The 72089-nt window shown below is 47.0% G+C and overlaps 1 protein-coding gene across 1 annotated transcript; it reads left to right on the top strand.

Annotated features, from left to right (window-relative positions):
• Nucleotides 1–20483: 20483 nt before the first annotated feature.
• On the top strand, nucleotides 20484–38931 carry LOC134945609 (N-acetylglucosamine-6-phosphate deacetylase-like). The gene is made up of 11 exons (XM_063935008.1): nucleotides 20484–20749; nucleotides 21338–21474; nucleotides 21715–21854; nucleotides 24260–24314; nucleotides 24498–24710; nucleotides 24950–25038; nucleotides 25177–25321; nucleotides 25922–26029; nucleotides 36589–36657; nucleotides 37510–37611; nucleotides 38155–38931. Exons 1-11 carry the CDS (start codon nucleotides 20667–20669, stop codon nucleotides 38238–38240), a joined length of 1227 nt encoding a protein of 408 aa, XP_063791078.1. The 5' UTR covers nucleotides 20484–20666; the 3' UTR covers nucleotides 38241–38931.
• Nucleotides 38932–72089: the final 33158 nt, after the last annotated feature.

Below are 72089 nucleotides of genomic sequence, written 5' to 3'. Positions count from 1 at the left end.
TATAAACATTCTGGAACTAAGGGCCATTTACAATGCCCTAAGTCAAGCAAAACCTCTGCTTCAGGGTCAGGCGGTGTTGATCCAATCGGACAACATCACGTCAGTCGCCCACGTAAACAGACAGGGCGGCACGAGAAGCAGGAGGGCAATGGCAGAAGCTGCAAGGATTCTTCGCTGGGCGGAAAATCATGTGATAGCACTGTCAGCAGTGTTCATTCCGGGAGTGGACAACTGGGAAGCAGACTTCCTCAGCAGACACGACCTTCACCCGGGAGAGTGGGGACTTCACCCAGAAGTCTTCCACCTGATTGTAAACCGTTGGGAAAAACCAAAAGGTGGACATGATGGCGTCACGTCTAAACAAAAAACTGGACAGATATTGCGCCAGGTCAAGGGACCCTCAGGCAATAGCAGTGGACGCTCTGGTAACGCCGTGGGTGTACCAGTCAGTGTATGTGTTCCCTCCTCTGCCTCTCATACCAAAAGTACTGAGAATCATAAGAAGGAGAGGAGTAAGAACTATACTCGTGGTTCCGGATTGGCCAAGAAGGACTTGGTACCCGGAACTTCAAGAGATGCTCACGGACGAACCGTGGCCTCTACCTCTAAGAAAGGACCTGCTACTGCAGGGGCCTTGTCTGTTCCAAGACTTACCGCGGCTGCGTTTGACGGCATGGCGGTTGAACGCCGGATCCTGAGGGAAAAAGGCATTCCAGAAGAAGTCATCCCTACTCTGGTCAAAGCCAGGAAGGACGTAACCGCAAAACATTATCACCGCATTTGGCGTAAATATGTTGCGTGGTGTGAGGCCAAGAAGGCCCCTACAGAGGAATTTCAACTGGGTCGTTTCCTTCATTTCCTGCAAACAGGACTGTCTATGGGCCTAAAATTAGGGTCCATTAAGGTTCAAATTTCGGCCCTGTCGATTTTCTTCCAGAAAGAACTGGCTTCAGTACCTGAAGTTCAGACATTTGTAAAAGGGGTGCTGCACATACAGCCTCCTTTTGTGCCTCCAGTGGCACCTTGGGATCTCAATGTGGTGTTGAGTTTTCTAAAGTCACATTGGTTTGAACCACTTTCCACTGTGGACTTAAAATATCTCACATGGAAGGTGTCGATGCTGTTAGCCTTGGCTTCAGCCAGGCGTGTGTCAGAATTGGCGGCTTTATCATATAAAAGCCCTTACTTAATTTTTCATTCTGACAGGGCGGAATTGAGGACTCGTCCTCAATTTCTACCTAAGGTGGTTTCTGCATTTCACATGAACCAACCTATTGTGGTACCTGCGGCTACCAGGGACTTAGAGGACTCTAAGTTGCTTGACGTTGTCAGGGCCTTGAAAATATATGTTTCCAGGACGGCTGGAGTCAGAAAATCTGACTCGCTGTTTATCCTGTATGCACCCAACAAGCTGGGTGCTCCTGCTTCTAAGCAGACGATTGCTCGTTGGATTTGTAGTACAATTCAGCTTGCACATTCTGTGGCAGGATTGCCACAGCCAAAATCAGTAAAAGCCCATTCCACAAGGAAAGTGGGCTCATCTTGGGCGGCTGCCCGAGGGGTCTCGGCTTTACAACTTTGCCGAGCAGCTACTTGGTCAGGGGCAAACACGTTTGCTAAATTCTACAAATTTGATACCCTGGCTGAGGAGGACCTGGAGTTCTCTCATTCGGTGCTGCAGAGTCATCCGCACTCTCCCGCCCGTTTGGGAGCTTTGGTATAATCCCCATGGTCCTTACGGAGTCCCAGCATCCACTAGGACGTCAGAGAAAATAAGATTTTACTTACCGATAAATCTATTTCTCGTAGTCCGTAGTGGATGCTGGGCGCCCATCCCTAGTGCGGATTGTCTGCAATACTTGTATATAGTTATTGTTACAAAAATTCGGGTTATTATTGTTGTGAGCCATCTTTTCAGAGGCTCCTTTGCGTTTATCATACTGTTAACTGGGTTCAGATCACAAGTTGTACGGTGTGATTGGTGTGGCTGGTATGAGTCTTACCCGGGATTCAATATCCTTCCTTATTATGTACGCTCGTCCGGGCACAGTATCCTGGCTGGGGCTTGGGGGAGGGTCGTGGGGGGAGGAGCCGGTGCACACCACCTGATCCTTAAGCTTTTATTTTGTGCCCTGTCTCCTGCGGAGCCGCTGTTCCCCATGGTCCTTACGGAGTCCCAGCATCCACTACGGACTACGAGAAATAGATTTATCGGTAAGTAAAATCTTATTTTTCCGTATTTTGGAATAATTGCATACCATAATGAGATATCATGGTGATGGGACCTAAATCTAAGCACAGAATTCATTTATGTTTCATATACACCTTATATACACAGCCTGAAGGTCATTGTAGCCAATATTTTTTATAACGTTGTGCATTAAACAAAGTGTGTGTACATTCACACAATTCATTTATGTTTCATATACACCTTATACACAGTCTGAAGGTCATTTAATACAATATTTTTAATAACTTTGTGTAGTAAACAAAGTTTGTGTACATTGAGCCACAGAAAACAAAGGTTTCACTATCTCACTCTCACTCAAAAAAGTCCGTATTTCGGAATATTTGGATATGGGATACTCAACCTGTAATGTATATGGGCCCTCATTCCGAGTTGTTCGCTCGCAAGCGGATTGTAGCAGATTTGCTCATGCTAAGCCGCCGCCTACTGGGAGTGAATCTTAGCATCTTAAAATTGCGAACGATGTATTCGCAATATTGCGATTACACACCTCGTAGCAGTTTCTGAGTAGCTTCAGACTTACTCGGCATCTGCGATCAGTTCAGTGCTTGTCGTTCCTGGTTTGACGTCACAAACACACCCAGCGTTCGCCCAGACACTCCCCCGTTTCTCCGGCTACTCCTGCGTTTTTTCCGGAAACGGTAGCGTTTTTTCCCACACGCCCATAAAACGGCCTGTTTCCGCCCAGTAACACCCATTTCCTGTCAATCACATTACGATCTCCAGAACGATGAAAAAGCCGTGAGTAAAATTCCTAACTGCATAGCAAATTTACTTGGCGCAGTCGCAGTGCGAACATTGCGCATGCGCATTAAGCGGAAATTCGCTGCGATGCGAAGAATTTTACCGAGCGAACAACTCGGAATGAGGGCCATGTTAAAGTGGTACTACTGAGTGATGTAATATAAGAAGGGACACTATTGCATGATATAATGTGAATAAAGTTGCACTACTGTGTGGCGTAATTTGAATTGGGGGTACTATTGTGTGGCCATGCCACTTCCCAAACTAAACACCCCTTTTTGGGCTACGCGGCGAATGTGCGCACTGTTCCTATTTAAAATATAGGGGGTAGGAGCACCACAATGAGGATTGCTATGGGTGAGGGGTGATGGTGATGTGAAAGGGATGCAGGGTTAGAGGTGGATTAATACTGATTAGGGCCGGCTCTGGATATGTTGGAGAAAGAGAAATCCCAGCAACTAATATAGGGCCTTATTCTGACCTGATCACAGCAGCAAAATCGTTCTCTAATGGGCAAAACCATGTGCAGTGAATCCAACGCTCTCTGCTCTTCCCCACCTGCAATTATGTCCATTAGAGAAAGATTTTGCTGCTGCGATCAGGTCTGAATCAGGCCCATAAGCCGCCGGCGCTGCGGTATATAACAGCATATACAAGGCGTAACTGCACCTTTATTGCAGGAAAATTGCACTGCTTCGTAACTGCAGCATAAAACCTTTCCCAGGTCTGTGCATTCCGAGGTGGCCAGCATCTGCCCCCTGGTGGCCACATAATGCATTACATGCAACTAGAACGAGATTTATGGTAAGAACTTACCGTTGTTAAATCTCTTTCTGCGAGGTACACTGGGCTCCACAGGGAATGACATTGGGGTGTAGAGTAGGATCTTGATCCGAGGCACCAACAAGCTCAAAGCTTTGACTGTTCCCAGAATGCCTAGTGCCGCCGCCTCTATAACCCCGCCTCCCTGCACAGGAGCTCAGTTTTTGTTAACCAGTCCAATGCAGTAGCAGGTAAAAGAGACGACAACTGTGAGTGGCCACAGACACCACACACTCACGACAGGAGAGGGTGTCAGCGGCTAATGCCATACCAACCCAAAGAAGCTAAGTGCGTCAGGGTGGGAGCCCTGTGGAGCCCAGTGTACCTCGCAGAGCGAGATTTAACAACGGTAAGTTCTTACCATAAATCTCGTTTTCTGCTGCGGGGTACACTGGCTCCACAGGGAATGACATTGGGGATGTCCTAAAGCAGTTCCTTATGGGAGGGGACGCACTGTAGTGGGCACAAGAACCCGGCGTTCAAAGGAAGCATCCTGGGAGGCGGAAGTATCAAAGGCATAGAACCTTATGAACGTGTTCACTGAGGACCACGTAGCCGCCTTGCACAATTGTTCAAGGGTCGCACCACAGCGGGCCGCCCAAGAAGGTCCAACCGACCGAGTAGAATGGGCCTTTATGGTAGCAGGAGCTGGAAGGCCAGCCTGTACATAAGCATGTGCAATCACCATTCTAATCCATCTGGCTAGGGTCTGCTTGTGAGCAGGCCAGCCACGTTTGTGAAAACCAAACAGAACAAAGAGAGAATCAGACTTCCTGATGGTGGCAGTTCTCTTCACGTAGATACGGAGAGCCCGTACCACATCCAAAGACCGTTCTTTGGCAGACAAATCAGGAGAGGCAAAGGCCAGAACCACGATCTCCTGATTAAGGTGGAAAGAAGACAGCACCTTTGGTAAATATCCTGGGCGTGTTCTAAGAACCACCCGATCACGGTGAAAAATCAGATATGGTGACCTACAAGACAAGGCACCCAAATCCGACACCCGTCTAGCAGAGGCAATAGCCAGCAGAAACAACACCTTAAGAGAAAGCCACTTAAGGTCTGCAGACTCAAGAGGCTCAAACGGAGATCCTTGCAACGCCTCCAAAACCACCGACAAATCCCAAGGAGCCACCGGCGGGACATAAGAAGGTTGAATCCGCAACACACCCTGAGTGAACCTTGATAGAGGCCAGACGAAGGCCCAAGTCCAGGCCTTGTTGTAGAAAGGCCAAAAGTTTGGCCGTACTAAACTTGTAAGCGTCATGATTGTTAGATGCGCACCAAGCAAAGTAAGAATTCCAGACCCTATGGTAAATCCGAGCAGAAGCCGGTTTCCGGGCCTTCAACATGGTTTGAATGACAGCCTCAGAAAATCCTTTGGCCCTTAAGACGGAAGCTTCAAGAGCCACGCCGTCAAAGCCAATCGGGCTGAATCCTGATATACACAGGGGCCCCGAACAAGGAGATCTGGGCGCTGCGGAAGTAGAAGGGGACGCCCTATCGAGAGACCCTGAAGGTCTGGGAACCAATGCCGTCTGGGCCACGCTGGAGCGATCAGAAGTAGGATTCCTCCTTCTTGCTTGAACTTCCTTATTACTCTGTGCAGGAGTGACACCGGAGGGAACACGTATGGCAGCCGAAAGTTCCATGGAATTGCCAGTGCGTCCACGAACGCTGCTTGAGGATCCCTTGTCCTTGCTCCGAAGACCGGAACCTTGTGATTGTGTCGAGACGCCATCAGGTCCACATCTGGAAGACCCCACTTGTCCACGAGGAGTTGAAACACTTCTGGATGGAGGCTCCACTCTCCGGCGTGTACGTCCTGACGACTGACATAGTCCGCTTCCCAGTTTAGGACCCCTGGAATGAACACTGCCGATATGGCTGGCAGATGGCGTTCTGCCCACTGAAGAATTTGTGATACTTTCCTCATTGCCATGCGGCTTCGAGCACCGCCTTGATGATTTATGTATGCCACCGTGGTGGCGTTGTCCAACTGTACTTGAACAGGTCTGTTCTGTATCAAACGCTTGTCCAAGTTCAATGAGTTGAACACCGCCCGCAATTCCAGAATGTTTATCGGGAGGAGAGACTCCTCCTTGGTCCACCGACCCTGAAGGGAGTGTTGCTCCAACACCGCGCCCCAGCCCCTCAGACTGGCGTCCGTCGTCAGAAGGACCCAGTTGGAGATCCAGAAGGGACAACCCCTGCTCAATCGATGGTCCTGATGCCACCAACTTAGTGACAGACGGACCTCCGGAGACAATGAGATCATATGAGACCTGATCTGATGAGGCAGGCCGTCCCACTTGGCAAGAATCAGCCTCCGGAGAGGGCGGGAATGGAATTGAGCGTACTCCACCATGTCGAAAGCCGACACCATGAGACCTAGCACTTGCATTGCCAAATGTATCGACACTTGCGGACGAGATAGGAAGCATTGAATCCTGTCCTGAAGCTTCAGGACTTTCTCCTGAGACAAGACCAACCGTTGGTTGAGTGTCCAACAACGCTCCCAGGTGCACCATGCTCTGAGCAGGGACCAGGGAGGATTTCTTCCAGTTGATGAGCCACCCGTGGGCTTGCAGGAACCGGATAGTCAAATCTAGATGACACAGGAGAATTTCTGGGGAATTTGCCAGGATCAACAAGTCGTCTAAGTACGGTAGGATTGACGGCGGAGTACAGCAGTCATTACCGCCATAGCCTTGGTGAAGACTTGCGGAGCCGTGGTCAAAGCAAAAGGTAACACCTGAAACTGGTAAAGGAGGTTGACAACTGCAAAGCTCAGGTACTGCTGATGCGACACTGCAATGGGAATATGCAGGTAAGCATCCTGTATGTCCAGTGAGACCATATAGTCCCCAGGCTCCAAGGCCAGAACAATAGAGTGAAGAGTTTCCATACGAAACTTGGAGACCTTCACAAACTTGTTCAAGGACTTGAGATTGAGAAAGAGCTGGGAAGATCCATTTGGTTTTGGGACTAGGAACAGCGGTGAATAGAACCCCTTGCCTCTCTGAGCCAGAGGCGCCTGTACTACCACTCCTGTGTCCAGGAGGGACTGTACCACCGAATGAAGAGTCTTTAGCCTTCACCTGATCTGAAGGGACGTCTGTCAGGCAAAATCAATGAGGGGGACGATTCTTGAATGATACGGCGTAACCTCGAGTGACGACTTCCTGTACCCAGGCATCGGAAGTGGTCTTCAACCATTCCTGGGTAAACCCTAGAAGTCGGCCCCCCACCCTGGGATCCCCCAGAGGGAGGCCCGCCCCGTCATGCAGCAGGTTTGTCAGTTTTGGAAGCAGGCTGACGGGCAGCCCAGGCCCGTTTGGGTTTGGAAGTGCGAACCTGTTTTGGGTACGCCTGATCTTTTGCTTTCAGTAAAGGACGAAAGGAGCAAAAGGAAGTACTCTTAGACTTCAGCACCGAAGGAGCAGTACTAGAAAGACGTGCTGTTTTAGCAGACGCTAAGTCAGCCACTATCTTGTCAAGGTTTAATCCGAAAAGAATATCTCCTTTGAAGGGGAGTACCTCCAGGGTTTTCTTAGAGTCCATGTCCACAGACCAGGACCGTCACCAGAGAATTCGGCAAGCCAAAATGGACGTAGTAGAAGCCTTGGCCACCAGAATACCGGCATCAGAAGCCGCCTCTTTAATGTAATGAGACGCTGTAACAATATATGACAGGCATTGTCTAGCATGATCAGAAGCATTGGAAGAAAACTCCGCCTCCAGCTCCTGAGCCCACGCTTCCACAGCTTCTGCAGCCCATGATGCTGCAATAGTGGGCCTATGCAGCACACCGTTTAGGATGTAGATTGCCTTCAGACAACCCTCCACACGCTTGTCCGTCGGCTCTCTCAAGGACGTGACAGTAGTTACAGGCAGAGCAGAGGATACTACCAGCCGCGCCACTTGCAAATCCACTGTCCGGGGTTGTTTCCAAATTTTTACTAAGCTCCGCAGCGAGGGGGTAGCAAGCCAGCATCTTCTTGTGAGGCATGAATTTCTTTCCTGGATTTTCCCAGGATTCCTGACGTATGTCAACTAAATGGTCAGAGTGAGATAAAACTTGTTTAACCACCTTCTGACGTTTAAACCTGTCCAGTTTCTTAGGGGCACTGTCAGGCTCCTGTTCATCATCAACCTGAAGAATAAGCCTGATAGCCTCTAACAAGTCAGGAACATCCACCTGCGAAACAACTTCCCCATCAGAAGCATCAGGATCAGAATCTGTGGGGTCCGTATAAGCGCCATCCTCATCAGACGAGGTGTCTGGGATGTGGGTGGATTGTGAGGAAGTAATTGCCCGCTTAGAGGACCCCTTGGTCTTAGGCGGGCGAGGGTTAGACTTTTCAGCAGTCAGTGATTGGTTCAATTGCTGTAACTGATTGGACTGTTGATCTGCCCATGGCGGATTAACCGCGGGGACCATAAGCGGTTGTACCGGCACAGGAGGTCCCATAGGGGGCGTTAGTCTAGTTACCAGCGTATTCAATAGCGTGGAGAAGGTAGCCCAAGGTGGGTCATTTTGCACCCCCATTGCTACAGTCCCACTGGAGGGCAAGGAACCCCCAGAACCTGAACCCTCAGCTGCTATGTTATCCTCAAATGTGTCTGTAGCATCAACACCACGCAATGTGGGATCAGCCCCAGCTCCGTTGCCCTTTGAAGTTGACACAATCAAAAGCTCAATGCAAGGCAACACAGTACAATATCAGCAGCACAATACCTGACAAGAACCCCCTGTGTAGTGTATCAGCACAAACAGGGAATTCAAGAGGTATATGGTGACTAAAAATCCCAGAGAAAAATACACATTGGGGGAAATTTACTAAGCTCCCGATTTTGACCGAGATGCCGTTTTTTCATCAAAGTGTCATCTCGGTAACTTACTAAACTCAAATCACGGCAGTGATGAGGGCATTCGTAATATTTTGAAGTCCTAGGAAAAAAATCACGAATGAATACACCATCGGTCAAAACGCGGCTGTTTAAGTATGAATCTCGGTCATTTACTAAGAAGTGCAAAGCAAAAAAAAAACAAACACTGCCGTGAAAAATTACAACTCGTAAAAAAGTGCTAAAAAAAAAAACAGACCTTTTTTTTTTATTCGTGATTGGATAGGCATGCACGGATCCATGAGATCCGTGCATGTATATCAGTGGGAAGGGGTGGGAAAGTGCTTATTTTTAAAAAAAAAATTGCGTGGGGTCCCCCCTCCTAAGCATAACCAGCCTCGGGCTCTTTGAGCCGATCCTGGTTGCAGAAATATGGGGAAAAAAATGACAGGGGTTCCCCCATATTTAAGCAACCAGCATCGGGCTCTGCGCCTGGTCCTGGTCCCAAAAATACGGGGGACAAAAAGAGTAGGGGTCCCCCGTATTTTTAAAACCAGCACCGGGCTCCACTAGCTGGACAGATAATGCCACAGCCGGGGGTCACTTTTATATAGTGCCCTGCGGCCGTGGCATCAAAAATCCAACTAGTCACTCCTGGCCGGGGTACCCTGGGGGAGTGGGGACCCCTTCAATCAAGGGGTCCCCCCCCCCCAGCCACCCAAGGGCCAGGGGTGAAGCCCGAGGCTGCCCCCCCCCATCCAATGGGCTGCGGATGGGGAGGCTGATAGCCTTTGTTGTAAAAGAAAAGATATTGTTTTTAGTAGCAGTACTACAAGGCCCAGCAAGCCTCCCCCGCATGCTGGTACTTGGAGAACCACAAGTACCAGCATGCGACGGAAAAACGGGCCCGCTGGTACCTGTAGTACTACTACTAAAAAAATACCCAAAAAAAGACAAGACACACACACCGTGAAAGTATAATTTTATTACATACATACACACATACATACATACTTACCTTAAGTTCCCACGCAGGTCGGTCCTCTTCTCCAGTAGAATCCAAGGGGTACCTGTTGAAGAAATTATACTCACGAGATCCAGGGGTCCAGGCTCCTCGGGAAATCCAGGGGTAATCCACGTACTTGAAAAAAATAACAAAACGGTGTCCCGACCACGAACTGAAAGGGGACCCATGTTTGCACATGGGTCACCTTTCCACGAATGCCAGAAACCCACTTTGACTTCTGTCTAAGTGGGTTTCTTCAGCCAATCAGGGAGCGCCACGTTGTAGCACTCTCCTGATCAGCTGTGTGCTCCTGTCCTCACTGACAGGCAGCACACGGCAGTGTTACAATGTAGCGCCTATGCGCTACATTGTAACCAATGCTGGGAACTTTCTGCTCAGCGGTGACGTCACTTTAGGTCAACCGCAGGGCAGAAAGTTCCCATCATTGGTTACAATGTAGCGCATAGGCGCTACATTGTAACACTGCCGTGTGCTGCCTGTCAGTGAGGACAGGAGCACACAGCTGATCAGGAGAGTGCTACAACGTGGCGCTCCCTGATTGGCTGAAGAAACCCACTTAGACAGAAGTCAAAGTGGGTTTCTGGCATTCGTGGAAAGGTGACCCATGTGCAAACATGGGTCCCCTTTCAGTTCGTGGTCGGGACACCGTTTTGTTATTTTTTTCAAGTACGTGGATTACTCCTGGATTTCCCGAGGAGCCTGGACCCCTGGATCTCGTGAGTATAATTTCTTCAACAGGTACCCCTTGGATTCTACTGGAGAAGAGGACCGACCTGCGTGGGAACTTAAGGTAAGTATGTATGTATGTGTGTATGTATGTAATAAAATTATACTTTCACGGTGTGTGTGTCTTGTCTTTTTTTGGGTATTTTTTTAGTAGTAGTACTACAGGTACCAGCGGGCCCGTTTTTCCGTCGCATGCTGGTACTTGTGGTTCTCCAAGTACCAGCATGCGGGGGAGGCTTGCTGGGCCTTGTAGTACTGCTACTAAAAACAATATCTTTTCTTTTACAACAAAGGCTATCAGCCTCCCCATCCGCAGCCCATTGGATGGGGGGGGGACAGCCTCGGGCTTCACCCCTGGCCCTTGGGTGGCTGGGGGGGGGGGACCCCTTGATTGAAGGGGTCCCCACTCCCCCAGGGTACCCCGGCCAGGAGTGACTAGTTGGATTTTTGATGCCACGGCCGCAGGGCACTATATAAAAGTGACCCCCGGCTGTGGCATTATCTGTCCAGCTAGTGGAGCCCGGTGCTGGTTTTAAAAATACGGGGGACCCCTACTCTTTTTGTCCCCCGTATTTTTGGAACCAGGACCAGGCGCAGAGCCCGATGCTGGTTGCTTAAATATGGGGGAACCCCTGTCATTTTTTTCCCCATATTTCGGCAACCAGGATCGGCTCAAAGAGCCCGAGGCTGGTTATGCTTAGGAGGGGGGACCCCACGCAATTTTTTTTTTAAATTTTACAGTGTTTAATTTAAAAAAAAAAAAAATAGAACCCCAGCACGGATCACACAGATCCGGCCGAGATTAATTGTAAAAAAGTCGGCAGTGTTTTGCTAATCACTGCCGTAAAAAACACAAAAAAAACACGAATGACATCGACATCGGAAGAAAAGAAAAACCCGAATACGACAGCTTAGTAAATCCATCGTAACAAATTCAAAAAGTTGCAGTTTTACACTTTCGATGTCATTCGTGATTGAACTTTGACCTGAAACGGGAAAATACGAATCTTAGTAAATTTACCCCATTGAGTATATCCTGTGAACTACCTATATTATGATAAACCTGACACACTTAGCCCCCTCAGGTTATAGAATATAGGGATAGCAATCTGAGTGAGAGACACGAAATGGAGGTCACACAGCAGCTATATGCACACACACAGAGTCACAATACACTGAATAGATATAACAATGCACAGTAAAGACTGGATGTATATTACAGGGTACTTGTACTAAATAACCCTGACTAAATGCACTCTTTCTTAACTAACACTGTCAGCAGACATGTAGAATACTTAAGTGTCCTGTAAAATGCACAGCGCTGACAGGCAGGTGGCTTAACAGAGGAGGATTTGCCCAAACAGTCCCAGGATCAGCTCTGCTTGCTATAATGGCGCCCAGACGCTGACAGGGAATGAGGGAGAGAGAGAGATGCAGCTCCAGGGCGGGAACATTTACTCTAAATGGCGCCCTGGGGCTGGGGGAGGGGCTACAGGTCAAAGCTTTATCCCCCTGCTGGACTTCACCACCAGGTACTGGGGGCTTAGTAAAAATAGGATTTTAATACCTACCGGTAAATCCTTTTCTCCTAGTCCGTAGAGGATGCTGGGGACTCCAAAAGGACCATGGGGTATAGACGGGATCCGCAGGAGACATGGGCACACTATAAGACTTTGAATGGGTGTGAACTGGCTCCTCCCTCTATGCCCCTTCTCCAGACCTCAGTTATAGGAACTGTGCCCAGGGAGACGGTCATTTCGAGGAAAAGGATTTTTGTTACACTAAGGGTGAGATACATACCAGCTCACACCACAAAACACACCGTACAACTGGAATATCAGGAATACCAGATACAGTATGAATGAAACACAGCAACAAGCTGAACATAACAGATACACAACCATCGTGTAACCGAACCCAACAACTAACAATAAAACTGCAAGTAACAGTCCACACTGGGATGGGCGCCCAGCATCCTCTACGGACTAGGAGAAAAGGATTTACCGGTAGGTATTAAAATCCTATTTTCTATTACGTCCTAGAGGGTGCTGGGGACTCCAAAAAGGACCATGGGGTCTATACCAAAGCTCCAGACCGGGCGGGAGAGTGCGGACGACTCTGCAGCACCGATTGAGCAAACATAAGGTCCTCCTCAGCCAGGGTATCAAACTTGTAGAACTTAGCAAAAGTGTTTGAACCCGACCACGTAGCTGCTCGGCAAAGTTGAAGTGCCGAGACCCCTCGGGCAGCCGCCCAAGATGAGCCCACCTTCCTGGTAGAATGGGCCTTCACTGACTTCGGCAACGGCAATCCGGCCGTAGAATGAGCATGCTGAATCGTATTACAAATCCAGCGGGCAATAGTCTGCTTGGAAGCAGGGTTTCCAGTCTTGTTGGAAGCGTACAGAACAAACAGAGCCTCCGTTTTTCTAACAAGAGCTGTTCTGGCGACATAAATTTTCAAAGCTCTCACGACATCGAGAGATTTTGGCACCGTCAGGGCATCCGTAGCCACAGGCACCACAATAGGTTGATTTATGTGAAACGAAGACACCACCTTAGGCAGAAATTGTTGACGAGTCCGCAATTCCGCTCTATCCACATGGAAAATCAAATATGGCCTCTTGTGAGACAGAGCCGCTAATTCCGACACCCGTCTAGCGGACGCCAAGGCCAAAAGCATGACCACTTTCCCAGTGAGAAATTTCAACTCAACCTTCCGCAAAGATTTCAAACCAGTGAGACATAAGAAATTGCCACACCACATCGAGATCCCACGGTGCCACGGGTGGCACAAACAGAGGATGGATATGCAGCACTCCCTTCACAAAAGTCTGAACCTCAGGAAGGGCGGACAATTCTTTTTGAAAGAAAATAGATAAAGCTGAAATCTGCACTTTGATGGAACCCAATTTCAGGCCTGCATCCACGCCTGCCTGTAAAAAATGGAGGAAACGACCCAGGTGAAACTCCTCCATAGGAGCTTTCTTGGCTTCACACCACGACACATATTTTCTCCAAATACGGTGATAATGCTTTGCCATGACCTCCTTCCTGGCCTTAAGGAGAGTAGGGATGACCTCCCCGGGAATACCCTTACGAGCTAGGATTTGGCGCTCTACCTCCACACCGTCAAACGCATCTGCGGTAAGTTTTGAAATACGCACGGCCCCTACAGTAACAGGTCCTCCCTGAGAGGAAGCGGCCAAGGATCTTCTACAAGCAATTCCTGAAGATCCGGATACCAGGCTCTCCGTGGCCAATCTGGAACGACGAGTACTGCCGGAATGTTCGTTCTTCTTCTGATCCTCAACACTTTTGGAATGAGAGGAAGTGGAGGGAACACATACACCGACTGAAACACCCACAGAGTTACCAGGGCGTCCACTGCACTGGCTTGGGGGTCCCTTGACCGGGAACAATACCTCGGAAGTTTCTTGTTGGAGACGAGACGCCATCATGTCTATTTGAGGAATTCCCCAACACCTTGTCACTTCTGCAAATACCTCTTGATGAAGAGCCCACTCTCCTGGGTGGAGATCGTGTCTGCTGAGGAAGTCTGCTTCCCAGTTGTCCACGCCCGGAAGGAAGACTGCTGCCAGAGCGCTCACGTGCTTTTCCGCCCAGCGGAGAACTCTTGTGGCCTCCGCCATCGCCACTCTGCTCTTTGTTCCGCCCTGGCGGTTTACGTACGCCACCGCTGTTACGTTGTCCGACTGAATCAGGACAGGTAGTCCTCGAAGAAGGTTTTCCGCTTGCAGAAGGCCATTGTAAATGGATCTTAACTCCAGAACATTTATGTGGAGACAAGATTCCTGCCTTGACCATTTTGCCTGGAAACTTTTTTCTTGTGTGACTGCTCCCCAGCCTCGGAGACTCGCATCCGTGGTCAGCAGGACCCAATCCTGGATCCCGAACCTGCGGCCCTCTAGAAGGTGAGAACTGTGCAGCCACCACAGGAGAGAAATTCTGGACCTGGAAGATAGACTTATTTTCCGGTGCATGTGTAGGTGAGACCCGGACCATTTGTCCAGCAGGTCCCACTGAAACACCCGGGCATGAAACCTGCCAAACGGAATGGCTTCGTAAGCTGCAACCATCTTCCCTAGCACTCGAGTGCATTGATGAATCGACACTCTTGCCGGTTTCAGAATCTCTTTGACCATGCGTTGGATTTCCAGAGCTTTTTCCGCCGGAAGGAACACTCTCTGCAGTTCCGTGTCCAGGATCATGCCCAAGAAAGGCAGACGAGTTGTCGGAATCAACTGAGACTTTGGCAAATTTAGAATCCAACCATGATGTTGCAGAACCGTCAGGGAGAGCTCCACATTTCTTAGCAACTGCTCCTTCGATCTCGCCTTTATCAGGAGATCGTCCAAGTACGGGATAATTGTGACACCCTGCTTGCGTAGGAGTACCATCATTTCCACCATTTGGTGAAGACCCTCAGGGCCGTGGAAAGCCCAAACGGCAACGTCTGAAATTGGTAATGAGAATCCTGCACCGCAAATCTCAGGAAAACTTGATGTGGAGGATATATCGGGACGTGTAAGTAGGCATCTTTTATGTCGACCGACGCCATAAAATCCCCCCCTTCTAGACTGGAAATCACTGCTCGAAGAGATTCCATCTTGAACTTGAAAGTTTTCAAATACAGATTGAGGGATTTTAGGTTCAGGATCGGTCTGACCGAGCCGTCCGGCTTTGGCACGACAAAGAGGCTCGAATAGAACCCTTCTCCCCGTTGGGACGGGGGAACCGGGACAATCACACTCTGTTGACACAGCTTTTGTATCACAGCATTCACTACTTCCCTTTCTGGGATAGAAACTGGCAAGGCTGATTTGAAAAATTGGTGGGGGGCATCTCCTGAAACTCCAGTTTGTACTCTTGGGACACTATGTCTAAGACCGAAGGATCTAGGCCCAATTGAAACCAGACCTGACTGAAGAGTCGGAGACGGGCCCCCACCGGCACGGACTCCCGTAGGGGAGCCCCAAAGTCATGCGGTGGACTTGGCAGAGGCCGGGGAGGACTTTTGGTTCTGGGCGCCAGACACAGCAGGCGACCTTTTTCCCCTTCCTCTACCTTTTGAAGCAAGGAAGGACGAGCCCCTTCCTTTCTTGTATTTATTAGGCCGAAAGGACTGCATCTGATAATGGGGTGCCTTTTTCTGTTGTACGGGAACATAAGGAAGAAAAGATGACTTACCCGCTGTAGCGGTAGACACCAGGTCAGCGAGGCCGTCCCTAAACAAGACACTATCTTTATAAGGGAGAGCTTCCATAGCTTCCTCGGAGTCGGCATCAGCATTCCATTGATGAATCCACAGCGCTCTCCTGGCCGAGACTGCCATGGCATTGGCCCTTGATCCCAAGAGGCCAATATCCCTCGCCGCATCCTTTAGGTAAGCTGCAGCGTCCCTGATATAACCGAGAGTCAAAAGAATGTTATCCCTATCAAGGGTTTCCATGTCAGATGCCAAATTATCAGCCCACTTAGCAATAGCACTACTCACCCATTCCGACGCCACGGCAGGTCTGAGGAATGCACCCGTAGTGACATAAGTGGCCTTTAATGTCGTTTCTTGCTTACGATCCGCAGGATCCTTGAGGGCAGCCGTGTCAGGAGACGGAAGCGCCACTTTCATGGACAGCCAGGACAGAGCCTTGTCCACATTGGGAGATGACTCACACTTTTCCCTGTCGTCAGAGGGGAAAGGATATGCCATAAAAATCCTCTTGGGAATCTGCCATCTTTTATCAGGCGATTCCCAAGCTTTTTCACAAAGAGCGTTCAGTTCATGAGAGGGGGGAAACGTCACCTCAGGCTTTTTTCCCTTATACAAACAAACCCTCGTATCTGGAACAGCAGGCACTTCAGAAATATGTAAAACATCTTTAATTGCCACAATCATGTACTGAATACTCAACCAATTTTGGATGTAAACTGGCCTCACTATAGTCGACACTGGAGTCAGAGTCTGTGTCGGTATCCGTATCAGCAATTCGGGTAAATTAACGTTTTTGTGACCCTGAGGGGGCCTGCACCTGGGATAAGGCGTCCTCCATGGATTTTCTCCACGTTTGTGACTAAGAATCAGATTTATCCAGCCTCTTAGACAATAACGCCACATTTGCATTCAATGTACTCAACATATTCACCCAATCAGCAGTCGGCGGTGCCGACAGGGGTGGTCATTCCGAGTTGTTCGCTCGGTAAATTTCTTCGCATCGCAGCGATTTTCCGCTAATTGCGCATGCGCAATATTCGCACTGCGACTGCGCCAAGTAAATTTGCTATGCAGTTAGGAATTTTACTCACGGCATTACGAGGTTTTTTCTTCGTTCTGGTGATCGTAATGTGATTGACAGGAAGTGGGTGTTTCTGGGCGGAAACTGGCCGTTTTATGGGAGTGTGTGAAAAAACACTGCCGTTTCTGGGAAAAATGCGGGAGTGTCTGAAGAAACGGGGGAGTGTCTGGGCGAACGCTGGGTGTGTTTGTGACGTCAAACCAGGAACGAAACTGACTGAACTGATCGCAGATGCCGAGTAAGTGTGGAGCTACTCAGAAACTGCTAAGAAGTGTCTATTCGCAATTCTTCTAATCTTTCGTTCGCAATTTTACTATGCTAAGATTCACTCCCAGTAGGCGGCGGCTTAGCGTGTGCAATGCTGCTAAAAGCAGCTTGCGAGCGAACAACTCGGAATGAGGGCCAGAGTCACTCCCAAATCCTTCTCTGCACCCCCAGTAACCTCCTCCGGGGAGGAGCACTCAGCCTCAGACATGTCGACACACTGTACCGACACACACACACACACTGGCTATAGGGGACAGACCCACAGGGAAGCCTGTTAGAGAGAACACAGAGGGAGTATACCAGCTCCCACCCCAGCGCCCATATACTACTAAAATAATAATATATGATCACTGCGCTGTTTTATATAAATATATAGCACCAATTGACTGTGCCCCCCTCGTTTTGCTCCCTGTACTTGTAGAGGAGAGTGAAGGTCCGGGCCAGCGTCTCTGCATGCTCTATGAAGAGAGAAAATGGTGCTGGTAAGCTGTGCGGGCTAAGCCACGCCCCCACCCGGCGCGCTGTAGTCCCGCTCAAATTCAAATTATTATACTGGCGGGGGTCGTATATGTAGTGCCTAGGCACTGATAACATGTTCTTTGCCAGTTTAAAAACTCAAGTAATCTGCTGCCCAGGGCGCCCCCCCTGCGCCCTGCGAGTGCCGTTGGTGTGTGTGTGGGAGCATAGGACGCAGTGCGACCGCTGCGCTGTACCTCCGTTACTGAAGTCTTCTGCCGTCACTGAAGTCTTCTGTATACTCACCCGGCTTCTTTCTTCTGGCTTCTGTGAGGGGGGTGACGGAGCGGCTCCGGGAACAAGCAGCTAGGCGCACCAAGAGATCGAACCCTCTGGAGCTAATGGTGACCAGTAGCCTAAGAAGCAGAGCCCTTAACTCAGAAGAAGTAGGTATGACTTCTCTGCCCTCACTCCCACGATGCAGGGAGCCTGTAGCCAGCAGGTCTGCCTGAAAATAAAAAAGCCTAACATAAAGTCTTTTCAGAGAAACTCAGGAGAGCTCCCCTAGTGTGTGTCCAGTCTCTTCTGGGCACAGAATCTAACTGAGGTCTGGAGGAGGGGCATAGAGGGAGGAGCCAGTTCACACCCATTCAAAGTCTTATAGTGTGCCCATGTCCCCTGCGGATCCCGTCTATACCCCATGTTCCTTTTGGAGTCCCCAGCATCCTCTAGGACGTAAGAGAAACGGTTTTATAAGAGAAAACCGACCTGTGCCCATGCCCTGGTGGTCTAGAGGGGTCCCTGTACTACCACAGTGTCCACCAGGGACGTGCGGTGAGCTAAAATGCTAAGTAGACTAGAAAGAGTTGATGCAGTATAAGATGTGCGCAATAAAATCAGAGATAGCTGCCCAGACACACTGTTCAAATGGGGGGAAGAAAACACCAATTCCCAATGATACAATAAAATGCAAGATGGCGAACTGAGTGTCACTGGCGCTTAATCAATAGGACGTAGGTTTGACAAAAATAATTATGTAACAAACACCACAACTCCCCAGGAGTGAGACTTAATCACTGGATGATAGGTGCAACAATGTAATAGCAATGTATAAAAGATGGCAATCACTGGCATTAAAATCAAAAAAATGCAGATTTATTTATAAACATATATAAAAATATGTAAAATACAAGACTGATTAAGGTGCAGAGTGGACTGACAAATTCCAAAGGTGGCTGGTGCTGGATTGTAACAGAAAAGAAGCTCTCACCCTCTCCCTGTATTGCGGTGGGCTAGCTTATGAATAAGCTGATGTGGTCCTAGGCTGAAATAGCCAAGCACCACCGCAAACAGTTTTTCAGCATAAATTCACCTTCAGTCCACATGTATCGGTCCTCAGTCCAAGACAATGTCTTGGACTGAGGACCGATACATGTGGACTGAAGGTGAATTTATGCTGAAAAACTGTTTGCGGTGGTGCTTGGCTATTTCAGCCTAGGACCACATCAGCTTATTCATAAGCTAGCCCACCGCAATACAGGGAGAGGGTGAGAGCTTCTTTTCTGTTACAATCCAGCACCAGCCACCTTTGGAATTTGTCAGTCCACTCTGCACCTTAATCAGTCTTGTATTTTACATATTTTTATATATGTTTATAAACAAATCTGCATTTTTTTGATTTTAATGCCAGTGATTGCCATCTTTTATACATTGCTATTACATTGTTGCACCTATCATCCAGTGATTAAGTCTCACTCCTGGGGAGTTGTGGTGTTTGTTACATAATTATTTTTGTCAAACCTACGTCCTATCGATTAAGCGCCAGTGACACTCAGTTCGCCATCTTGCATTTTATTCTAAAATGCAGGGTAGGCACTAACTAGCACCAGAGCCAGATTTACACACAAAATATGAGCCAAAGGGTACATCTGGGCATTATACGCAGGTCCAGCAGTATAAACTCCTGGAAATTTGGTGAATTTTGATCAGAGATGTGCGGAAAAGATAAGCAAGTGAGGCACTGCCTTACCTGCCATAGACTTTTTTCTCCAGAGTTTTGGACATAAAAATGATTAGAAAAATGCAAAGAAGATATTTCAAACATATTCTTTGTATTTTTCATATACTTATACAGTCAAAACTCTGGTACGAACATAAATATGACAGGAAGGACTCTGCCTCACCTGCTTCACCCCACCGCACGTCACTGGTGTCCACGCCAGCGCGCGGCCCGCCATCACGATTTACAGCGGGTCTCGTTGAGGGGACCCCTTACCTCCTCCCTGTAGTGCGGCCACGCGATCCGGGAGAGCAGCGGTCGTGTGTGTGACTAACAATGAAGAAAACCGGAGCTTCCGCTGTAGGTACCCGGCAACCAGGGCGCAGGATTGTACAGTGCCGCTGGGGGAGGTGATGGAGCTGCAGCAGGAGATGTCTGACTGACATCTAACACTTACAGTGCCTCTTCTGCAGCCATTGAAGTCTTCAAAATACTTTAAAAGCTTCTCTCAGGGCTGCTGGTGCAGCCCCCCTGTTAAGTGCCTGCTTACTGCATGGCTCCAACTACAAAACTGAGCTCCTGTGCACAGAGGCAGGGTTATAGAGGAGGCGGCGCTAGGCATTCTGGGAACAGTCAAAGCTTTGAGCCTGTTGGTGCCTCGGATCAAGATCCTACTCTACACCCCAATGTCATTCCCTGTGGAGCCCAGTGTACCCCGCAGCAGAGAAATCCTTTAGTTTTTGTCTTCGTCTCCCGATGTATGTTTTCATAATTTTTTTAGTGTAACAATTTAATGCATGTGCATGAGTCCGTACAAATGATGCTGCTGTAAATTATATATAATAAAACAACTGAATCAGAGAAATGCATGGTCCTGTATGCAGTAAGACTATAGAGACAGGAACAGCATTAAATTACCTTATTAAACGTTTATAAAAAAAAAAAAAAAATTGCTGCAGTGACCTTCTCAAGATGGCTGCAGTCCTTTTAAAAATGTCTGTCTCAGTCCTCCATGTCATGTGACCAGAAGCAAGGGATGTCCTGTCACCTGATCTGAGCTCATCATGTGACTGCTACACCGTGCGTGGAGCCCACTTGATTCTAGCATCTACCCATACAATAGGGATGAAAGGGTGAAATGAGTGAGGATTATGGAGCGGGTGTGATGGACAGCTGGAGGCTACAGACCTGGCTACTGGCCCAGTATTAGGCAATGCCTTCCAACAAGTCAGTGTCTGATGCCCCCATCACCCAGTTCAGGAACTGCAGGATCCTCAGGGACCATAAGCTGCAGTGGTGAGTGTGCTTTCTGCAGTCTGTGTAATTGATCTGTGGGAGTATTTGCAGGACTGTGGCCCAGGATATATAATGTGCATGTAACCTGTCCCTGTCTGACCATCCTGTATCCAGATAACTCCAGCTGCACCGTGTAGTCTGATCTGTGTGTTTGCACGAGGCGCAGACCTGTGGCTAGTCTACATTCAGCTAGGAGTACTCTCATTGCCCAGTATCCAGTCCTGCTATGTGTTCCCCATACACACGTGTACATGCAGTACTTACCTGATGTCACAGGGGGGCAGCAGAGATGGTGTCCAAGCTGCATCTCTCCTGCTCTGTAACTGCCCCTGTCCTGGTACCGTAGTGGTAACGTCAGGATAGAGTAAGTCTCGTCCTTTGTACCACAGTACTAGAGATACACAGGTTACAGTCTGCTTTCTATGATGGGACCAAATACATTGTGCTGCTATTCTACTGGGGAATGTTGGGGAAAGGTGCTAATATTTGGGGAAAAATAACATTTTATATTAGTAATATTCCTATCCGTGAAAACTAAGCAGTAAAGCTCAGGTGTGTCAGTAACGTCTCTGTCCCTCACTCCTATAGGGAGGATCTGTGGGTGCGGCAGGGGAAGATTCTTGACCCCGAGAAGCTGTTCTTTGACGAGAAAGGGGCTGCTGATGCCCAGGTGGACTGTCGGGGGAGGATCATTGCACCTGGATTCATTGACACCCAGATCAATGGTAAGAGAGTCATGTCTAGTGGCTGCCATCTGCTTATGTCCAGCCTGGGCCGTATCACCAGTGTGATAATGTTATGCTCTTGTTTTCTTGAGTTTAGATTATTTCAGCTGAGGAAAACAGGAGCCGGACATTCTCCCCCTGTCAGTGGCTGGTCTGCCCATGGTTCTGACTGTGTATACCTGGCACATGCCATCACCCACAGATTAATGTGACCTCTTCCGTCCTTTCTTGTTACATCAGGAGGGTTTGGTGTGGACTTTTCCCAGGAAACAGATGATGTGAGAGCTGGGCTTTCTCTGGTCGCTGGTAACATCCTGTCTCATGGCGTCACCTCTTTCTGCCCAACCCTGGTGACCTCCCCCGCGTCTGTCTACCACAAGGTGCGACACTGACTTTTACTTACTGTGACTGAATGTTTCCACAGGAAAACAGCAGCGGATAATGGGATTCACTGAGAGGAGTATGTACAAAACCTCATGCTGTCTGTGTGTTTACATTGTGTCATTGTGTCACCTGCCTTAAACTGAGGGCATTGGGTATTCCTCTAGTCGGGCGGGAAATATATACAGTACACAGCTCCCCTGTCTGGCTTATATATCTCCTCACAGGAACACAGGTGGGACAGTCAGGATTTGCCCGTTTCCCCTCCCTAGGATAGTTGTGCCCCCTACCCTCTGCCATAGAGATCATGGCTCCAACCTCCCAAATATATCATCTGTGTAAAATAAAGACAAAATGCCCATTCTACTATAACATTAATGCTGATGCTGTTTAAAATGAGGGGTGTTTCATTAGTTGAACAGTTTGCAAAGTGTCATGTGATCGCCATGGGAACCACAGTCACATGACATATGTCTGGGGAGAGTGGCTTTGGAACTTTTATAACAAAACCTGGTCCACTTCTTCCTCTGCCATCACATGACCACAAAGGAGATTCCTGACTGGCTCAGGCCAAGAAATCCTGGGAATAGGTAGAAACCAAGGGCCTGATTCAGAGGTGGAGGCTGCTGCGTCTGTTGGAGAAGAGATAATATGCAAATGCTGGTCTCCGCCGCTTCCTCCTGGTGTACAAACATGCGCCTGAGTGTGCAAGCCCTAAGCGCCAACTATCCCCGTCTCTGCACGCTGTAACACAGCCGGTGATTCCTGACCATGCACCATTGACACACCATCACATGCACATGCACATCACAGGGGCAGTTTCTCCTTCTGAACATGGCCCCCGCGGCGGTGTGTCTGAGAACGCAGTCGCTTTCCCTGAGACGCCCATCACACGCTCACAAGATGGACTTTTCTGAGTTCACTGTAGGCCATCTCCCGGTTACTGTGTTGCCCCATCTCTGATTCCGTCTCTGTCCCCGTCGCAGCAACTCTGTGTAGTGCGTGCACCTTCTGCATTTTTCACACATGCAAAGGGATGACCCCGGGGGCTGGGGACAGTGTAAGTTCTACCAGCTCTCCAAGGTGGTCTCTGTGCAGTTATATAGATGCCTGTCATTAGGCAATGGAATTAACCCTGGCTTTCACTTTACTTCTGCTGGAATGTATTGGTGACTCTTGGATTATGGACCTTGACCTGGCAGCCGTCCTGTGGCTTAGTGACTTTATGGCTAATTTGACCTTTGATCGCGGACCACTTGCCAGTAACTGGGGTGCGGGTGCCTGATTTGGCAGCTGCCGTCTCTTATTGTCAGTCACTGCACTTATGTTATGTTCTGACCTATTCCTTTGTATAAATTAATTAGTGTCTAATCCCAGTGGTTCCACTGTAGGTGAGTCTGAGGCTGAATGTTCCCCTCACACAGCCATACACAATGCCCTATGTTACCACAGCCCAGGCCCGCTCTAGCATCCAGTGGTACTAACGATGCAGGTGAGTCCGAGGCGGAATGTTCTCCTCACACAGCCATACACAGTGCCCCATGTTACCACAGCCCAGGGCCTCTCTAACATCCAGTGGTTCCACTGTAGGTGAGTCTGAGGCTGAATGTTCTCCTCACACAGCCATACACAGTGCCCCATGTTACCACAGCCCAGGGCCTCTCTAACATCCAGTGGTTCCACTGTAGGTGAGTCTGAGGCTGAATGTTCTCCTCACACAGCCATACACAGTGCCCCATGTTACCACAGCCCAGGCCCGCTCTAACATCCAGTGGTTCCACTGTAGGTGAGTCTGAGGCTGAATGTTCTCCTCACACAGCCATACACAGTGCCCCATGTTACCACAGCCCAGGCCCGCTCTAACATCCAGTGGTTCCACTGTAGGTGAGTCTGAGGCTGAATGTTCTCCTCACACAGCCATACACAGTGCCCCATGTTACCACAGCCCAGGCCCGCTCTAACATCCAGTGGTTCCACTGTAGGTGAGTCTGAGGCTGAATGTTCTCCTCACACAGCCATACACAGTGCCCCATGTTACCACAGCCCAGGCCCGCTCTAACATCCAGTGGTTCCACTGTAGGTGAGTCTGAGGCTGAATGTTCTCCTCACACAGCCATACACAGTGCCCCATGTTACCACAGCCCAGGCCCGCTCTAACATCCAGTGGTTCCACTGTAGGTGAGTCTGAGGCTGAATGTTCTCCTCACACAGCCATACACAATGCCCCATGTTACCACAGCCCAGGGCCTCTCTAACATCCAATGGTAACGATGCAGGTGAGTCCGAGGCGGAATGTTCTCCTCACACAGCCATACACAATACCCCATGTTACCTCAGCCCAGGGCCTCTTTAACATCCAGTGGTAACAGAAACGTGTAGACCAATCTTTCTCATTCTTTGTCAGGTGCTGCCTCAGATATCTGTGATGGATGGGGGACCACACGGAGCCGGAGTGTTGGGTAATGACGTTCCATCATACAAACAGATTATACCTTCTCCACTTTTCATCTACATAGATCATGCCTGACAACCCTCAACATCCACAGATGGTGGGAGGTCACTCTGATTCTGCCACCATCCCAGTACACAGAATCACTGACGTTTCTTAGTCTCTCTATTCCCTGTTCCTCCTCTGGCTGCAGGTGTCCACCTGGAGGGTCCGTACATCAGCGCAGAGAAGAAGGGAGCCCACCCTGAGCATTGCCTGCGCTCTTTCAGTGAGAAGGGTTTCTCCGAGCTCCTGGACACCTATGGGACGTTGGAAGGAGTCAGCATTGTCACACTCGCCCCTGAGATGGGGCGGAGCCAGGAGGTGATCACAGAACTGGTGCGGCGCGGGATATGTGTCTCGCTAGGTGTGTGCACACTTCTGTCCTGTAGCCCATGGGGACAGTAATGTCATACTAAGTCATAATAACAATGTGTCTTTACAGTTTTGTTAACATTAACATCTTACAGATAAGTCCTCATACTAATTGCTGCAAATAGCCCTTCCTGGCACGCTGGGGTCCCTGCGACTTAGCCATAGCTGATATTGAGAAGAGAGGGCTTCCTTGCTGACATAGCCGTGGTATAACGTCCTCTCTGTCCACAGGGCACTCAGTGGCCAATCTGTCTCAGGCTGAGGATGCCGTAAGCTGCGGTGCCTCATTTATTACGCACCTCTTCAACGCCATGCTGCCGGTACGTGAGTCTTGGCAGCCAATCTCCGTCTGTCCATTGGGTCACTCTCTGCCTGTACCGTCTGCTGCTGTCACCTAGACTTCTATACCGTGTGCCTGTGTCTGATAATAACCATACACCCTGACCCATCCGCTGCAGTTCCACCACCGCGACCCTGGCATTGTGGGGCTACTGACGAGTGATCGCATCCCAGCCGGAAGGACGGTTTATTATGGGATGATTGCAGACGGAATCCACACCAATCCCGCCGCACTTCGGATAGCCCATCGTGCCCACCCCAATGGTGAGTGTCACTGGCGTGGGTAGGGGAGGGCATGGCTGGGGCTCGGCTTTACCCCGAGAAACGTTGATCAAAAGACAACAAGGCCCTTCTGTTGTGACCACGTGTTATACCGCGCAGCTTGTAGACTGTGATAAGGTTTATATACAGGTAATTGGTCTTTTATTCTGGAAACCAGAAAGGAAAAAGCAGAAACAATTTGCTGTGGTGCGTTGGTTTTGTCATATACGTGATCAGCCAGCTACTGCGAGGAGCACTGCTAAATAAATACAGAGACGAAGGGCATTTTGTTAGTGTAATGTGGCATTTTTTAGGTGTGGTGCTCCAAATTCTAAATTAGAAAACCCTAATCCCAATCATTCCGGATTACCCCCCTCCCAGTATAATATTCTGCAGATATCAGCATTGTGATAGCCTGTATTAGACTGCAGAGTTCTGTGCCGCAGTGACTGGCGTTTGGGGGGTTTGTCTCCCATAACTACCCGTTTCCATGCCAGTCAGACTCCTCTACATTGTGCCACCTCCTCTCTTGTCTTACTGCATGGGGCACATTCCCACCCATAAGCAGACCCCTGTCATGGTGTATCTTGTTGTGTGTTCCAGGCCTGGTGCTAGTGACAGATGCCATCACGGCCATGGGCCTTGGGCCCGGGAGACACACTCTGGGACAGCAGGAAATACTCATTGATGGGTATAACGCATACGTGGCTGGTAAGTACAATGGAATACATATGATTTACCGGCGGGCGGGTTGCCGGCTGTCCATATCCCGACAACGGCATCCTGCCCGCCAGAATTCCGGCATGGGACAAGCGCAGAGAGTCCCCTTGCGGGCTCGCTGCACTCGCCACAGGATCTATTCCCACTCTGTGGGTGTTGTGGACACCCGCGAGTGGGAATAGTCCTGTTTTGCCGGGATTCCAACAGCCGGCAAATTGAATGGATCCCAGTAGAACAATGTGTCAGTCTGTATATGAGTAGCTATGTATATGCTGTTATGGATTAGTGCAAGGGTAGGTTGCCTGTGAGACTACACATTCCAGCAGTGTTAGCAAAACTGCAGCAGAGCATGCTGGGATGAGTAGTGCCGCAGGTTGCCTACCCCGGTATTAGAGTACATTGTGGGGTCTATTCATGAAACAGTGAAAAATGTGGAAAAGTGAGCCAGTGGAGAAGTTGCCCATGGCAACCAATCGGCACTGAAGTAACATCCATAATTTGCATACTATAAGATTATACAGAGCAGCTGATTGGTTGCCACGGGCAACTTCTCCACTGGCTCACTTCTCCACTCTTTTCACTGCTTCATGAATAGACCCCTGTGTCTTGTAACACAGTGGTGCTGAGCGCCAAGTTCACGCTCCATGAAATCCTCATCCTATCATGTTACATGTTCAGTAGTGTATGGTAACAGGCATCACAGGCCGGTCTGGCTCCTCCTTAGTTATAGCGCCCCAGTTACCTCATGTCATGTGGTACACTATAGCCGCATGGTGTTCTGTAACAGCCCCAGCAGCTTACGGTTACCTCATGTCATGTGATACACTATAGCCGCATGGTGTCCTGTAACAGCCCCAGCAGCCTCGGTTACCTCATGTCATGTGATACACTATAGCCGCATGGTGTCCTGTAACAGCCCCAGCAGCCTCGGTTACCTCATGTAATGTGATACACTATAGCACATGGTGTCCTGTAACAGCCCCAGCAGCCTCGGTTACCTCATGTCATGTGATACACTATAGCCGCATGGTGTCCTGTAACAGCCCCAGCAGCCTCGGTTACCTCATGTAATGTGATACACTATAGCACATGGTGTCCTGTAACAGCCCCAGCAGCCTCGGTTACCTCATGTCATGTGATACACTATAGCCGCATGGTGTCCTGTAACAGCCCCAGCAGCCTCGGTTACCTCATGTCATGTGATACACTATAGCCGCATGGTGTCCTGTAACAGCCCCAGCAGCCTCGGTTGCCTCATGTCATGTGATACACTATAGCCGCATGGTGTCCTGTAACAACCCCAGCAGCCTCGGTTACCTCATGTCATGTGATACACTATAGCCGCATGGTGTCCTGTAACAGCCCCAGCAGCCCCGGTTACCTCATGTCATGTGATACACTATAGCCGCATGGTGTCCTGTAACAGCCCCAGCAGCCTCGGTTACCTCATGTCATGTGATACACTATAGCCGCATGGTGTCCTGTAACAACCCCAGCAGCCTCGGTTACCTCATGTCATGTGATACACTATAGCCGCATGGTGTTCTGTAACAGCCCCAGCAGCTTATGGTTACCTCATGTCATGTGATACTTTACCTGCTGTAGGCAATACATTACTAACAGTAGTGCACAGTAACAGGCATCACAGTCTGGCTCCTCCTTAGTTATAGCGCCCCAGCAGGGTCAGGAGGACTGCTGACCGCACACATATGTGCCACATTCAGCTCCTTAGCATCAAGCGGGTTAAAATCGCATGCTGTGGGGCTACCCAGCATGTGTGGTGCCACCCAGCGATGTGATCACAATTCAGTTACGATTGTATCGCACAATCAGGAATTAGAGGTAGACCCCCTGCATACGCAGCCATGGTGCGTGTTAAGGCGGCCCAGTTCCATGTCTCCTATCGCAGAAAACGAAGGCGATGTTATCGGGCCTCCCAAAAAGAGCCATGACATGCCTGTGCTTCCTTCTTCACTCGCTCCCCACCGCATTGCTACCCCCGACCGCCTGCCGCTTGCCAATCACAATGCAATCGCATCCTTCCGGGATACAAGTGCATAGTGAAAGTCTGCACATGCACACTGCGGCTGAAGCACATGTGTAGAAGACTGGAAGTCAGCCATTTGCATAATTATCAACATTGCGTCCACCTCTGAATACCCCCCAAAGTTGGATTTCCGTTTGAGCTGTTTCAGTTAATAACTGTGGGGCAGATGTATTAAGCCTGGAGAAGTGATAACGCACCAGCCAATCAGCTCCTATCACCTTCCACTTTATCACTTCTCCAGGCTTAATGCATCTGCCCCTGTGTTTCAACCTACATATTGAAATGATGATCATTATCACCTGTTTGGTATGGTTGGGTTATCATACACCTGACTTCAATCCTACAAAATACCTGAAGGCAAAGGGTGGCCGCACCAAATATTGATTTGATTTAAGGGCCCTACACATTTAAAGATCCGCCACCGAGCTGCCCGACGGCGGATACGGCCGACGGGCGGTGGGGGGGGGGGGCAGTGACGGGGGGAGTGAAGTTAATTCACTCCCCCCATCACACGGCTCCATAGAAGTGCAGGCAAATATGGGCGAGATCGTCCATATTGGCCTGCATGCAATGCCGACGGGGCACCAGCGATGAACGAGCGCGGGGCCGCGCATTGTTCATTGCTGCTGCCTCCACACTGAAAGATATGAACGGTATCTCGTTCATTAATGAACAAGATCGTTCATATCTTTGAGTGATACCGCCCAGTGTGTAGGGCCTATGTGACTTCTCTTCTGTTCATCCACTTTGCATTTTGTTAATTGATGAAAATCCACTATTAACGCCTCCATTTTTTTTTTTTTTTTTAAAGCATTCTCACTTTGAGCATTTTTGCCACACCTGCCTAAAACGTGTGTGTGTGTGTGTGTGTGTGTATAGACAGATAGATATATACACATCCATAAACACTGCACTGGAGACTCTGGTATAGCAATAATCCCTTGTATTCAGCGTAAACATTTTGGAGCGTGCGCCCCGTCCTCAGTACAATACAAGATCACAAGACATGCAACAAGTGACCTCTATATACCTGTGATCCTCAGTCCACTTCCTCTCTCAACGTCACTGTTGCCATGACTACGCAGTGTATGCGTGTCACCGGCTCCACCGCCCGGAAGAAGAGGGCTCCGGGCGCATTCAGGCATGGCGGGGATACCCTCAGTAATTACGGGTCTGTTACAGTCAGGCCTGTAATGAACATACAATATGTTATAAAAAACACCAACATAATAACTTTCTCTGACGTCCTAGTGGATGCTGGGACTCCGTAAGGACCATGGGGAATAGCGGCTCCGCAGGAGACAGGGCACAAGAATAAAAGCTTTAGGATCAGGTGGTGTGCACTGGCTCCTCCCCCTATGACCCTCCTCCAAGCCTCAGTTAGATTTTTGTGCCCGAACGAGAAGGGTGCAGGCTAGGTGGCTCTCCTGAGCTGCTTAGAATAAAAGTTTAATTTAGGTTTTTTATTTTCAGTGAGTCCTGCTGGCAACAGGCTCACTGCATCGTGGGACTAAGGGGAGAAGAAGCGAACTCACCTGCGTGCAGAGTGGATTGGGCTTCTTAGGCTACTGGACATTAGCTCCAGAGGGACGATCACAGGTACAGCCTGGATGGGTCACCGGAGCCGCGCCGCCGTCCCCCTTACAGAGCCAGAAGAGACGAAGAGGTCCGGTGAAATCGGCGGCAGAAGACAATCCTGTCTTCAGACTAAGGTAGCGCACAGCACCGCAGCTGTGCGCCATTGCTCTCAGCACACTTCACACTCCGGTCACTGAGGGTGCAGGGTGCTTGGGGGGGAGCGCCCTGAGACGCAATATAAATGATAATACCTTAGGTGGCAAAAGAATACATCACATATAGCTCCTGGGCTATATGGATGTATTTTAACCCCTGCCATTTTTACACAAAAGAGCGGGAGATAAGGGCGTCGTGAAGGGGCGGAGCCTATCTCCTCAGCACACAAGCGCCATTTTCCCTCACAGTTCCGCTGGAAGGACGGCTCCCTGACTCTCCCCTGCAGTCCTGCTTCAGAATCAGGGTAAAAAAGAGAAGGGGGGGGCACTATTGGCAGCAAATGACAATATAAACAGCAGCTATAAGGGAATAACACTTATATAAGGTTATCCCTGTATATGTATATATATATATATATATATATATATATATATATATATATATATATATATATATATATATATATATAGCGCTGGGTGTGTGCTGGCAGACTCTCCCTCTGTCTCTCCAAAGGGCTCGTGGGGTCCTGTCCTCTATCAGAGCATTCCCGGTGTGTGTGCTGTGTGTCGGTACGTGTGTGTCGACATGTATGAGGAGGAAAATGATGTGGAGGCGGAGCAATTGCCTGCGTTAGTGATGTCACCCCCTAGGGAGTCGACACCTGACTGGATGATCGTGTTCAAACAATTAAGTGATAATGTCAACACTTTGCAAAAAACTGTTGACGACATGAGACAGCCGGCAAATCAATTAGTGCCTGTCCAGGCGTCTCAGACACCGTCAGGGGCCCTAAAACGCCCGTTACCTCAGTGGGTCGACACAGACCCAGACACAGATACTGAGTCTAGTGTCGACGGTGATGAGTCGAACGTAATGTCCAGTAGGGCCACACGTTACATGATCACGGCAATGAAGGAAGCATTGCACATTTCTGACACTACAAATACCACTAAGAAGGGTATTATGTGGGGGGTGAAAAAACTACCAATAGTTTTTCCTGAGTCAGATGAATTGAATGAGGTATGTGATAAAGCGTGGGTTTCTCCCGACAAAAAACTGCTAATTTCTAATAAATTATTGGCACTATATCCTTTCCCATCAGAGGTTAGGACACGTTGGGAAACACCCCCTAGGGTAGATAAGGCGCTCACACGTTTATCTAAACAAGTAGCGTTACCATCTCCTGATACGGCCACCCTCAAAGAACCAGCTGATAGAAGGCTGGAAAATATCCTAAAAAGTATATACACACATACTGGTGTTATACTGCGACCAGCAATCGCTTCAGCCTGGATGTGCAGTGCTGGAGTCGCGTGGTCGGATTCCCTGACTGAAAATATTGATACCCTGGATAGGGACAATATATTGTTAACTATAGAGCATTTGAAGGATGCATTACTATTTATGCGTGATGCACAGAGGGATATTTGCACCCTGGCATCAAGAGTAAGTGCTATGTCCATCTCTGCCAGAAGAACGTTATGGACGCGTCAGTGGTCAGGGGATGCGGATTCCAAACGACATATGGAAGTATTGCCGTATAAAGGGGAGGAGTTATTTGGGGCTGGTCTTTCGGACCTGGTGGCCACGGCAACGGCTGGAAAGTCCACCTTCTTACCCCAGGTCACTTCACATCAGCAGAAAAAGACACCGTCTTTTCAAACTCAGTCCTTTCGTTCCCATAAATACAAGCGAGCAAAAGGCCATTCCTTTCTGCCCCGGGGCAGAGGAAGGGGAAAAAGACTGCACCATGCAGCCGCTTCCCAGGATCAGAAGCCTTCCCCTGCTTCTGCCAAGTCTTCAGCATGACGCTGGGGCTTTACAAGCAGACTCAGACTTGGTGGGGGCCCGTCTCAAGAATTTCAACGCGCAGTGGGCTCACTCGCAAGTGGATCCCTGGATTCTACAGGTAGTATCGCAGGGGTACAAACTGGAATTTGAGGCGTTTCCCCCTCGCCGGTTCCTGAAGTCTGCTCTGCCAAAGTCTCCCTCCGACAGGGAGGCAGTTCTGGAAGCCATTCACAAGCTGTATTCCCAGCAGGTGATAATCAAGGTACCCCTCCTACAACAAGGAAAGGGGTATTATTCCACGCTGTTTGTGGTACCGAAGCCGGACGGCTCGGTGAGACCAATTTTAAATCTTAAATCCTTGAACACTTACATAAAAAGGTTCAAATTCAAGATGGAATCACTCAGAGCGGTGATAGCGAACCTGGAAGAAGGGGACTATATGGTGTGTCTGGACATCAAAGATGCTTATCTCCACGTCCCAATCTACCCTTCTCACCAAGGGTATCTCAGGTTTGTAGTACAAGACTGTCATTATCAGTTTCAGACGCTGCCGTTTGGGTTGTCCACGGCACCTCGGGTCTTTACCAAGGTAATGGCCGAAATGATGATTCTTCTTCGAAGAAAAGGCATCTTAATTATCCCTTACTTGGACGATCTCCTGATAAGGGCAAGGTCCAGGGAACAGTTAGAAGTCGGAGTAGCACTATCTCAGATAGTGTTACGTCAGCACGGGTGGATCCTAAATATTCCAAAATCGCAGCTGATTCCAACGACACGTCTTCTGTTCCTAGGAATGATTCTGGACACAGTCCAGAAGAAGGTTTTTCTCCCGGAGGAGAAGGCCAAGGAGTTATCCGAGCTAGTCAGGAACCTCCTAAAACCAGGCCAGGTGTCAGTGCATCAGTGCACGAGGGTCCTGGGAAAAATGGTGGCTTCTTACGAAGCAATTCCATTCGGAAGATTCCATGCAAGAACGTTTCAGTGGGATCTACTGGACAAATGGTCCGGTTCGCATCTTCAGATGCAGCAGCGGATAACCCTGTCACCAAAGACAAGGGTGTCCCTCCTGTGGTGGTTGCAGAGTGCTCATCTTCTAGAGGGCCGCAGATTCGGCATTCAGGATTGGATCCTGGTGACCACGGATGCAAGCCTGAGAGGCTGGGGAGCAGTCACACAGGGAAGAAACTTCCAGGGCTTGTGGTCAAGCATGGAAACATCTCTTCATATAAACATTCTGGAACTACGGGCCATTTACAATGCCCTAAGTCAAGCGAAACCCCTGCTTCAGGGTCAGGCGGTATTGATCCAATCGGACAACATCACGTCAGTCGCCCACGTAAACAGACAGGGCGGCACGAGAAGCAGGAGGGCAATGGCAGAAGCTGCAAGGATTCTTTGCTGGGCGGAAAATCATGTGATAGCTCTGTCAGCAGTGTTCATTCCGGGAGTGGACAACTGGGAAGCAGACTTCCTCAGCAGACACGACCTTCACCCGGGAGAGTGGGGACTTCACCCAGAAGTCTTCCACCTGATTGTAAACCGTTGGGAAAAACCAAAGGTGGACATGATGGCGTCACGTCTAAACAAAAAACTAGACAGATATTGCGCCAGGTCAAGGGACCCTCAGGCAATAGCGGTGGACGCTCTGGTGACACCGTGGGTGTACCAGTCAGTGTATGTGTTCCCTCCTCTGCCTCTCATACCAAAAGTACTGAGAATCATAAGAAGGAGAGGAGTAAGAACGATACTCGTGGTTCCGGATTGGCCAAGAAGGACTTGGTACCCGGAACTTCAAGAGATGCTCACGGAAGACCCGTGGCCTCTACCTCTAAGAAAGGACCTGCTCCAGCAGGGGCCTTGTCTGTTCCATGACTTACCGCGGCTGCGTTTGACGGCATGGCGGTTGAACGCCGGATCCTGAAGGAAAAAGGCATTCCAGATGAAGTCATCCCTACCCTGGTCAAAGCCAGGAAGGATGTAACCGCAAAACATTATCACCGCATTTGGCGAAAATATGTTGCGTGGTGTGAGGCCAAGAAGGCCCCTACAGAGGAATTTCAACTGGGTCGTTTCCTCCATTTCCTGCAAACAGGACTGTCTATGGGCCTAAAATTAGGGTCCATTAAGGTTCAAATTTCGGCCCTGTCGATTTTCTTCCAGAAAGAACTGGCTTCAGTACCTGAAGTTCAGACATTTGTAAAAGGGGTACTGCATATACAACCTCCTTTTGTGCCTCCAGTGGCACCTTGGGATCTCAATGTTGTTTTGAGGTTCCTTAAGTCACATTGGTTTGAACCACTCACCACTGTGGACTTAAAATATCTCACATGGAAGGTGACGATGCTGTTAGCCCTGGCTTCAGCCAGGCGTGTGTCAGAATTGGCGGCTTTATCATATAAAAGCCCTTACTTAATTTTTCATTCTGACAGGGCAGAATTGAGGACTCGTCCTCAATTTCTCCCTAAGGTGGTTTCTGCTTTTCACATGAACCAACCTATTGTGGTGCCTGCGGCTACTAGGGACTTGGAGGACTCCAAGTTACTTGACGTTGTCAGGGCCCTGAAAATATATGTTTCCAGGACGGCTGGAGTCAGAAAGTCTGACTCGCTGTTTATCCTGTATGCACCCAACAAGCTGGGTGCTCCTGCTTCTAAGCAGACTATTGCTCGTTGGATTTGTAGTACAATTCAGCTTGCACATTCTGTGGCAGGCCTGCCACAGCCAAAATCTGTAAAAGCCCATTCCACAAGGAAAGTGGGCTCATCTTGGGCGGCTGCCCGAGGGGTCTCGGCTTTACAACTTTGCCGAGCAGCTACTTGGTCAGGGGCAAACACGTTTGCTAAATTCTGCAAATTTGATACCCTGGCTGAGGAGGACCTGGAGTTCTCTCATTCGGTGCTGCAGAGTCATCCGCACTCTCCCGCCCGTTTGGGAGCTTTGGTATAATCCCCATGGTCCTTACGGAGTCCCAGCATCCACTAGGACGTCAGAGAAAATAAGATTTTACTTACCGATAAATCTATTTCTCGTAGTCCGTAGTGGATGCTGGGCGCCCATCCCAAGTGCGGATTGTCTGCAATACTTGTACATAGTTATTGTTAACTAAATCGGGTTATTGTTGTTGTGAGCCATCTTTTCAGAGGCTCCTTCGTTGTTATCATACTGTTAACTGGGTTCAGATCACAAGTTGTACGGTGTGATTGGTGTGGCTGGTATGAGTCTTACCCGGGATTCAATATCCTTCCTTATTATGTACGCTCGTCCGGGCACAGTATCCTAACTGAGGCTTGGAGGAGGGTCATAGGGGGAGGAGCCAGTGCACACCACCTGATCCTAAAGCTTTTATTCTTGTGCCCTGTCTCCTGCGGAGCCGCTATTCCCCATGGTCCTTACGGAGTCCCAGCATCCACTACGGACTACGAGAAATAGATTTATCGGTAAGTAAAATCTTATTTTTTTTTATAACATATTGTATGTTCATGGCAACAGTGACGTCAGGAGAGGAAGTGGACTGCGGCGCGGCGGGTGGAAACGGGAACCAGGTGTGCGGCAGTGAGGATCACGGGGACCTGCACAGGTATATTGAGGTAATTTGTTGTATGTCTTGTGATCTTGTATTGGGGGTAATTCAGAGTTGATCATAGCAGCACATTTGTTAGCCGTTGGGCAAAACCATGTGCACTGCAGGGGAGGCAGATATAACATGTGCAGAGAGAGTTAGATTTGGGTGGGGTGTGTTCAAACTGAAATCTAAATTGCAGTGTAAAAATAAAGCAGCCAGTATTTACCCTGCACAGAAACAATATAACCCACCCAAATCTAACTCTCTCTGCACATGTTATATCTGCCTCCCCTGCAGTGGACATGGTTTTGCCCAACTGCTAACAAAAATCCTGCTGCGATCAACTCAGAATTACCCCCAATGTGCACTGCAGGGTGGGGCAGATGTAACATGTGCAGAGAGAGTTAGATTTGGCTGGGGTGTGTTCAAACTGAAATCTAAATTGCAGTGTAAAAATAAAGCAGCCAGTATTTACCCTGCACAGAAACGATATAACCCACCCAAATCTAAAGGCCCATACACACTTGCCGATTAAAATGAGCGACGTCGCTCATTATCCCCCTCCATGAGCAACGACGCTCATTTTATTGGCAAGTGTGTATGCCGCCAGCAACGACCGATGCGCGTCCCCTCGGGTCGGCAACGATCGTCGCTGTCGGTAGGCATGCATGCAGGATCTGGACTGTCGTCCACGACCTGCATGCAGGGCTGGCGGAGGCGTGACGTCACTGAGCGATATGAGCGGTCATATCGCTCAGTGTGTACAGTCGGCCGCCCGGGAGGGGGAGACTTTAGACGACGTCGCTCACAGAGCGACATCGTCTAATGTGTATGGACCTTAACTCTCTCTGCACATGTTATATCTGCGCCCCCCCCCCCCCCTGCAGTGCACATGGTTTTGCCCAACTGCTAACAAATTTGCTGCTGTGATCAGGTCTGAATTACCCCCACTGTACTGAGGACGGGGCGCACGCTCTGAAACGTCTATGCTGCATACCAGTGATTATTGCTGTACCAGAGTCTCCAGTGCCATGTTTATGGATGTTTGTTTGCTATTTTGCTACCCGAGCACGGAGACCTGTTGTTAATTTGTATGGGAGTGCCGGCTGATTTGGACTAGAGAGGTGTGTGTGTGTGTGTGTGTGTGTGTGTGTGTGTGTGTGTGTGTGTGTGTGTGATTGATTATATATATATATATATATATATATATATATATATATATATATATATATATATATATATATATATATATATATATATATAAAAATCTATATCTCTATCTCTCTATGTTGTTGGGTGTCTGCACGTAAATGGCAGTACCTGTTGGCTATCTTTGGTTAGTGTGGTACAAATATAATACTGTACAATACCAGCTGAGATTTCTGACTGGTGACCTGTGCCCCTCGCCCATACCAGGTACATGCACGCTGGCGGGCAGCATCGCTTCATGGAGACGTCGTGTAAAGCATTTCCATGAAGCCACAGGTGAGTAACCTATAACCCTTCATCATTGTCACCAACCTGTCGCTCTCCTCCCCCCCCCCCCCCCCCCTCCCCCCTCATCACTGTCACTCTCCCTCCCCCCTCATCACTGGCTCCCCCCCCCCCCTCATCACTGTCACTCTCCCCTCCCCCCTCATCACTGGCTCTCTCTTCTCCCCCCCCCCCCCCCCCCCCCCCTCATCACTGTCACTCTCCCCTCCCCCCTCATCACTGGCTCTCTCCCCTCCCCCCTCATCACTGGCTCTCTCTTCCCCCCCTCATCACTGTCACTCTCCCCTCCCCCCTCATCACTGTCACTCTCCCCTCCCCCCTCATCACTGTCACTCTCCCCTCCCCCCTCATCACTGTCACTCTCCCCTCCCCCCTCATCACTGTCACTCTCCCCTCCCCCCTCATCACTGTCACTCTCCCCTCCCCCCTCATCACTGGCTCTCTCTCCCCCCCCCCCCCCCCTCCTCACTGTCACTCTCCCCCCCCCTTCCCCTCATCACTGTCATTCTCCCCCCCCCCCCCCCCCCCTTCATCACTGTTACCAACTTGTCACTCTCCCCTATCACTGTGTGTGTATGCGCACTGATTGAGCCCAATGTGACACTGGGGAAAGGCTAAATGATCAGCCCTGACCCCTTTGGCTAACCATGTCTGTGGCCAAATACCACACTGATCCATATTTCCCGGGTGTAAGTTGATAAGTTCCCATGTGTATCCAGCTGTAGTCTGTCTGTCTGCCTGCCTGCCTGCCTGCCTGCCTGTCTGTATGTGATATACAGCTCCTCACTATATTACCAGGAGTCTGTGCAGGGTAATACAGCGGCCTCCTGTGTCTCCTGGCAGGTTGTACCGTGGAAGAGGCTCTAGAAGCTGCGTCTCTTCATCCAGCAAAAGTCCTTGGCCTACAGCACCGCAAGGGAACTCTGGATTTCGGGGCAGATGCAGGTAAATCACTGTATGCTTATATAGCTTTCTGTGTCATACAATTCCTACTTGTCTCCTATTAGTTTGCTTGGTACAATTAAAGTGTAGCTAAGTTGGCTGAGACTGGCTTCTCCTGGGGACTGAATGGTGATTGCAGGACAGGGGAGCGGGTTTGTGCTTCTGATGCCTCGCTGAGCTTGCAGCCAGGAGATGCCACTTCCCCCATGTGGTCATTGCAAACAGACTATGGAGGAGATGCATCAAGCCTTTCAAAGACCACTTCTAACTGTCATTTTTAGACTGTGTCAGATGAATGACAGCCAGTGATGTCTGGTTGCTATGGGTTACTCACCCACTTTCTCTCTGGAAGGTTTGATAAATCTTCCCTTAGAGGAGATCGACAAGAATTTCTGTTAATCTATATGCAAATTCGTTTTGAGATTATTTATTTATTTTTACTTTTGATTGAACCCTACACTGAGACCAGAAGTCACCGGCAGATGGGTAATACTAGTAACAGACTTTTATTTGTTCTTGCAATCTAACTCTCTTCCTTTTTTCCAGATTTTGTGCTGCTGGATGACAATCTGGACGTGAAAGCAACTTACATAGCAGGCCAGGCTGTATGGAATTCCTTGGCTGTGTCCTAGTCTGTGGCAGTATGATGACTTACCCGGGATCAGCACCCTAGCACCTCCTCCGTCACTGTGCCTTATACTAGCTGCTAATGATGAATGCTCTTATGTGCGTGACCTTATATTGGCCACAAGATGTCACCAGAGTGCTGGTTACACCAGTGATGCAAGTGCCTGTCTCTCATTCCTCTTCATCATCAAACCCATTTACTCTCTGTAACAAGAAGGGACTGTGAGTAAGTGGGAGATAGATAAAAGATGAGGTAAAATAGTTGTAAAACCATCAATATAATACAAAGCTTAGTTGGTAATGCAATAAAAGCGTAACAGTCACTTCTACATCATGGAGGCTGCGTGTTGTGTCCTGACGCACAAGTTTCATCCTGGGTAGACAGAAGGGCTGCAGTTCTGTTGCAGTATATGGGATTTGTGGTGTCGCTGCAGAAGCCAGTGAGGTTTTTCCTGTGTAGCTTATGCACTATGCAGAGACGGCTCATCATTGCCAGGAATACAGATTTTGCACTACAGGCAACGATTTCCACAAGATCTAACACATGGCGTTTATTATAGGATAGGACACTATGCTACACTGATTGTGAAACCTATTCTTTACACTGTGTAATGATAATTGGGAGGGCACAATGCACAACACACAGCCAATGCTAATATGTGAACATGTACAATCTGCAATACACAACATAAAGAACATGCTTGCACGCTCCTCCTATGAATACAGTGTAATGATAGGTGGGTGTCTGGTGGTTACTGGTACCTGATACATCTGTGATATCAGGTTATATTGTGTGTCTGTGTGTATGTCCCCTTTGGGGGAAAACCAAATACTGACTGCAGTGTGTGTTGTTCATCCAAGATAGGCATAAATTAATGACTTTCCCGATCCCATCTCAGTTTGTGTCATGCTCTGGGCTCAGGGGCTTATTCAGTATGAATTGCATTAGCGATCCTCAGCGCAGTTTCCTGATAATTAGGTTAACTGCGCATGTGCAGAATGGGTCCTGCAATCACATCGCAGTATTGCAAAGGCCCTTGTCTGACTGACAGGCAGAGACATTTGGGGGAAGGGACGGGGCGCCCCCATTTTCTCAGGCGAAGCTTAGGACTGTATTGCGAGACGCCGTTTCCTTGGCCTTGCAAGCCGCCCTGCGAAGGCTAGCCTAAGTAAGCTAAGCCTTACTCAGCTTGCCGTTGCAGATGAGTGTCGCAATGTTTGATCCCAGACTGCGATTCCGGTTGCAATGCTGTCATTGCAAATGCAACCAGGAGGTGTGTAACAGCAATGCAAATGCAGTAGGAGGTAAGGATCGCATTTGCAAAGCTGCAGCGAGCAGCTGTGCAAATACGATCAATACTGAATGAGGACCTGAGTCTGCACTGGCCGGGCCCTCTCTGTCAATGCCACGTGCAGCTGCTGGTGTGTGCTGGCCCTGCAGTGTGCTGCTGGTGTGTGCTGGCCCTGCAGTGTGCTGCTGGTGTGTGCTGGCCCTGCAGTGTGCTGCTGGTGTGTGCTGGCCCTGCAGTGTGCTGCTGGTGTGTGCTGGCCCTGCAGTGTGCTGCTGGTGTGTGTTGGCCCTGCAGTGTGCTGCTGCTGGTGTGTGTTGGCCCTGCAGTGTGCTGCTGCTGGTGTGTGTTGGCCCTGCGATGTGCTGCTGCTGGTGTGTGTTGACCCTGCGATGTGCTGCTGCTGGTGTGTATTGGCCCTGCGATGTGCTGCTGCTGGTGTGTGTTGGCCCTGCGATGTGCTGCTGCTGGTGTGTGTTGGCCCTGTGATGTGCTGCTGCTGGTGTGTGTTGGCCCTGCAGTGTGCTGCTGGTGTGTGTTGGCCCTGTGATGTGCTGCTGCTGGTGTGTGTTGGCCCTGCAGTGTGCTGCAGCTGGTGTGTGTTGGCCCTGCAGTGTGCTGCTGCTGGTGTGTGTTGGCCCTGCAGTGTGCTGCTGCTGCTGGTGTGTGTTGGCCCTGCAGTGTGCTGCTGCTGCTGGTGTGTGCTGGCCCTGTGACGCGCTGCTGGTGGTGTGTGCTGGCCCTGCGATGCGCTGCTGGTGGTGTGTGCTGGCCTTGCGACGTGCTACCACTGCTGGTGGTGTGTGCTGGCCCTGCGACGCGCTGGTGGTGCGGTCTGCTGGCCCTGGGATGTGCTGCCACTGCTGGTGGTGTATGCTGGCCCTGCGATGTGCTGGTGGTGTGTGCTGACCCTGCGATGTGCTGTTGCTGGTGCGTGCTGGCACTGCGACATGCAGATTGTGTGTTGAGACTCGCAGGTCTTCTGATGATGCTGCCCAGTGCCCACATGGTGATGGTCACACAAGCTGCAAAAAATATATAGTAATTAAATTCAATGAGTGCCGCACCCATTATCTGCCTCTGACACAAGTTCAAAGAATAGTAATAGGGATGGCATACACCCAGCTACACATTGTTCCTGGTGCCGATGCTGTGTATGCTTGTCTGGTTTGCCACTGAGTGGTGCTGGGGATGGTTTGCCACTATTGCCCAGGCAGCAACACTGGCTGCCTGCCTGCTGCCTAGGGTCCACCTCCTGCTGCCCAGGCAGCACCACCGCCTGCCTGCTGCCCAGGCCCCACCACCGCCTGCCTGCTGCCCAGGCCCCACCACCGCCTGCCTGCTGCCCAGACCCCACCACCGGCTGCCCACGTGGTGCCCAGGCTGCACAATGACACTGCCACACAAACACCAAGGCTGCCAGTAACCAGCACCATTTTCAATTGCAAAAGCTACGCCTATTGGACCTTAGTCACCATAGCTAAAACCACGGACATATGACATTAGACATTGCAGCCTATGGGCTACATAAATGCTAAATTATGGGGGGGATGAATCATATGTACAGGGGCCATGGAAACAATCTGCACACTAAAGTTTTTTACATATTAATATTAATCTTTTTATTTACAGAAGACTGCAGCAACAATGAAAAATAGCATGATGTATGTGTGTGTGTGTATATGTATGTATGTATATGTATGTGTGTGTGTATATATATATATATATATATATATATATATGTATACTAGGTGATTCATCGCGCCCTACGGGCGCTCTTCACACCGTCGTTGGGGGCTACGCCCCGTTAACCTCTGCACGCCTTTGAACATACGCAGGGCGGTAGATAACAGAATCAGAAACGCAGGGCAGTATAGAGGGCATACAGAAATGGGTTCCGGTTGAGATAAGATAGAGAGGCGTAGGGGGAGAGAAAGGGAATGTACAGAAACGCTCTGCAATGGGTAAAGGATAGGGAGAGTCAGGGTGGTAGGGAGAGGATAAAGAGAGGGAAGGTGTTAGACAGAAAATACCGTTGCAAGGGGCTACGATTCATTATCCCCTGCACGGGCTTCAGCTGTGCTATAATTGTTATTATATGGAGTATTACCTGGTTTTTTTTTAATGGCAGTGGGTAAATATTGTAAGGGGGGAGGGCGTGCGATTGTCAAGGGGGCGTAGGCCTTTGTGAGGGCGTGCAGAGTGGCCGCAGGGCACAATGAATAACATAGTGTAGAGTGTAGTATATATTGCTAGTGTCTGCATTATGAAGTACCAGATGAGTAACAGCAATGCACTGTAGATAAGATACGAAGGTGCTGTGGCCACAGGTAGCAGAGCCGCTTATACACACAATGGCCACAGGTAGCAGAGCCGCTTATACACTCAATACCCACAGGTAGCAGAACCGCATATACACACAATGGCCACAGGTAGCAGAGCCGCTTATACACACAGTGGCCACAGGTAGCAGAGCCGCTTATACACACAATACCCACAGGGGGCAGAGGCGCTTATACACACAGTGCCCACAGATAGCAGAGCCGCTTATACACACAATACTCACAGGTAGCAGAACCGCTTATACACACAATACCCACAGGTAGCAGAACCGCTTATACACACAATACCCACAGGGGGCGGAGGCGCTTATACACACAGTGCCCACAGATAGCAGAGCCGCTTATACACACAATACCCACAGGTAGCAGAACCGCTTATACACACAATACCCACAGGTAGCAGAACCGCTTATACACACAATACCCACAGGGGGCAGAGGCGCTTATACACACAGTGCCCACAGGTAGCAGAGCCGCTTATACACACAATACTCACAGGGGGCAGAGGCGCTTATACACACAGTGCCCACAGGTAGCAGAGGGGCTTATACACACAGTGCCCACAGGTAGCAGAGGCGCTTATACACACAATACCCACAGGTAGCAGAGCCGCTTATACACACAATACCCACAGGTAGCAGAGCCGCTTATACACACAATGGCCACAGGTAGCAGAGCCGCTTATACACACAATACCCACAGGTAGCAGAGGCGCTTATACACACAGTGGCCACGGGTAGCAGAGCCGCTTATACACACAATACCCACAGGTAGCAGAGCCGCTTATACACACAATACCCACAGGTAGCAGAACCGCTTATACACACAATACCCACAGGTAGCAGAGCCACTTATACACACATTACCCACAGGTAGCAGAACCGCTTATACACACAATACCCACAGGGGCAGAGGCGCTTATACACACAGTGACCACAGGTAGCAGAGGGGCTTATACACACAATGGGCACAGGTAGCAGAGCCACATGTACACACATTACCCACAGGTAGCAGAACCGCTTATACACACAATACCCACAGGGGGCAGAGACGCTTATACACACAGTGCCCACAGCTAGCTGAGCCGCTTATACACACAATACCCCCAGGTAGCAGAGGCGCTTATACACAGTGCCCACAGGTAACAGAGGTGCTTATACACACAATGGGCACAGGTAGCAGAGCCACGTGTACACACAATACCCACAGGTAGCAGAGCGGCGTATACACACAATACCCACAGGTAGCAAAGCCGCTTATACACACAGTGACCACAGGTAGCAGAGCCGCTTATACACACAGTGTGCACAGGTAGCAGCGCCACTTATACACAATGGGCACAGGTAGCAGTGTTGCTTATACACATAATGGCCACAGTATTAGTGTTTCTAATTAATCCAATGTCCATTGGTAGCAACTATACTCACAAAAGTTTGGGGGGTTTGGAAAGGGGGTGGGTTCAGTGAGGTTCCTATCCGTGGGAATCACTTGTAGCGGCTGTGGATGGTGATTCGAGGTGCTACGTGTGGTGGAGGGTTGGGTGTGGGAGGGGGTCCAGAGGTGTTGTGGGTGGCGGAGGGGTGGGTGCAGGGGCATGGATGGCGTAAAGGGTGCAGAGGTCCTGTGGGTGGGGGAGGGGGAGGTGTAGAGGGGGCGCGGATGGGAAGTGTAGTTGCTGTTGGTGGGGGAGGGGGACTGTGGATGAAGGAGGGGGTATGGAGGTGATGTGTGTGTGGGAGGGGCGATGTAGGGGTGTGCGTTTGGAGGTGCAGGGGGGGTGAGCTTAGGTGATGGGTTTCAGAAGTGCTGTGGGTGGGGGAGGTGTGGGATGGCACGGATGGGGGATGTAGATGTTGTGGATGGGGGAGGGGTGGATGCGGGGGAGCTGTGGATGGGGGAGGGAGTCCAGAGGTGGTTCGGGTGGTGGTCCAGAGGTGTTGCGGGTGGGGGAGGGGCAGGTGTGGGAGGTCCGCAGATGTGGAGGGTGCCTGTAGATAATGCGGGCGGGTAGGTGCTGTGGTTGTGGGAGTGGCGGGGGTGTTGCGGGTGGGGTACGTGATCTGGATGGGGTAGGTGATGTGGATGTGCTGTAGCTAGGGGAGGGGCAGGTGCGGGGATGGCACGGATGGGGGAGGGGGTCCGTGGGCGCTGTGGATGAGTGAGTGGTGGGTGTGGGGTTACGGCGGTTGTAGTGGACCAGGTGTGCTGCTGCAGTGGGTGGGGGAGGGTGCCGGTGCAGGGATACCACAGTTTGGGTAGGGCGGTTGGTGCAGCTGCAGCGGGTGGGGGAGGGGCGGGGGGTGCTGCAGGTGTGGGAGCTACGGGTGGGGGCGTGAGTGCCGCGGGTGGGAGCGGATGTGGGGGATGCGTTGGGTGCCGCAGGGGGGGCCAGCGGGTGTTGGTGCTGTGGGTGGGGGAGGGGGCAGAGTGCCACGGGTGGTGCGGGTGTTGGTGCTGCGGGTGGGGGAGGGGGTGGGGTGCCACGGGTGGTGAGTGGGTGTCGCGGGTGTTGGTGCTGCGGGTGGGGGGCAAATGCGGTTGGTTTGCCTCGGGTGTTGGTGCTACCGGTGGGGGAGGGGGCGGGAGTTCCGCGGGTGGGTGGCGCGGGTGTTTGTGCTCTGGGTGGGGGAGGGGACGGGAGTGCCGCGGGTGGTGGGTGGATGCGGCGTGTGTTTGTGCTACGGGTGGGGGCGGGAGCAGTGGCGCCACAACGTGGGTGCGGGCCGCACCCGGGTGTTACCCTCTGAGGGGTGACACCAAAGTGCCGGCTCCTGTCACAGTGCAGAAGCCAGCACTGCAGATTCAGCAGTGTCCGGGTGAAGGCCGTATGCCCCGACCCACAATGTGCCGAAAACAGGGGGTCGGGACGCGAAGCCACGCCCCCTTCCGCGAAGCCACGCCCCCTTTTCACCCCGCGACCGCGGGTAAGTGTCGGGTGGATGCCGCGGGTGGGAGGCAGATGCGGGTGGTTGCCGCGGGTGGGAGGGGGGGCGAGTTGTGCCGAAAACGGGGGTCGGGACGCAAAGCCACGCCCCCTTTCGCGAAGACACGCCCCCTTTTCACCCGCGACCGCGGGTAAGAGACGGGTGGATGCCGCGGGTGGGGGGCAGATGCGGGTGGTTGCCGCGGGTGGGAGGGGGGGCAAGTTGTGCCGAAAACGGGGGTCGGGACGCGAAGCCACGCCCCCTTCCGCGAAGCCACTGCCCCTTTTCACCCGCGACCGCGGGTAAGTGACGGGTGGATGCCGCGGGTGGGAGAGGGAGCGAGAGCAGCTGCCAGTGCTCAGCATGTCCCCCTGAACTCTGCAGCAGCCGCTAGTCTGTGAGGCGGGTAGTGTGAGTTCCGCTCACAGTCAGTGGCTGCGGTGTCACCAGAGAGAGTGTACGGGGAGAAGTGAGACAGGGGACTGGGCGGAGATGGGGAGGGGACTGGGCGGAGAGAGGGAGGGGACTGTTCCTGGCCAGATCTGTGCCTGTGACTCCGCCCAGCGTTACGGGAACAGTCACAGACTTGGGCAAATATATAGGAGATATATATATGTGTGTATATATATATATATATATATATATATATATATATATATATAGGGGATGAGGGATGTGTAGCGACCAACGGTGTCAAATTAGAAAAAATTGCCAGTAATAAATATAATAAACTATTTATTTGATGCAAGAATAATAATAAAAATAAATTAAAATGACATATATATAAAATGGGACAACAATACAATCACAACTGGACTAAAAACACTTATAAAGTAATATAAACCTACAATAAAATCAGAATAAGCTGTTTTTCCTTATCTGTGGTATGAGGTAGGTATAGTTCTTCCAACGCGTTTCGTCACTTGGACTTCATCACAGGGCGAGCTGATTGTAGTTTTATATTACTTTATAAGTGTTTTTAGTCCAGTTGTGATTGTATTGTTGTCCCATTTTATATGTGTCATTTTAATTTATTTTTATTTTTATTCTTGCATCAAATAAATAGTTTATTATATTTATTACTGGCAATTTTTTCTAATTTGACACCGTTGGTCGCTACACATCCCTCATCCCCCCTTTTCCATTTTACATATCTCAGGGAATTACCACCCCTGTTCACACTGAGGGATCCAGCTGACGCCCCATTAATTTCTTAGGGGAGTGTTACATTATATTGCCATTTTTTAACAAAAACATATCTGTACTATATCACATGTGGCGCAGTATCAATCCTTGTCTTTGTTTATATATATATATATATATATATATATATATATATATATATATATAGTAGTGTAATTAGCACTGCTACCTGTTATCCAAGTCTAACGTGTTGTAGAGATGTGCAATTAATCAATAAATCAATGAACCAAATGAATACATTAACAAATCACTTCTTAAATTGAGATGGCTGCTGTAAAAAAGTCCTCTGAAAATGGACCCTATTTCAAAGTCCAAGTGCAAAATATAAAAAATTGGTAGGACCCAGCGCCTTAAGTGATACAGATTCTCCTAGTGTGAATAGTAAATCAATGTGCGTACCTGAAACCAATGGGATTTCGATTAGTACATAATGTCTTTCTGCGTTACAGTCATCCTGGTTAGCCAATCTTCCGGAATTTCCAATGATCCAGTACACCAGCCAAAGTATGGAAAACAGATATATGGACAATAATAGTGTAGTATTTCGACTACATAAAGTAATGGTGTTTTGTGCCGTAGATACAGTTTTAAACATGAATCAATTAGTACAGATACACCCTTTGTGTATATTCAGTGCAAAATAGTTGGTATCCTTAGCCAGGTGAAGTATATATAATAGTACTTAGCCGTCACTTAGCCAGGTGAAATATATATAATAGTACCTTCAGTACTTATGTGCTTTTTGGCAGGACTTCATCAAGGGGTAACTACTTACCCCTCGATGAAGTCCTGCCAAAAAGCATAGAGGACGAAACGCGTTGGGTATATACTCCACTCCTCCTCGATAAGCAGATAAGCTTTTTATACTTTTATATCTTGTACGAGTCCACCTATTATTACTTTGTTTTGTTTTTATTATGTTTATTGTCTACGCCATTAAATTCCTTTTTTTTATAAATACTACACTATGGGGTATATGCAATTAGCGGCGAATCGCGGCAATTTTTCGGCCGTTTTTTAATTCGACACAATTCGACCGTCTAATTTCGGCAAGTGGGTGCCGAAATTGACCATATTCAATGAAAAACGGATTCGACAGTCCCGCTGATGAAAAACGGCCGATTTGACGGATTTTGTTCCGATTTTAAAAAAAACGGGGGGGGGGGGGGGGGAATGGCGTGGGGTCCCCCCTCCAAAGCATAACCAGCCTCGGGCTCTTTGAGCCGGTCCTGGTTCTAAAAATCCGGGGGGAAAACTGACAGGGGATCCCCCGTATTTTTAAAACCAGCACCGGGCTCTGCGCCTGGTGCTGGTGCAAAAAATACGGTGGACAAAAATAGTAGGGGTCCCCCGTATTTTTTACACCAGCATCGGGTTCCACTAGCTGGACAGATAATGCCACAGCCGGGGGTCACTTTTATACAGCGCCCTGCGGCCGTGGCATTAAATATCCAACTAGTCACCCCTGGCCGGGGCACCCTGGGGGAGCGGGGACCCCTTCAATCAAGGGGTCCCCCCCCCAGCCACCCAAGGGCGAAGCCCGAGGCTGTCCCCCCCCCCATCCAAGGGCTGCGGATGGGGGGCTGATAGCCTTTGGAAAAATGAAAGAATATTGTTTTTTCCAGTAGTACTACAAGTCCCAGCAAGCCTCCCCCGCAAGCTGGTACTTGGAGAACCACAAGTACCAGCATGCCAGAGAAAAAAACGGGCCCGCTGGTACCTGTAGTTCTACTGGGAAAAAAAATACCCAAATAAAAACAGGAGACACACACCGTGAAAGTAAAACTTTATTTCATACATGCCGACACATACATACTTACCTATGTTGACCCGCCGACTGCCACGCCCCCCTCGTCACTGAAGAATCCGGGGTACCTGTGAAAAAAATTATACTCACCTCAATCCAGTGTCCAGGTTATAATCCACGTACTTGGCAAAAAAAAAAAAACGAACACCCGAACCAAACGGACTGAAAGGGGTCCCATGTTTACACATGGGACCCCTTTCCACGAATGCCGGGACCCCACGTGACTGCTGTCACAGAAGGTCCCTTCAGCCAATCAGGAAGCGCTACTTCGTGGCACTCACCTGATTGGCTGTATGCGCGTCTGCTGTCAGACAGCGCATCGCACAGCTCCCTCCATTAGTTTCAGTGGTGGGAACTTTGCGGGTAGCGGTGGGGTTACCCGCGGTCAGCCGCTGACCGCGGGTGACCTCACCGCTGACGCAAAGTTCCCACGATTGAATATAATGGAGAGGCTTTGCGATGCGCTGTCTGACAGCAGACGCGCATACAGCCAATCAGCAGAGTGCCAGGACGTTGCGCTCGCTGATTGGCTGAAGAGACCTTTCTGTGACAGCAGTCACGGGGGGGGTCTCTGCATTCGTGGAAAGGGGTCCCATGTGTTAACATGGGACCCCTTTCAGTCCGTTTGGTCCGGGTGTTCGTTTTTTTTTTTTTGTCAAGTACGTGGATTATAACCTTGTCAAAGTCAGAAAAATATCTCTATGCACACTACCATATTTGCACCTCACACAGGTCCGTGCTGCGCATGCGTACGCTCTCCCGTACGTGCGCATACTCACAGTCGCGGGCACCCGCAGGCGCACGCTATGCGTATTTACGGTAGAGTTTATATGATCGTAGCGTGCGACTCAATCGTTACATATTTTCACTATATAATGTATTTTGTAGATCATGGTCCCTTTGATAGATTCTGAAAGTTTAGTTAACATAGCATGTTCCTGAACAGAGAGATCCCTCTTTGTATTGTACGAAGGGTCTAACAGGGGTCATACAGTGGTGTTTGGTACCCATCGGAAGAGTATTTAAATAGCAATATTCCGGTGTTGGTTTGGAGCGGATTAATCGCTCGTGCGAATAGTTATGGACATAAGAAGTTTATGTCCATTTACTATTATTTGTTCTTATTTAGTCATGCGGCGGGAAACCCAGTATCCCACCCACCTGAACAGTTGGAAGCAGTCACAGCCCACCTGTATGAATCAACCTATGACCTTTTGTTATAATGCGAAGCCGAATTCCTGTGTCCAATGAACAATGAGATTGTAGGGACCATTGAATTGTATTGTGTGTGGGGCATAAATAGGCAGGCCGACCATATCCAGTTCACTCTCTTCAACGGTTCTCATTGCTGATAATCGGGAGCTGGATATCGAGGCGCATGCGATCGTTTCCCCTTGTGCGTAAGTGTTTCTCCGCAACTATATTGATCTTCTTGTTATTGTGGGCCAATTTCTCTCTCTCTCTCTCTTCTCCTCTTTCTCTCTTATTTTCCCTTAAATAGTAATTGTATTGTATTTCCTGTGTAGTTATCTGGTTAGGTAGTCTATGTTATATTGTAGTGTATGATTTGTATTTGTATTAATTCTTTTGCAAGTATATCATTCATAATATATATATATTAGGCGTTGGACCCTAAGCCCAGGTATCTGTGTATTTCTTATAGTGTTAAGTATTCTCAGAGCGTCGGTGACGCTAGAACAGCTTTAAAGGTAATAAGGTTATACTGTGTTGCATTTACACTCTATCATTACACTAAGGTTTTATTGCACAATACACTGTTTATGGTTTAGATACAAAGGTTTAACATTGTGAGCGTCAGCGCCGCTGGTGATCTCCTCGTGGTCCCGAGCGTTCGCTATGCTATAGCGAATCATTACGTTAGTCGGCAGCCAATAGCGTGCCTGCCTGTGATCTCTTGACCGTGAGCGAACGTGACGCTTGAGCGTCTCGACCACGGCTAAGCGATCGTTACGCAACGAGCGTACCCTTACGGTACTTCATACGTAGATAGCGTACAGCGTTCTTAGACCTCATAAAGGGTATTATATAAGATAAATATTTAGCTTTATCAATTGCGGGCTCGTCCTGTCCTTCACACATCTGCACTAGGTAATTTCAGCAGACATTATCCAGCAGCAAAGGGCGGGAGATCATATTCCTCGTAGTGCTGTTTGGATAAGCGTCTGCTTCTCTTAGTAAAGGGTGCTGAAGGAATCCGGGAACCGGAGGTAAGAACAACACGCTAGTCTCTTTTAAAACTGTTTATTTTTCTGTCTTGCGTACACACGCACGCACACATATATCTCTGCATTTCTTTTTTTTCATTTGTGTATTTTCGTATATCACTCTCCTGTTTGCCAGTTTTATAGTTGATAAACGTGCTAAGAGAGATTTGCCGCTATTTCATAGTTTAAGAGTAAAAAGGTAATATAGTTAAAGTATAGACAAACACAGCTGTGCTTGAGAGACAAGGCGAAGTCAGTGTGGTGCGCGGTAGATGATAAAGGATCATCTACATTGATAAACGTATAAATTGTGTTACGGTGGATCTTTGCTTTGCGTACACGTGTCTCTAACAAAGGACTGAGACTTGCGTACGCAACCCAAGGGCCGACGCACGCAGCGTATATTACGCAACGGAGCGTACGGGTACGCCCACGTAACTCAAATCACAAGTGTTAATTTTTTTCAACGCGATAAATAGCGCAACGCGGTAAATAACGCAAGGCGATAAATCGCGCAAATCTATTTTAACATTCGAAATTTAAATTAACAGATCCTTCTAATTTGTTACACATCTGGTCTAAAGAGAAATTTCTGCGCAGAAATAGAAATAGAAACAAAAGTGTATATGTGGTGAGTGAGTGTTTGTTTTTACAATTTTTGAGGTTGAACCACAAGAAAAGTCGAGTTCTCGTGAGGTACATGCGTGTAAGTGACGTACATGGTGGCTAGGGAGGCATCCCTGGTTAAAACATACAATTTGAGCATTAGAGTGTAGCAGACCAGGAGGTCATACTGTAACAGACCAGGAGGTCATAGCAGACCAGCAGGTTCAGGTACAGCAGACAAGGAAGTCCGCTATACAGTCCACAGGCACAACACCTAAAAGGGTTGGTGCAACACCCATATAGGCCATACAAGCTCTGGCTGAAGGAATTCGCAGCCGTAATTTTCGATTCCACTGGTCGCTCCGTACATAAGATTAGTTGCTTATGTGCTGAACGATTGTACCGCACGTAATTGTGTGCATTAGTAAACCTGACCGGTACTATTTGTGTACGAAGGTCATAAACGCTATTTGTACATTCTAACGTGATTTGTATAATTTTTTTTATTTTAAGGGAGGTTCGCTGCTCACTCAGGAACTATCCAACAACCAATAGTTACTGGAAAGAGTAAGTGTTCTTCGGATCACCCTCACAGGTTCCAGTAAATAGAGGTTCAGGTCGCAGGGGCCCTGGGTCGAGTACGCCAGCACCATATCGGTGTGATCAGGTCGTATTGGTCGGCGTGGGCGAGTGAGTGGGGTACTCGGTAAACCGCCACCGTCAGCCTATTTTGAACATTTTGGTTTGCGTAAGGGTTGGCTGAATAAAGCAACACCTTCGAACTATGGGGGCCACTTGTTCAGGTAGGGGGCGATCAACCTCGGTTCGGGTTGATTCAGTGAACCGACCAGTCGGGTCGGCAAGGTACGTAATGTGTGAGAAATACGGAAGTCACACAGAAGCTTTATGTGATAAATGGGAGAGAATGACGGTACATGACGGGGAGAAATTCCCAAGAGTAGGTAGCTTTAGCACAGAAGTGTTAACGAATTTAAGGAGAAGGATATGTCTCATTAAATCAGCAAAGAGACGAATCAAGCATTACGATTATTTACAGTTGTGGCAACAGGAGGGTGACATACAGAGAGGATTGGCTCAGGCGGCGGGATCTGGCTCGATCAGAAAACTGATAGCCACGGCCCCACCGCCACCATACATATCAGGAGAGAAATTGGTTGCGGAGAATGACGCATTAAGGTGTAACAAACAAACACTTAGCAACTGTGTAAATGTTAAAGATAATGTTAACCAATTAACCAATGCAAGTATTAACCCGTGCAAGTTGTACCCTGTTTTGAACTTTCCTCAGGAATGTGATCAAGAGGACGAATCGGCAACAATTTCAGCGCTCTCTCTAGCAGCCACCATAGCAGAGACCACAGTAGGCACAGCTCCACCCCCGAGATTAGTAACAAAGGCCCCTAGCGGAGGGATAGGTGAGGTCGTATCAACGGGTAAGTACGGCACCATACACTATGCTGAAACTATTTCACCACAGCCTGTAGAATCTACACAGAATGAGGTTGTTAGAGTTAATCCTGTTAAGGTAATAGTAGTTCCAAATGGGAAAACAGACACTTCAGGAGTCACTCCTGTTAGGAACATTGCCATGTATAGCCCATTTTCCCGAATGGAATTAAGGACCATAGTGTCTGAATTCCCTGACCCTAGAAAAGACTTAGTTGCCAGCCAAAAATACATCAGAGACCTAGGTAACACGGTAGAGCCCAACAACAAAGACTGGCAGATATTGCTGAGAGCATGTTTACCCTCCAATGTCGACGCAGCTCAATTTTTAGCTGACTGTGGATTAGATCAGGATGTACCTCTTACAGAAGTGTACAACAAAGACAATGTAAAAAGAATAAGTTTACAGTTAAAGGAGTATTTCCCAGCCGTAGTTAAATGGATCAAAATATTCTCCATTAAACAGAAGGAGTCAGAAACAGCTGCAGAGTATTTTCACAGAGCATTATCAGAAATGGCAAAATACACAGGCATAGAGGACATTAAAACAAACATAAACCATCGAGAAGTAGCAGTATCGGTACTGATGGATGGTTTAAAAGAGTCATTGAAGACTAGGGTACAGACCACACAACCATGTTGGCGAGGTCTGTCTGTGGCTACTTTGAGAGAGGCTGCTATTGATCACGATAGGAACATCACCAGACACAGGGAACAACAAGGTGATAAGTTAATGGCAGTAAGTATACAGGCCCTGACCACAAGGCAGCCTTTGTTTATATCACCAAACCCTGTGGGTAAGTCAAATGTGGTTACTTGTTGTTCTTGTCATAAACAGGGACACATGGCACGAGATTGTAGAATGAAGAATTCACGAAACTCATACCAACCCCCTAGACAACGACACGACACACGACATTGGGAGCAAGGTCCGCAGAAACGGAGTTATGAGCCACATACAGGGGAAACAAAAAGATACCCCCCGAACAGAGACTGGCAAGCCTCTGGTAGCTCCCAATTAACTCCACAAGTAGTTGCTGCCAGCGGGATTCAGGGAGGTCACCATACCCAATAGGGGTGTGGCCATACCTGTAATCTGCAGCCAGTAAAATTGATTGCAAGCCTTGGAAGTGAACCAGAAATTGCAATCAATGTAGCTGGTAAATCATTAAACTTTCTTGTAGACACAGGGGCGGCCAAATCAGTGATAAATTCGACAGTGGGCATGAGAACCACTGGTAAGACAATTCCAGTCATAGGGGTAACGGGAGTAGTCCAGCACTACCCTGTTAGCAAACCAGCCAAGATTACAGTAGGGCCTTTACATACCAAGCATTCCTTTTTGCTGGCTGCATCGGCACCGACTAATCTCCTGGGAAGAGACTTACTGTGTAAAATGGGGTGCGTCATTTATTGTACTCCTGAAGGTGTATTCTTGGACATACCTGAGAATCACGCTCAGGAAGTACGAGACATGTTAGACTCCCCATCAAAATTAATGTCACATACCATTATGACAAATAGGACTCCCTCCCAAGTAGAAGAAATGACATCTCAGATACCAGAGTCACTTTGGACTAAAGATGGACAGGACACTGGATTAATGGCAAACGTAGCTCCGGTAGTTGTACAAGTAAAAGATGGTAGGATAGCTCCAAAAATCTCACAGTACCCTCTGAAGCCAGAGGTGGAGTTAGGAGTGTATCCCGTAATAGAGCGCTTGCTACAACAGGGCATTCTGGTAAGAACGTCCAGCACTGCCAATAGTCCCATCTTCCCTGTTAAAAAGAGTGGGGGGAGGGGTTACCGGCTAGTGCAGGATCTAAGGGGTATTAACAAAATAGTTGAGAGTCAGTTCCCCGTAGTGCCAAATCCAGCTGTCATCCTAATGCAAATCCCTCCCACTGCGAAATTTTTCACTGTTATTGACCTCTGCTCCGCTTTCTTTTCGGTACCTCTGCACCCTGACAGTCAATATTTGTTTGCATTTACATACAGAGGAGTCCAATACACATGGACTCGATTACCACAAGGATTCATAGATAGCCCAAGTATATTTTCCCAGGCTTTGCATGATTGTTTACAGTCTTTCCAACCAGTGAGTGGATCAGTATTAATACAGTACGTGGATGATCTACTACTGTGTTCTGATTCATTGGAAGCATCCCTGAAGGATACGAAACAGCTCCTGTTTCATCTTTCAGACACAGGACACAAGGTTTCCAAAGACAAGTTGCAATTATGCCAAACTAAGGTAAAATATTTGGGACACTGTCTAACACAAGGACTGAGACACCTGACCGCTGATAGAATTCAAGCAATTAGAGACATGACTCTGCCACAAACCCAGCAACAGATCAGAACATTTTTAGGAATGTGTGGGTATTGCCGTAACTGGATCCCAGGGTTTTCCATTCTAGCGTTACCCTTGCAGGAGATGGTCTCCTCAAACAAACCTGATCGGATTTCGCATACAGACGAGTCTGAGACAGCATTTGAGAGACTTAAACAGTGCCTAACGCAGGCACCAGCATTGGGTATGCCAGACTATGGGAAACCCTTTGAACTATACGGAACAGAAAGTGCTGGTTGCGCGGCAGGCGTACTAACCCAAAAGCACGGTGATGCCAGCAGGCCAGTAGCATATTACAGCGCTCAGCTAGATACGGTAGCGCGATCCCTCCCCACATGCTTGCGAAGCGTTGCTGCGATAGCATTGCTAGTAACGAAAAGCGAAGACGTCGTGCTAGGTCACAACCTCACAATTCATACACCACATGCAGTGTCAGCCTTGTTAAATTCTGCCCAAACCAGGCACGTCTCATCAGCGCGGTTTACAAGATGGGAATTGGCACTAATGGCCCCCGTAAACATCACCATAAGGAGATGCAGTGCATTAAATCCTGCAACATATCTCCCAGGTGTGCCTGGACAGGCACAAAGGGTGGAGGATGAGAGTGGTGGGGAAGGAGAATTTAACACAAAGGAAGACACACATGATTGTATGGAATATTTGACCCAAAATTTTACCGCAAGGCCTGACATCAGTGACAACCCACTGGAAGATGTAGAACTTACGTTCTACACGGACGGTAGTTGTCATAGACAGTCAGACTCGGGAGACTTGTGTACTGGATACGCAGTCGTAGATGACCAAGGCACCATAGAAGCGGAACCGCTAGGCCCACCTCACTCAGCCCAGGTTGCTGAACTGGTCGCCCTGACCAGAGCATGTGAATTGGCTAAGGGCAAATCAGCCAATATCTACACCGATTCTAGATACGCATTCGGGGTAGTCCATGATTTCGGAGCCCTATGGCGCCTCAGAAATTTCATGACGGCAGCTGGTACACCGGTAGCGCATGCAGCTCATATAAAAAGGCTTCTAACAGCGATACAGGAACCCGACAGAGTGGCTGTTATCAAATGTAAAGCACACACATATAGCCAAGACCCAGTATCACTTGGTAACAGCCGAGCAGACGAAGCTGCTAAATTAGCAGCTGCTACCCCCAGACAGACAGACACCACACAACTGATGGTATTTAATACCATCAACACACAGAAGTTGTGTGAGATGCAAAATTTGTGTTCCACAAAGGAAAAGGCAGTCTGGAAGGCAAAAGGATATGGTCAGGAGTCCTCAGGACTCTGGACGGATGGACACGGTAAACCAGTGGCCCCCAGAGCATACCTTCCATGTTTAGCTGAGGCAGCTCACGGGCTGACTCATCTGGGCAAGGAAGGGATGTGCAAGTTGGTAAGAGCATATTGGTGTGCCCCAGGATTTTCATCTCATGCGAGTAAAAGGGCAATGTCATGCCTTACCTGTCTGAGAAAGAACATCGGAAAGGCAATACCTACAGAACCATCTCATATCCCACCTGCCGGCGGCCCTTTCCAGGTAATACAGATTGACTTTATTCAATTACCCCCTTGTCGAAATTTGAAATATGTACTTGTTTGTATAGATGTTTTCTCAAATTGGGTCGAAGCATTTCCAGCGGCCACAAATACCGCTATGTTTACTGCTAAGAAAATTGTGCAGGAATTTGTATGTAGATATGGTATCCCTAGAATTATCGAAAGTGATAGGGGTACCCATTTTACAGGTGATGTCTTCCAAGGAATGTGTAAATTGATGGGAATTGATAGCAAGCTGCACACTCCATACCGTCCACAGGCGAGTGCGAAAGTGGAAAGAGTGAACAGCACTATTAAAAATAAACTGAGTAAAGTGATGGCAGAGACAGGATTGACATGGCCAGAAGCTTTACCCATTGTACTGTACAGCATCAGAACCACTCCCAGGTCCCCTCTTAATCTGTCTCCCTTTGAAATCTTGTTTGGTCGACAACCGCATGTTATGATTAACCCTCAGGATGATTTGAAGTGTAACAATGAAGTGACTGTAAAATACTTGATTAACATGAGTAAACAGTTAAGGAATCAAAATGATAATCTGAAGTTAGTGATTCCTGATTTACCAGATAGTAATTGTCATGACATTGAACCTGGGGATTATGTAATGATACGGAATTTTCTACGCTCAGGTTGCCTTATTGACAGATGGGAAGGACCATACCAGGTCTTATTGACTAGCACTACAGCATTGAAGGTTGCTGAGAGAGAGACTTGGGTTCATTCGTCCCACTGTAAGAAGGTTGCTGATCCAGAGAGGTCCCGTGATAAGGAACAGACGGTAGAGGTTGTATCACTGGAGTGTCTGTTCCAGGAGGATTGAGGCGGCACCTGAGCATTGAAAATCACAAGACCAAAAGCAGTTGTCGATCCCCTGTGCCCTTTTATTGTTTTTCTCCAACTTCCCATCCCCTCTCCCTCAAATTATTTTTTTTTTCCCCCTTCTCATTCTTCTCCGTTTCCTCCTACAAGATGGACTTGCCCCAAGAGACTGTGATCCGGATTTTCCTGTTGACCATGATGTTGACCAGAACAGTCTGTTCCGGCGAGAGTACCATGGAGGTCGAGAGAGGTTCTGGAATGGGTTCTGATGACAGAGATGGAGGCGTAATTTTCCAAGAACAACATAATCAACAAGCAAAGGCGAGTATCAGAAAACGATCCGATAGCATTGACCATAGAAGGAATTGTGAAGGATTGTTAGCTGAAGAAAACTGTATCTGTCGGCTCTGTAACAATGTCATTGAGGATGGGTGCATAAAGAAATGCCAATCCAGTTTTAATATCCATATGGACCGGCATCCATTGAGTGACTATCACTCCTTAGTGGGTAGTGTGTTAAATAAAACAGATTGTTGGGTATGCTCTCAAGTACCTCAAGGTCATAGCAAATCAGGGCTAGTACCATTTCCTTTAACGTTAGGGGAGGTACTTGAGTTAAGTGGTGGGAGACCGGTGGACAGGAGGTTTAATATCTCCAGCCCTCCTAGTTTGAAGCTCCACCAATACCATGTGGATAGGTCCCTATTATGTTTTAACATCTCCAATCCCCGAAAGCCGGGAAATTGGGAAGTGTCATGGAGTAATCAAACCATGACCTTTTCGCATAGAGCAGATAGAATGCCTACAGATACAGAGCTTATACTAGAGATGAGCGGATTCGGTTTTACTCGGTTTTACTCGGTTCTCAAAACCGAATCTTATTGGCTATCCAAAACACGTGACATCCGTGAGCCAATTAGATGCCGTTTTGAGAACCGAGTAAAACCGAGTAAAACCGAACCCGCTCATCTCTAGCTTATACGCCACATAGCCAGTAGAGAAAAATCTTTCCGGTATAGGTATACCTTAGGAAATAGGATTACGAGAGTTGGAGAGGTATCACCAGGATACTGTGCACATATCGTACAACCTGATACGTGTACTAAGCAGATGGAAGAATTAGGGTTAGGAGATTTCACATGGAAGGTGTGTAATATGGTTATGTCCTACTCCGTCCCATATGTTCTCCCCGATGATGCATATTTCATATGCGGGAGAAAGGCGTATAAGTGGCTTGCCCCAAACTCTGAAGGATTGTGTTATATTGGAAAAGTACTGCCTGAAGTAATGACTGTATCACATGACAAAATGAAAGACATACACCGTGTTGCCCAAACTCCTTATACTCACACCCATTACGAGCACGTAGTTAAACGGCACCTGATAGAAAGAACAGAGCATCCGGCCTCTGACATGATCCATGAATCCACCGGGATTCAGTTTCTAATCGCGTTAGATATCACTCGCACCGCTAGAGGAGTGTTGAATTATAAATACATATCTGCGCTCGCCAATTTGTTAGATAATATCACTGAAATGTATGATGACACGTTTAGGTATACTGGAAGAGAACTTCAGGCTTATAAAACAGAACTGGTACAGCATAGAATGGTTCTTAATTACCTCACAGCAGTGACAGGCGGATATTGTGTCACACTGGCAACACAATACGGCGTGAAATGTTGCACATATATTACGAATAGCACCGAGGACCCGGTCGAGGTCATAGACCAAAAGATGGACGATATTCTCCAACTGAAGTGGGAATTTCGCAGGAGACACAATCTCACTCTTGCTGCTGTTGGTAATGAGCTGACTGGTTGGGTGTCATGGTTGAACCCGCGAAATTGGTTCTCTGGTTTAGGAGACTGGGCTCAAGGAGTCATAATGGATGTTGGGAAGTTTCTCCTATGTATCTTAGGTGTTATCATAACGATTGGTTTGATATTTAGATGCGGTCAGGCTTTAATGAAGTGCAAACATCGTACCAGGGTAATGAGTTTGAGGAGTGAGGAAACTGTAATTCCAATGGACTTGATTTATGACCCAAATGTAGAAACAATGATGTGATGAAAATGCGATTTCTACGGTCCGTTTCTTTCACCTGTTTTTCCGTTTCCTCCAAGGTAAAAAGACCCACTTGGACGAGGAATTTGATGAGCCGATATACAGACAACAGAGGGATTAAAGAAGAAGTTTTGACAACCTGATACACAGATTTTTGATGAACTATGCCATGGATCCCCAGTTTCCCTAGAAATTTTAAAATTACGCTAGCCCAACACTTTTGTAAATCTATGGACATTGACAGCTTTTGCTCGCACCTTATGGGCAAAAGCACAAAGAAGACTGCATTCAACAGACACCAAACAAGACCTCAATCGACGAATGTACATTTACTTGACATAGAATACCACCGCATTTACCGTAATTATGTCTTTTCTTCATTTCTACAACCCTCAGGTAATGACACACATAGTCGATAGGGAATACAGGCACAGATATCAGCAATCACATATCCCCCCCATTCATGTATCATCAACTAAAATGTGCTCCCCCATTTTGTTACACCCAAAGCCGAAAAGAGCTCGGTAAAGTTTGACAGCCCATCCACAGACCCGTACCACGGGATAAGAAGGAATTCAAATGTATACTTCGCAATACCTCGAAGCTTGATTTAAAACACGTACGGCACGATGATACATGACCCCCAAGCACGGATTCATACACACATGCTTCTGCTATCTCACTAGGTCATACCCTTTTCCTACCTTCTCCTCTCCTCCCCTACCCAACCATGTAAATGTATTAACCCCTGACATATATTCTTCTCTTTTTGAAATGTTTTAGAAGGTGGCAGTTATTGTTGACTGCCAAAGGGTGGACTGTCAAAGTCAGAAAAATATCTCTATGCACACTACCATATTTGCACCTCACACAGGTCCGTGCTGCGCATGCGTACGCTCTCCCGTACGTGCGCATACTCACAGTCGCGGGCACCCGCAGGCGCACGCTATGCGTATTTACGGTAGAGTTTATATGATCGTAGCGTGCGACTCAATCGTTACATATTTTCACTATATAATGTATTTTGTAGATCATGGTCCCTTTGATAGATTCTGAAAGTTTAGTTAACATAGCATGTTCCTGAACAGAGAGATCCCTCTTTGTATTGTACGAAGGGTCTAACAGGGGTCATACAGTGGTGTTTGGTACCCATCGGAAGAGTATTTAAATAGCAATATTCCGGTGTTGGTTTGGAGCGGATTAATCGCTCGTGCGAATAGTTATGGACATAAGAAGTTTATGTCCATTTACTATTATTTGTTCTTATTTAGTCATGCGGCGGGAAACCCAGTATCCCACCCACCTGAACAGTTGGAAGCAGTCACAGCCCACCTGTATGAATCAACCTATGACCTTTTGTTATAATGCGAAGCCGAATTCCTGTGTCCAATGAACAATGAGATTGTAGGACAACAAACAAAAAGGAATGGACCACCAGCGCTGTTGTTATTAATGAAATGTAGAGAGTCTTTCAACAGATGTTTTCCTTTAAACCACCAACAGGAATATTTTCAATCAGAATATTTCTTGTTTGATGTACCTCACTCACCGCTGTACAGCGTAATTTTCTCCTATCAAGGTATCTTTTCCTTATACAATTGGGGTCAAAATGACATACACTCTTACACCTTTATAAGAAACGGAAGATAGTTTATGGATATACCTTACTCACCGACATCAGGTGAGATTTCCTCCTATAAAGGTATCTTTTCCTCTAGCATACACATCAACATCTATAAAGCGCATATGGTCATGAACTCACCATTGGTCTACGCCCTATATTCATCCAAAGGTTTCTTTACAACTGCAACGTGTCTCACTCCCAAAGATCAGCCAATAGGATTTTTGCAATAAAAATATGGATAGGAATTCTGGATTCTTCGTAAAAAGTTGATTTAATTCATAAAACAAAGATATCCATTCATAAAATACATTTAAAAAAGTTCAGGGATTACATCACTCCACTCCATAAGGAACTCGGAACATCTACCACTCTGCCAATAAAGTCCCCAAAGATCCCTTTGAGAAGGACAAAAAGGTGAATATTACGGGTATATGATCTTACTCCTTATATGGATGGGGATGTGTCCTCCCTCTGACTGGTATCACCAACGCGTTTCGGAAATGTTTCCTTCCTCAGGGTGTGGAGTGTGTAAGCCTGGTACACAGTTTTATACCAAATACACCTCACCATGTGACTTCTACCCAATCACTGTGCAGCATTCCTATCCATAAACTAAAAACATCTTTATACTGTTCATCCTTGTAAAATTAATATATCTTTACATTGCAAATACATATATTTACATCTTCTTTGAACATAGTATATATACAAAATATCTTTAATATCTAAAATAGCAAAATCCTCTTAATTGATACATACACAAAATGTGGATAACGATTTAAATTTCCTTTGTATATTAATCATTGGAATCCATCTCACTATTTTCATGTGTCTTATATTTGTACACACTGCCCAATCGTATTTCACTTCCCAGAAATCTCCTCGGTAAAACGAGTTCATAATTGGTGTAAAAGTGCGCCAAACAGTTGTCTCGGCTACAGCTTGCGTTCCATATGAATCCGGAAATCGGAGCATCGTTGGTACATCTCCAGTAGGTTTTTTTCCTCTTACACTGTTCACAGCAGGTCATATCCGGACGTAACACTCAGTATCGTCGACCGGAAGTTAATGCCGCTACCTTCCGCTCTCTTGTGGAACGCAAACAGGAAGTGATTCATATGTTCTCTTTCTCAATGGAACGCAAATCACGGACAGTTTCAGAACAAGATTTTTTAAAAGCTCATAGGGCACCAAGAGTCGAGCCGAGGGAGAAAAAAAGAATAATAACATTTAGTATTACCCCTATATATTATATTAACAGTATGTAGCACATATATCTGAATTAAAAAATAACGTTCTTCTGCGTATATTAATGTATGTTTTAATACACATCAATGTTATATTTCTTTTTTCTTTATCCAATTATAAGAACCATTTGGTCTCAAAATCAGCATTGAGACCTCTGGGAGAAAGGGTTTTTAAATCATATATAGTTCTCATTTCCAGTTGGGCCAACTTGATATCTCTATCATCTGTCCTCCAACTGGATTTAACAGTTTTTATACCACAAAAACTAACCAAATTGTTAATGTTACACTGATGCTGGTTCTTGAAGTGCATGGACACATTGTGGGTTTCCAACCCCTTTTTTATATTTCTTGCATGTTCCGCTAACCGTGTTTTTAACATGCGTGAAGTTCTGCCCACATATTGAACACTGCAAGAGCATTCCAGCAGATATATGCAGTATTTTGAACTACAAGTCACAAAATCTCTAATCTCATATACCTTATTTGTTTGACAAGACCTATACTCAGTTATTTTGCTATTCTGGCTCTTACAGGTACGGCACATTATACACGTACCGCACCGGTAGAAGCCTTTGGAGGAGTTCACCAATAGAGGTTTAGGAACAGTGACCACACTTCTGACCACATGATCTTTAAGGTTGCGTGCTTTTCTATACACAAATTTTGGAAACTCTGAGACATGTTCCTTCAGCAATGGGTCATGTTTTAAAATACCCCAATGTTTGGATATTATTTTTTCCACTTGTTTATGTTGGCTAGTATAATTGGATACAAAAGGTATATCTTCACTCCTAAATTTTAGATTATCCTTCTTATTTATATTTTTGAGGATAGTAGATCTATCCATTTTTAAAGCTCTATTTGAAGCCTCACTAATCATATCCTCTCTATACCCTTTGGCCCGGAACTGTTGTTTCAAAACACCCGCCTGACTTTCATATTCTGATGTTTCGGTGCAGTTTCTACGAATCCTTTGAAACTGGCTAATAGGGATACTTTTTAACCAATTTGTGTGATGATTACTAGTGGATGTAATGTAGGAATTACTGTCAGTGGGCTTAACATAATTTCGTGTTTTTAATAGACCACCTTCTATATATACATTTAGATCCAGAAAATTCACACTGGATTCACTGATATTGAAAGTAAGATGGATATTCTTATTATTGCTATTCAAATATGTGCAAAATGATTCCAAAGATAACCGATCTCCCCTCCATATAAACAAAATATCGTCTATGTAACGAAACCATGACACCAGGCTGGCGCCAGAGTCATGCCCTGTCCACACCTGATGTTCTTCCCAGTGGGCCATAAATAGATTTGCATAACTCGGCGCCAGCCTGGTGCCCATGGCTGTTCCCGTTAGCTGTAGATAAAAACTGTCCCCAAACCAAAAAAAATTATTATGCAAAATAAGTGATATTCCCTCTATGATGAAATTTTTCTTCCCTTCTGACATCTCTGTTTTATCGAGGAAGAAACGAGTAGATTCTAAACCTTGTTCATGATTTATCACCGTATAGAGGGATGTTACATCCGCTGTTATGAGCACATAACTTTGATCCCACTCAATTTCCTCTAATTTATTTATCACCTCTATCGTATCTTTTACATAAGATGGAGTAGCTTTTACTAAAGGTTGTAGAAAACTATCAATAAAAAAGGATAGGTTGGACAAACAAGAGTTTGTACCGGCTACAATGGGGCGTCCTGGGGGTTTCTTACTATCTTTATGTATTTTTGGTAAAATATAAAGAGCTGGTAAAGATGGATTCTCTATATGGATGAACAGAGATTCCACCTCTGTGATTATACAGTTGGAAGTATATAATGATAAGAACACATCCAATTTTTTCAAAATACCGACACTTGGATTACCTCTTAATTTTCTATATGTTTTTTTATCCATTAGTTGTCTGATAATTTCTTCATTATATTGTTCCAGATCCATAATTACCACCCCTCCCCCTTTATCCGCCGGTTTAATCACTATCTCTCTATTATCTTTTAAACTTTTAAGTGCCAATCTCTCTTCCTTAGTCAGATTTACCTTCCTATTGGGTTTAAATTTTATATTTTCTAAATCTTCTTTTACTAGTCGTTCAAATGACTCTATGAAACATCCCTTTTTATGTCTTGGGAAAAAATGTGATTTCCTTTTAAACTTAGTCATAACCACATTATCATTAGAGCTACTCGGGTTCTCTTCAAAGAATCTCTTCAAAGTAACTCTTCTGATAAACCTTTCAATATCTACAAATACATTAAACTCATCCGTCTTGTTGGAGGGTGCGAACTTTAAGACTCTTTCCAACACACTTTCTTCATGTTTGGTAAGTGTATTGGAAAGAGGCTTAAAGTTCGCACCCTCCAACAAGACGGATTTTTTCCCAAGACATAAAAAGGGATGTTTCATAGAGTCATTTGAACGACTAGTAAAAGAAGATTTAGAAAATATAAAATTTAAACCCAATAGGAAGGTAAATCTGACTAAGGAAGAGAGATTGGCACTTAAAAGTTTAAAAGATAATAGAGAGATAGTGATTAAACCGGCGGATAAAGGGGGAGGGGTGGTAATTATGGATCTGGAACAATATAATGAAGAAATTATCAGACAACTAATGGATAAAAAAACATATAGAAAATTAAGAGGTAATCCAAGTGTCGGTATTTTGAAAAAATTGGATGTGTTCTTATCATTATATACTTCCAACTGTATAATCACAGAGGTGGAATCTCTGTTCATCCATATAGAGAATCCATCTTTACCAGCTCTTTATATTTTACCAAAAATACATAAAGATAGTAAGAAACCCCCAGGACGCCCCATTGTAGCCGGTACAAACTCTTGTTTGTCCAACCTATCCTTTTTTATTGATAGTTTTCTACAACCTTTAGTAAAAGCTACTCCATCTTATGTAAAAGATACGATAGAGGTGATAAATAAATTAGAGGAAATTGAGTGGGATCAAAGTTATGTGCTCATAACAGCGGATGTAACATCCCTCTATACGGTGATAAATCATGAACAAGGTTTAGAATCTACTCGTTTCTTCCTCGATAAAACAGATGTCAGAAGGGAAGAAAAATTTCATCATAGAGGGAATATCACTTATTTTGCATAATAATTTTTTTTTGTTTGGGGACAGTTTTTATCTACAGCTAACGGGAACAGCCATGGGCACCAGGCTGGCGCCGAGTTATGCAAATCTATTTATGGCCCACTGGGAAGAACATCAGGTGTGGACAGGGCATGACTCTGGCGCCAGCCTGGTGTCATGGTTTCGTTACATAGACGATATTTTGTTTATATGGAGGGGAGATCGGTTATCTTTGGAATCATTTTGCACATATTTGAATAGCAATAATAAGAATATCCATCTTACTTTCAATATCAGTGAATCCAGTGTGAATTTTCTGGATCTAAATGTATATATAGAAGGTGGTCTATTAAAAACACGAAATTATGTTAAGCCCACTGACAGTAATTCCTACATTACATCCACTAGTAATCATCACACAAATTGGTTAAAAAGTATCCCTATTAGCCAGTTTCAAAGGATTCGTAGAAACTGCACCGAAACATCAGAATATGAAAGTCAGGCGGGTGTTTTGAAACAACAGTTCCGGGCCAAAGGGTATAGAGAGGATATGATTAGTGAGGCTTCAAATAGAGCTTTAAAAATGGATAGATCTACTATCCTCAAAAATATAAATAAGAAGGATAATCTAAAATTTAGGAGTGAAGATATACCTTTTGTATCCAATTATACTAGCCAACATAAACAAGTGGAAAAAATAATATCCAAACATTGGGGTATTTTAAAACATGACCCATTGCTGAAGGAACATGTCTCAGAGTTTCCAAAATTTGTGTATAGAAAAGCACGCAACCTTAAAGATCATGTGGTCAGAAGTGTGGTCACTGTTCCTAAACCTCTATTGGTGAACTCCTCCAAAGGCTTCTACCGGTGCGGTACGTGTATAATGTGCCGTACCTGTAAGAGCCAGAATAGCAAAATAACTGAGTATAGGTCTTGTCAAACAAATAAGGTATATGAGATTAGAGATTTTGTGACTTGTAGTTCAAAATACTGCATATATCTGCTGGAATGCTCTTGCAGTGTTCAATATGTGGGCAGAACTTCACGCATGTTAAAAACACGGTTAGCGGAACATGCAAGAAATATAAAAAAGGGGTTGGAAACCCACAATGTGTCCATGCACTTCAAGAACCAGCATCAGTGTAACATTAACAATTTGGTTAGTTTTTGTGGTATAAAAACTGTTAAATCCAGTTGGAGGACAGATGATAGAGATATCAAGTTGGCCCAACTGGAAATGAGAACTATATATGATTTAAAAACCCTTTCTCCCAGAGGTCTCAATGCTGATTTTGAGACCAAATGGTTCTTATAATTGGATAAAGAAAAAAGAAATATAACATTGATGTGTATTAAAACATACATTAATATACGCAGAAGAACGTTATTTTTTAATTCAGATATATGTGCTACATACTGTTAATATAATATATAGGGGTAATACTAAATGTTATTATTCTTTTTTTCTCCCTCGGCTCGACTCTTGGTGCCCTATGAGCTTTTAAAAAATCTTGTTCTGAAACTGTCCGTGATTTGCGTTCCATTGAGAAAGAGAACATATGAATCACTTCCTGTTTGCGTTCCACAAGAGAGCGGAAGGTAGCGGCATTAACTTCCGGTCGACGATACTGAGTGTTACGTCCGGATATGACCTGCTGTGAACAGTGTAAGAGGAAAAAAACCTACTGGAGATGTACCAACGATGCTCCGATTTCCGGATTCATATGGAACGCAAGCTGTAGCCGAGACAACTGTTTGGCGCACTTTTACACCAATTATGAACTCGTTTTACCGAGGAGATTTCTGGGAAGTGAAATACGATTGGGCAGTGTGTACAAATATAAGACACATGAAAATAGTGAGATGGATTCCAATGATTAATATACAAAGGAAATTTAAATCGTTATCCACATTTTGTGTATGTATCAATTAAGAGGATTTTGCTATTTTAGATATTAAAGATATTTTGTATATATACTATGTTCAAAGAAGATGTAAATATATGTATTTGCAATGTAAAGATATATTAATTTTACAAGGATGAACAGTATAAAGATGTTTTTAGTTTATGGATAGGAATGCTGCACAGTGATTGGGTAGAAGTCACATGGTGAGGTGTATTTGGTATAAAACTGTGTACCAGGCTTACACACTCCACACCCTGAGGAAGGAAACATTTCCGAAACGCGTTGGTGATACCAGTCAGAGGGAGGACACATCCCCATCCATATAAGGAGTAAGATCATATACCCGTAATATTCACCTTTTTGTCCTTCTCAAAGGGATCTTTGGGGACTTTATTGGCAGAGTGGTAGATGTTCCGAGTTCCTTATGGAGTGGAGTGATGTAATCCCTGAACTTTTTTAAATGTATTTTATGAATGGATATCTTTGTTTTATGAATTAAATCAACTTTTTACGAAGAATCCAGAATTCCTATCCATATTTTTATTGCAAAAATCCTATTGGCTGATCTTTGGGAGTGAGACACGTTGCAGTTGTAAAGAAACCTTTGGATGAATATAGGGCGTAGACCAATGGTGAGTTCATGACCATATGCGCTTTATAGATGTTGATGTGTATGCTAGAGGAAAAGATACCTTTATAGGAGGAAATCTCACCTGATGTCGGTGAGTAAGGTATATCCATAAACTATCTTCCGTTTCTTATAAAGGTGTAAGAGTGTATGTCATTTTGACCCCAATTGTATAAGGAAAAGATACCTTGATAGGAGAAAATTACGCTGTACAGCGGTGAGTGAGGTACATCAAACAAGAAATATTCTGATTGAAAATATTCCTGTTGGTGGTTTAAAGGAAAACATCTGTTGAAAGACTCTCTACATTTCATTAATAACAACAGCTCTGGTGGTCCATTCCTTTTTGTTTGTTGTTCTAAATTATTCCAAGTGTTGGTACTCTTGAGAAAGGACCTCAGCTGCAGTTGTTTTTGGCGCAAAAAATAACATCATCCACTAAGAATTCTTAAATGAGATTGTAGGGACCATTGAATTGTATTGTGTGTGGGGCATAAATAGGCAGGCCGACCATATCCAGTTCACTCTCTTCAACGGTTCTCATTGCTGATAATCGGGAGCTGGATATCGAGGCGCATGCGATCGTTTCCCCTTGTGCGTAAGTGTTTCTCCGCAACTATATTGATCTTCTTGTTATTGTGGGCCAATTTCTCTCTCTCTCTCTCTTCTCCTCTTTCTCTCTTATTTTCCCTTAAATAGTAATTGTATTGTATTTCCTGTGTAGTTATCTGGTTAGGTAGTCTATGTTATATTGTAGTGTATGATTTGTATTTGTATTAATTCTTTTGCAAGTATATCATTCATAATATATATATATTAGGCGTTGGACCCTAAGCCCAGGTATCTGTGTATTTCTTATAGTGTTAAGTATTCTCAGAGCGTCGGTGACGCTAGAACAGCTTTAAAGGTAATAAGGTTATACTGTGTTGCATTTACACTCTATCATTACACTAAGGTTTTATTGCACAATACACTGTTTATGGTTTAGATACAAAGGTTTAACATTGTGAGCGTCAGCGCCGCTGGTGATCTCCTCGTGGTCCCGAGCGTTCGCTACGCTATAGCGAATCATTACGTTAGTCGGCAGCCAATAGCGTGCCTGCCTGTGATCTCTTGACCGTGAGCGAACGTGACGCTTGAGCGTCTCGACCACGGCTAAGCGATCGTTACGCAACGAGCGTACCCTTACGGTACTTCATACGTAGATAGCGTACAGCGTTCTTAGACCTCATAAAGGGTATTATATAAGATAAATATTTAGCTTTATCAACCTGGACACTGGATTGAGTTGAGTATAATTTTATTCACAGGTATCCCGGATTCTACTTGGACAAGTGGACCGAACGTCGTGTCAACATAGGTAAGTATGTGTGTGTCGGCAGGTGTGAAATAAAGTTGTACTTTCAAGGTGTGCGTGTCCTGTTTTTTGGGGGTATTTTTTTTCCAGTAGAACTACAGGTACCAGCGGGCCCGTTTTTCTCCCGCATCCTGGTACTTGTGGTTCTCCAAGTACCAGCTTGCGGGGGAGGCTTGCTGGGACTTGTAGTAGTACTGGAAAAAACAATATTTCATTTTTCCAAAGGCTATCAGCCCCCCATCCGCAGCCCTTGGATGGGAGGGACAGCCTTGGGCTTCACCCCTGGCCCTTGGGTGGCTGGGGGGGGGACCCCTTGATTGAAGGGGTCCCCACTCCCCCAGGGTACCCCGGCCAGGGGTGACTAGTTGGATATTTAATGCCACGGCCGCAGGGCGCTGTATAAAAGTGACCCCTGGCTGTGGCATTATCTGTCCAGGAGCCTGATGCTGGTGTAAAAAATACGGGGGACCCTACTCTTTTTGTCCCCCGTATTTTTTGCACCAGCACCAGGCGCAGAGCCCGGTGCTGGTTTTAAAAATGCGGGGGATCCCCTGTCATTTTTCCCCCTGGATTTTTAGAACCAGGACCGGCTCGAAGAGCCCGAGGCTGGTTATGCTTTGGAGGGGGGACCCCACGCCATTTTTTTTCGGGATTTTACCATTCCATTTAAAAAATATATATATATATATATATATATATATTTAAAAATATATAAATAATACTTGTGCCTCCAAAATAGACAAACCAAGTACCTAATCCCTTCTAATATAAATAGATATGCTATTACCAATAAAAAAAACACCAAAAAAAACATGTTTTAATTTTTTTTTATTAGATTCCCCCAACAAAGTGTGGCGGATTGAAAATGACGAATTTACTGTCTAAAAGCACTGTTGTCGAATTTCCAAACTTCAATTGAATATACTTTTGGCGAATTGTCGCATTTGTACCATTGCAGAAATTTCGAATTTGACAAATGTCAAATTTCAAAAAGTCGAATTTTGAAAGTCCGTTTTTTTGACGGAAAGTACTGAATTGCATTGTCGATTTTTTTTTTTTTTGGCGAAAAAGTCCAGTTTTTCGACAATTTCGGGAATTCGACCGCAATTGCATATACCCCTATGAGTATTATTCCCTCCTATTGGGAGTTTTATGTTTAAGGCATCCACAATAAATCCAGGAGAAGATCCCTGAGAGAATTCATTATATGCAAGAAACATAAGTACTGAAGGTACTATTATATATAATTATTCTCTTCACCTGGCTAAGGATACCAGCTATTTTGCACTGAATATACACAAAGGGTGTATCTGTACTAATTGATGCATGCTTAAAACTGTATCTACAGCACAAAACACCATTAGCACCATTACTTTATGTAGTCGAAATACTACACTATTATTGTCCATATATCTATTTTCCATACTTTGGCTGGTGTACTGGATCATTGGAAATTCCGGAAGATTGGCTAACCAGGATGACTGTAACGCAGAAAGACAATGGCCCTCATTCCGAGTTGTTCGCTCGCAAGCTGCTTTTAGCAGATTTGCCCACGCTAAGCCGCCGCCCTCTGGGAGTGAATCTTAGCATAGTAAAATTGCGAATGAAAGATTAGCAGAATTGCGAATTGAAATTTCTTAGCAGTTTCTGAGTAGCTCCAGACTTGGCAACTGCGATCAGTTCAGTCAGTTTCGTTCCTGGTTTGATGTCACAAACACACCCAGCGTTCGCCCAGACACTCCCCCGTTTCTTCAGACACTCCCGCGTTTTTCCCAGAAACGGTAGCGTTTTTTCACACACACCCATAAAACGGCCAGTTTCCGCCCAGAAACACCCACTTCCTGTCAATCACATTACGATCACCAGAACGAAGAAAAAACCTTGTAATGCCGTGAGTAAAATACTTAAATGCATAGCAAATTTACTTGGCGCAGTCGCAGTGCAAACATTGCGCATGCGCAATTAGCGGAAAATCGCTGCGATTTGAAGAAAATTACCGAGCGAACAACTCGGAATGATCACCATTGATTTACTATTCACACTAGGACACAGGTTCTCAAACTCTGTCCTCAGGACCCCACACAGTGCATGTTTTGCAGGTAACCCAGCAGGTGCACAGGTGTATTAATTACTCACTGACACATTTTAAAAGGTCCACAGGTGGAGGTAATTATTTCACTTGTGACTCTGTGAGGAGACCTGCAAAACATGCACTGTGTGGGGTCCTGAGGACCGAGTCTGAGAACCTGTGCACTAGGTGAATCTGTATCACTGAAGGCGCTGGGTCCTACCACTTTTTTTTTATATATGGGGAAGTCCTGCACTCTCATCAAAAGTTCATCTTTGGGGTGCTTCTACACCAGAGGTTCTCAAACTCGGTCCTCGGGGGCACACACAGTGCATGTTTTGCAGGTAACCCAGCAGGTGCACAGGTGTATTAATTACTCACTGACACATTTTAAAAGGTCCACAGGTGGAGCTAATTATTTCACTTGCGATTCTGTGAGGAGACCTGCAAAACATGCACTGTGTGTGCCCCCGAGGACCGAGTTTGAGAACCTCTGTTCTACACAGATGATCCCCTAAATGGGTGATTCTTGTAAGCAGGCACTCTCCAGTCCATAAATGTGCTTGAAGGAAATTTATTATATCATACTCACAAAGATATAAATGCAAGGCTTCATTAAATGCAATGACTCTGCTATGTTGTTGTGCTGGTGGCTTGTATTGCTGACACGCTTGACAAAGGTCCTGATGTACCGAAACGTCGCTGTGATTCTGTCTACATGCATTTAATGAAGCCTTGCATTTATATCTTTGTGAGTATGATATAATAAATTTCCTTCAAGCACATTTATGGACTGGAGAGTGCCTACTTACAAGAATCTCTCTCTCTCTCTCTCTATATCTATATCATAATATAATGCATACAGCCGGTATAACAGCAGTCAGACATGCCAGCAGAAGGAAAATACAGATTAATTTGGAGACCGACATTGGGTACGCCTGTTTCTACCTCCGCCGCCTCCTCCCCAGTGCTCAAGTGGTTTTCATGACATAAATATGTCACAGGAGAAGGCTGCACTTTTCCCCCCAAAGAACCCCGCTGCTATCACACCATTCAACCCTTCCCTCAATAAAACCCATGGATGAAATAAAAAGATATTCATACCCTGTTGCAAATATTGTTCCCATAGCAGTCCCTCCATGTCTGGTTTATCTTCATACAAGGAGGAGTTGTGGTGTAGGAAATGTATAGTGTCACTAATGAGTCTGTACTGGATTATACAATGTGTCCAAGATGCCCA

This window comes from Pseudophryne corroboree, chromosome 7 (genome assembly GCF_028390025.1).
Source record: "Pseudophryne corroboree isolate aPseCor3 chromosome 7, aPseCor3.hap2, whole genome shotgun sequence".
Lineage (NCBI taxonomy): Eukaryota > Metazoa > Chordata > Amphibia > Anura > Myobatrachidae > Pseudophryne > Pseudophryne corroboree.
The sequence above is the reverse complement of the archived record's forward strand: the minus strand, read 5'-3'. Positions and strand labels throughout refer to the sequence as shown.

Coding starts and splice junctions, on each gene's coding strand:
- LOC134945609 (XM_063935008.1), top strand. CDS start 20,667: ATGCCTTCCAACAAGTCAGTGTCTGATGCCCCCATCACCCAGTTCAGG. Junction 21,475..21,714: donor CATTGACACCCAGATCAATG/GTAAGAGAGTCA, acceptor TTGTTACATCAG/GAGGGTTTGGTGTGGACTTT. Junction 26,030..36,588: donor GTATAACGCATACGTGGCTG/GTAAGTACAATG, acceptor CGCCCATACCAG/GTACATGCACGCTGGCGGGC.